Here is a 51,047-nt window from a genome sequence, read left to right as displayed (position 1 = left end):
TAACTAATTATTGTCCTAACAAGGTTGTTTATGAGTGATATAGCTTTTAAACTGAGGGAAGACATTAAAAATGAAAAGTTGCTGAGCTGTATGTTCGTAAAATCACAGAACGAATCCGTATAATGTAAAAATGTAATATAATGTAATGTAACAGCAGCATAAACTGAATGCATCGTGCTGTCATGGTAAACTCTCAGAGTTTGTTCCAGATAATATTCACACTTTAAATTTATATCGTATATAAAACACATACTAAAATAATGATGAAGCAACTACAGACACTTTGAATACTTTTTACTGTTATCTGTTTTGTCTTGGTGATATTGCAGCTCAGATCACTGATTAGAAAATTCATCATCATTTATCAGGGACAATCTTAAATCAATTACACTCATTTTACGTTGGTTTGGCCAAAAACTTCTGTGATGTCCACGTCTCTGTCATCATAGGACAGTGTCAGACAGACTTCGTCATGTTTAAATCTGCTGTATGGAGTTTTATTGTTTAATGTGCAGTTTTCATGTTAGAATAAATGGCAGCATTAAGACCGCATCTAGTTGATCAGTAATTTTCTGACAGCAAACTTCTTCTCCTGCTTTATTTGCAGCAACAATGTTGCTTTTTGCCATAATGTACTTTGTATATTTTCCATAGCTCATAATTATAACAACTTTTACTTTAGTATTTTTCTAACAGTACTTGTATTACTTGTAACTGAGTAATATTTTAGTAATGTAACAGTTGTGATTGAAATTCCCATTTCTCATGTAATCCTGTATCTGCATATTGTAAGTACCCAAAGACAGGACATACTTGTGTGAAAATAAAATAAAATAACATGAAATAGAACAAGCCAGAAATGTCCTGTACCTTTATGTGATAACAATATGCAACTCACCCTTTCCTGATCTTGCATTTATCTGTGTGTATCTCTGATCTGGGCTCATTCTGCCCAGCTCAGCCCATCTGTAGATACCTGAGTAAACCTTACAGACAGACAAGTTTCTGACTCAAAGTAGAACAAATAGATATTTGAGGCAGACTGGAAGGCATATACATGCTGGTTAGGGAGAGAAAACAGTAGGTAGGGTCAGATCCACTAATCTCTACGTCTCAGTCTCTCAAACTATATCCTGATCTGGAGTCGGCTCCACCCAGAAGACAGCCTCAGCCAGCACTCCAACTACCCAGCTGGGATGTGCAGCCACTTAACCCAGACCTTAGCAGCATAGAGGGGCGGCAGGAGACGCAAGCGACCCAGTGACCGAGCGTCCACCATATGTGCCCCCAAGCCAGACTTGTAAAGGCACCTCCGTCAGACCATCACAAGACACTGTGATGGCACCAATGATTGAGGTGGCCGCAGGAGATGGCCACGCCCAGCTGATCTACAGGCCATGAACATATGGCCACATGAAAGATGCTGCTACTCACCTCCCTCTGATCCAAAATGGGGGGACAGAGTATGCAGCACAGCTCAAGGTCTTCTGCCGACTCAAAAGACAACCAACTGGACCAAGGTGGCTGGAGACCTCCCAGCAAACAACCAGAGGTTGTTGAACTTGTTGAAGTGAAAGTGATCTTCGTGTTTATTGGCTGTTTCCTAAACTCATCTTAAACTTAAACTTAAGATTCATGAATCTCCAGGGCCGTGTTGCCAACTAGGCGATTTTCTCGCTAAATCTAGTGACTTTCCAAATCCTCTTGGCGACTTTTTTTGTCATCATTGAAATGGAGTCAAAAATTATCACAATTGCATTTGTATTTTTTTTGTTTTCAAATAAATAATTCCTAAATATTCAGAAGGGCCACAAACCTGATGAAGTCATGAAAAAGTTCAGCTTAGTTAATCATTATTACAACACACTTATTCCTATGACTGGTCAGTTTTTTGGCCCATCACTTTAGTCGCAGACCTGCCACTGAAGAAGACATTAACATCATTAATAACGAAGAATTCATGATAATTGAAAAGTTGTTGCATTAAATGACACTTGACATACAGTATATGAATAACATTTTGCTCTTTTATAGATTTATACACACCTGAACAAAATCTTAAGACCAGAGGAAAAATTACAAGTATTCTAAAGTATGCATGACTGGTCAATGCCAAAAAATTCAAAAGCATTTACAGACATTTTAAGCCGACATTTTCCTCACATGACATTGTTTTAGTGTGTGTTTGCAATGCATCATGGGGATGAGTCTGCTGTAAAAAGTACAATGTAAATTCACATAATTTCTTCCCTCATTTGTTGGAAAATGCTACGCCCCAAGTGCCAAGTGTTATTACTATTATTCATTTATATTTTATAATTCTGGATTTTCTATTTTAAAAAAAGAAAGAAAGAAAGAAAAGGGGCAACAGGCTGGAAACACAAATATTTTTTCCACCTTCTTTTCTTTTGTCCGTAGTTATTCAGAGCCTGAAGTTCCTCAAATCAAATCCCACAGTGTTCCAGACTGTGTAGGAACCCTGACAGACTCTTCTGCACCAACAAAATCTGAGAAAAAAGTTTCTTTCTGAGACTTCAGGTCCAAAAGTTTCAGGCTCCCTGCACAGACAACTATAACTGGATTATTTTGATATTGACAAAATCTTAGAAATCTGATTAATGGCAGACAACTCGTGAAGCATCTTTCATTGATGATTTCTAAGCAGATTTATGGAGGTTTGATTGTGATGGACATCAGAGACGTCACACTGAATGATATCAACATGTGTTTCAGCTTCACATTTAAATTTGTCCTGCTCAATGTCTGTACTTACTACAGACTAAATCCTGTCATTTCATCTCCCTCCACTCCAAATGGGGCTTTAGTCTCTCCATTGTTACTGTTCTGACCTGTGTCCAAACTTAAAAGGGTCCCTGACCACAGAATCTGAGAGTTTCAAGAGCGTCTTACATGATCCTATATAGAAAGAAAAGCTCTGAAAGAAAGTACAGTGTGAAGACGTGGATGAAGTGAAGAAACTCATCATCCTCAGTTCTGGTTCTCAAACTCTGCACTCATCTGGGAAGAGAAGAAGAAAAAGGACAACAGGTTATTAAATGAATTTGTGACTAGCTTTCTTTAAGAACTACAGAGAAACTAAGTCTAGAATATTGTGCTGTGAACTGTAGACAGACCTTTACGAGCAGCTCATGCAGCAAAGACACAAAGTCATGCATCATTTCATATTAATATCACCACTGCAGATAATTATTTCCCACAAACCAATGAGAATTAACTGAATTAACTGCAGTCTGTAGTGCTTTAATTTAAAGCACTCTCCCACGTGTCTCTTTCAACCATACACATACACTGATGGCAGCACACCACCATACTTTGTTTTGTTTTTTTTTAAACTAAGCTGTGGATGCAAGTTAACAATTAATGGCAACACGCACACAAGTGTTTTCATTTTTAATTTCACTTATTTAATAGTTCAGTAATTATTAATCTGACCGTCTTACTGTGATGGGTTTTTTTCTTTATAAGGTGTAGATGATCATACCAGACAAAGGTAAGTTAATAACATTAAAGGGACAGTACTTATTTTTTTTAAAAGTATGGATATATGATTGTATCATGAATAAATTCTGACAGTTGGACATCTTAAATCAAATAAAAAGTATGTAAATTATGATGAAGTGTGTTAACTCAAAGACATCACTGTTATAAATGTAACACTGAACTGTGGGATTTTGAAAATGTGTCAAATGTGCTACTAATACTCATATTATTACATGTCGATATAAAACATACTACAATGTTAATTATTAACTTTATCCATATCACCACACATATTTTTTTGAGCAGTTATAATTGTTAATAGGCACTATTTTATACACCTTTGTTGCCTGTATTCTGCCCAGTCATGACTGGTTTGGTGTTTTTAGGTTTACTGTCATTCGCAGTGTTGGAAAAATAACAATACTTAGAATAGGAGAAGTCAACAATGGCATATTGAACAACTAATGAAACTGATGGGGACTAATTTTGTCTTCATAATAAAGTAAAAGAGGCTTCCTTTAGAATTGTGCATCAAACACATCCTGCAAAAAATACTTAAAAGATTTTAAAGTGATATTGAGGTTTTTATAACTCTAATTAGTATCTTGTATTTTGGGTGAAGTTAAACATTATAGGCCTATAAGAAGGAAAACTAGTTGAACAATTTAATTTCAAGATAAAGACACTTTATGTTTTGAATGTGATGAGGAGGATAAAGATATTGGGGTGTTTTGTGCACTTACTTTTATTATTGGTTAAATTCCATATTCCATTTTCAGAAGAGATGGACAGACTCTGAACCAGACCAGGGCAAAATGCAGCCTGGGAACCAGATGCGGCCCAGTGAAATGTTTCATGTGGCCCGGAAGGTGATCATGGAAATTTTAATGAATTTCAAAATCTAGCCAAGACAGCCAATAGCATTATTGCTTACCATTAAACTGTTATCAGACCTTTATTTTGAAAGGGTTCAGTGCTGTGTTGGTAATGATCGTGATAATCATGATGATATTAAACTGTAACTTTATTCATTCAGTGCTGCACATCCATGTTGTTTATGTTGCTCTTCTTTTACTTTTGCTGCTACTATCATTGCAGCCTGCATGGTACACTGTTAAACATCAGGTTTTGGACATTGCCAACAAAATAGTAGTCCACAATTCATCAATGGCAATTCAGAAAGGGTGACCAACAGTAGAGGTGGTATATAGAACTCTTCTGACTATTTCATTATTGGAGACTTGGCCATTATTAGGACCTTATATCATTTGTGTCTGGCTCACAGCCGCCTGATCAATGTGGCCTCCCATGAACAATAAACAGTTTTTTGTGTGTACAGTACATATTGTTACTGTAATAAGCAGACAATTGGACTCGAGTCGACTCGAGTCGCAAATTTGACGACTTGCAACTTGACTCGGACTTGGAGGGTCAGAGGCTCGAGACTCGACTCGACTTGAGACAAGATGACTCCCCTCGACTTGAGACAAGATGACTGCCCTCGACTTGAGACAAGATGACTGCCGCCCCCATCACTCTTTCACCTGACTGCTGCTCTCTCCTCTCTCTCCTCCCCCCGCGCGTGTCCGCTTCGCCACGGGGGGGGGGGCTATTATGATAACTCAAATATTAGATCCACAAATAGGTCTTTTTTGAAATATTTTCAATAATTACTTCATAATTTAATGAGGTCCCACCCATCGATATAGAAATAGAAGTATATAGTTTCTTTATCTATGGTCCTGGCACCCCCTGCACCCTCCAACCTGGGTCCAGGAATGTAGCCTTTCCCCATCTATCTTGGTCTAAATGATCAAACATGTAATGTAAGAATAGATCAAATTAACAGCTTTATGCTTTAATCCATGCAGACTAGACTGCATGCTCTTTTTTGGATGAGGAACAACAGTGAGAGACTTGACTTGACACAATCTGCGACTTGACTTGACTCGACAACCTTGTGACTTCACTTGACTTGACTCGACAACCTTGTGACTTGACTCGACTTGACTCGACAACCTTGTGACTTGACTCGACTTGACTCGACAGCCTTGTGACTTGACTCGACTTGACTCGACATAACCTTGTGACTTGACTTGACTTGACTTGCCCATGACAAAAAAAACTTGGGACTTGCTTGAGACTTGGACCAAATTACTTGATACTTGCTTCGGACTCGGATTGGAGGGACTTGTGCAATTGTCTGGTGGTAGGACTAACACAGTTAATAATAATAATAATAATAATAATAATAATAATGTTAGTGGGAGACACAGCGGTCTGGATCAAGTCTTGCCGCAGTGCACATCAGAACAAAAATGCTATGGGATAAAATTTGTAGTCAAATGTTTTGTGCCCTTTCTGTTGAGATGTACACCATCCACTCTGTACTGGCTTGGGTTAGTCCAAAAGTAATCAAAGTTAGAGACTAAGTCATTTCCTGCAGCAGAGCAATAGTTTCTTAACCAGTGATGTAGACTGAAGACAAAGACAAACTAGACAAAAAGATCCCCCCCTAAATGTATCACATGCATCATGTATATTACAGAACCAGCCTACTTCCTGAGTTTTGGTGAGGATGCAGATAAATAAAAATCCAGCCAGCACCCCATGGCTTAAAAGTTTAAAATTCTTATACATCAAGATGCATCAAGAATTGTTTTATCATCTAATTGTTGCCCTCTGAATTGTAATTGAATCGTGAGGTAACCAGATTCCCATCCCTACAATTTACCTCAAGGACTACGAGAGATGCTTGTCTACCGTTGCCTCAAACTGTTAATCTGTTTGTTATTGTCTGTCTTCAGTGAATCCAAACTAACCTTTTAAAACACAGAAGTCACACAATAACAACAGGTCGAGGCAGTGGTAGGCCAGCAACTCCTGTGTTCTGTAAGCTAGAATGACGGATTCTGCCAAAGGAGTCTGGTTGGTTTGGAGGGTTTTAAGTTTGAAAAATCTGTTCAACAACTCAACTCAGCTTTATTCATATAGCACCTTTCATACAAACATACAGCCTAAAGTGCTTCACGTAGCAAAATTAAAACAACAGACAGGATACAAATAAAAACAAGCAAAGAATGAAAAAATCCAAATAAATCAAGACTAATAAAAAATGCAAGAAATAAATGACAACAATACAACAATAAAATTAAAGTTATTGGAATCAAGTAAAAGGAACACCGAGATAAAGAATAATATAAAAAATAAAATAAAATAGGTCTTTACTTTCCTCTTAAAAATTCCAAAAGAGTTTGCCAATCTAATCTCCAAAGGCAAAGAATTCCACAGTTTGGGGGCATAAAAACAGAAGGCACTCTCACCAGTATGTTTGTGGAACTCATGAGGAACATTTAAAAGAAAAGCAGTGGAGGACCTCGGTGATCTGGCTGGAACATAAAATGAAAGAAGATCCCGAATGTATGGAGGAGCAAGGTCATTCAAAACTTTATAAACAAGTAAAAGAACTTTATTTTACTTTTAATCAATTCTAAAAGCAATGGGTAGCCAGTGAAGTGTTTAAAGAAGTGGAATAATGTGATCATTTTTTTTTCGTTTTGGTTAAAACTCTGGCCGCAGCATTTTGCATTAGCTGTACTTTCTTTAATGATTTTCTGGGAAGACCGGTAAAAAGCGAATTGCACTAGTCTAAACGGCAAGATATAAAAGCAGGGATGAGAATTTCTGCATCCAGCAACAACATAAACTGGTGAAAATGTTCTAGACATGGCGAACACTTAAAGGATACAGATTTTTTTAGGCATCTAAATATATGTTGCTGCTGACCCTGTCCACAGCAGAATATTCAGTGTTGCCAACTCCTCAGTAAGTAAAGTAGCTGTTGGCTGTCCTAAAAGTCGCTAAATGATGCCTAATTCGCATAATTGGCAATTTGCATGTAATTGTCTAGACCTACATTACATAAATCAATTTTGTCCTGAATTGTTAAATGTTAGAATAGCAAATTTAATCAAACTGCTAGCTCAAAATCCAACCCTCCTCCTTAATCCGGGCTTGGGACCGGCACAGTGACCCAAAAGAGACACTTTGGCAGAGTTACTTAGGATTTTTTTTTTTTTTTTTTTTTTTTTTTTTTTTTTTCTTGGTTTTATTTTATTTTATTAATTCTTTATTTTTTGTTTAGTTTTCTTAAGTTTGGTTTCGTTTCTAACCTTATGCTCCACTCAGGAGCCTACAATAGTTACAGTAAAACATGAACATTTTTTGCCATAACTATAACATTTTGGACCAAAAAGAGACGATATAAAAAACTGTCAATGGCAATGTGAGAAAATGATGGTAATGATTTATGAGGGAATAATCTGTGCGTTTATTTGCTTTAATGAATTATAAAGTCATTATGATCTGTAACGAAGGGCACTTCGTTACTGTGGACAGATGACTTTGGTCTTGGGAATATTGCACAATATGGGTCAGAATTAATTGCACTTTCTAACAAACAATTAAATTATGCATAATTATAATGGCACTTGGCACTTTGTCAGCGATATTTGCACTATATTAGTGGAATTGGCACATAATAATTTAATTTGCACGTTGCATATTTTGCACGTTTGGAAGCATATTTATTGCTCTACCTGTATTCCTTGTGTCCGCTCCAGGGTGCACGGCCAAAAGAGTCCGCCCGGCTACAAGGGGCACATTAAACGTTCCGGGAGGGAACCAAGGAGGGAAATAAGGGGAGGGGGGTTTGGAAATGTATTGTATTTGTAAATATTTATTAATATTAATTATGCTTGGGTGTTTATTAATGGGGTAAACAGCATTCAATGGGATTTTGTATATATTTTGGGTTTTGACATTGTTTACATATGGTTTAGGTGCATTTGAACAGTAAAGGAATTTGGATAGCACCTGTTGATGGTATCTTCCAACCAGGTCTACCATGGATGCAGTATTTAAGGCGCCAGTTCCCATCTATCTGTGTTGCTGGTCAGACCTCACTTGGGTTGCTGTAATGCTGTTAGTGATGCTGTTAAATTTGTAAATAAACACCAGATGCTTGGTATCCTTGACCTCCTCTGTCATCTTTACTGCAAACGCCAGCCGCTAATGGACATCCTAACATGATCATTCTGTGTAGATATGTCTTTGGGTGGAACGTCGAGCAATCGGAATTAAAACCCCGCACACATGAGGACAACATGCAGACTCTACTCGCAGTACTCGTTGCCCATGATGGTTGGGGTGGTTAGGATTTGGCATGAGGAGTGAGACTTGGGTACACTGACCCAATCTCAACCCAATCATGTACCTAACAAACACAACCAATCATTATTAATGCAGAATGAGTCAAGTTATTTTGCTATTGATATATGGGTGGGAGGAAACCGTAGCGTCACGGAGAAAACCCACACGCACATGAGGAGAACATGAGCTCTCCACACAGAAAGGTCTGGTCTGAACCAGGAACCCGTCTGTGAGGCGTCAGTGCTCACCACTGAGCCTACATGGCGTCCTTAAAGCTTTTTTATTTTTCTTCGACAGGATGGTGAAGGCATAACCTGACCTGAGCCATTCATGATTTTGCCATGCTGGCAGGGAAAATATAGGTGTCCTGACAGTGCTATTTGAGGAGTGAGATTACCTCAAATAGCACAGTGCTGTCCTAACCAACCCAACCAACAGTGGCAAGGAGAACTAACCACTGAGATTCAGTGAAGTGCAGGTCATGCCTTCATCATGCTGAGGAAAAAATTATATCATGAAAATGTGAAGATGTGTTCAGACTGGGACTTTTATTAACTAAAGTTAATTGCACTTCCTACGTTTTCGCAAAACATCGACCTTCGCTGTGCTGTCACTGCAACACTGTTTGACGATACACCATGATCTTCACAATACATCATAACCAAGGCTTTATGGTCTTCCTGAAAAAATTTGAGTTGGATATGGTCAGTGTGCTGGGAGCAGTACCTCAAAGTGTAAAACATGTCATTTCCTGTCACCACCAGGGGGCGCTATGACAATCACGGAATATTGTCACAGAAATATGTTTAGGGCAGGACTATTATCAACCATATGAAGTTTGGTGCAGATCGGACCATTTCTGGTAAAGTTATAGCAATTTCGTTTTTCATGGTGAGACATCAAACTTTGCCACCACCTGACGGCCACGCCCTTCAACGATGGCGTAATCTTTTAATAATTTTTGATCACAATGTTGTCTAGATGGTACACAGTGATTTTGAACCCGTTCTGATTAATCCTGTAGGAGGAGTTCGTTACAATACGACACGTGGAAAAAATGGTCACAAAATTCAAAATGGCGAACTTCCTGTTGGGTTTGGCCAGTGGGTCCAAGAGGCTTTTTTGTGCGTCTCAGTGTGATACATATGTGTACTGATTTTCGTGCATGTCGGTGAAATGTCCCGCAAGGGGCTGATGTTTGGCCACGCCCATCAACAAAACTCATATCACATGTTCAGGCCTGGACTTTTAACGCACATGTGAAGTTTCAGGCAGCACCCTCGGGTGCTCGGGCCCTAATAATAATAATAAGAAGAAGAATTCCTTCAGTTTCAATAGGGTCCTCGCACCGTTTGGTGCTCGGGCCCCAATGAAATAAGCATGAAGAATTCTTTAAACTGGGGGGACATGTCGGACCTATCTGGGAGCTCTGGGATTACACCACTGCTTGCTTCGCCGCCATACCCGGAAGTCTGATCTGTGGGTTTATTTGCTTTAATGAATTATGAAGTCATTATGATCATTCTGTGTAGATATGTCTTTGGGTGAAACGTCGAGCAATCGGGATTAAAACCCCGCACACACGAGGACAACATGCAGACTCTACTCGCAGTACTCGTTGCCCATGATGGTTGGGGTGGTTAGGATTTGGCATGAGGAGTGAAATTGAGGTAGTATTAACCCAACCCAATCTCAATCCTCATGTACCTAACAAACACAACCGATCATTATTAATGCAGAATGAGTCAAGTTATTTTGCTGTTGATATATGGGTGGGAGGAAACCGTAGCGTCACGGAGAAAACCCACACGCACATGAGGAGAACATGAGCTCTCCACACAGAAAGGTCTGGTCTGAACCAGGAACCCGTCTGTGAGGCGTCAGTGCTAACCACTGAGCCTACATGGCGTCCTTAAAGCTTTTTTATTTTTCTTCGACAGGATGGTGAAGGCATAACCTGACCTGAGCCATTCAGGATTTTGCCATGCTGGCAGGTAAAAGATAGGTGTCCTGACAGTGCTATTTGAGGAGTGAGATTACCTCAAATAGCACAGTGCTGTCCTAACCAACCCAACCAACAGTGGCAAGGAGAACTAACCACTGAGATTCAGTGAAGTGCAGGTCATGCCTTCATCATGCTGAGGAAAAAATGATGTCATGAAAAATGCAGACAAAGGGATGGGGAATGTCAGAGAAAGTAGGTCAAGCTGGTCTAGGCTGGATGTTTTTGAGCCTCTGCTGGATTGCATATCAAATAGGTGGGAGGCGGACACGTGATAGCCTTGCAGTGCACTGCTGGGGTTTAGGGACGGTGGGTGGGGACGCGCGGGCATGCAGCTGTTTACCTGTCCCGCTCACACTAAACTCTTGTCTGGTTGCATTCTTTACAGTGGAGTTGACATTATCTCTTTTGGAGATAGGCGGGAGTCGAGTAAGTGATGGCTCTGCAGTGACCTGCTGGGGTTTGAAAATGGTGCTTACAGTGGGGAGGCAGGTCTGTCCCACCATCCTGGTCTGTCTATTGTTGAGCTTCAGTTTATTGCAACCCTGCAGCTGTTCACTATTTCCATTCACACTGAAAGTGGCATTCAATTCCCCTCTTGTTGCTTTATTTGCAGTGAAGCTCTCTTTAACTTTTTTGGAAGTTGGTGGGAATTTTTGGCATTCCTGCTGGAACGTTCTCTCTTTCCTCCACGCATACTTTTCAGCTGCCTGACATCTGCCCTCCTGTGCATGTTTTCTGTCTAACTCAAAGAGCATTTGTCTCTCTCTCTTCTCCTGCAGTTTCTGTATTGATTCCAGCAGTTTGTTTTCTTTAGCTTGCACACTATTCTCAATTTCTATTCGTCTACGCTCCATTTTTGTCTTGAATTCCCTAGCACGTGCTGTTGTTTCTGATGGAAGCACACCCATGACTGATTTTTGTAACTCCTCTAAAGTGACTTTCGACATAGGGTCTCCTTGGGATTCTTGTTGAACATACTGCTGAAACTTGTTCTCTGTCTCCCAAGTCTCTTTGGCAAACCTATGTGTTTCATCAACTTCCTCCATTTTTAGCTGCTCTTGGCGTGCACGCTTTTCAGCTTCCATGGAGAGATTGTATTCATATTGCTCCCAATCAGTTGCAGCCCTCTCCCGTCTTTCTTTCCTCCGCCGTTCAATCTCATCAACCTCTTTTTGAGAAGCATGTTTGATGAATCTCTGGCTATCTTTCACAAACTGATTGGTCTTCTCCTGGTTTATAGGTGTTATATGGCAATGAGGAATCTGTTTGGGGGTTTGGAGATTCATGAATCCTTCTGATTGATCAGTCTTTGTTTGAGAGGTCTTTTCATAATTTTCAAGCTGAGCTAATTGGAGTTCTGTTCTTGCCTGACATCTGCCCTCTTGTGCATGTTTTCTGTCTAACTCAAAGAGCATTTCTCTCTCTCTCTTCTCCTGCAGTCTCTCTACTGATTTCAGCCGTTTGTTTTCTTTAGCTTGCACCCTATTCTCAATTTCTATTCGTCTACGTTCCATTTTTGTCTTTAATTCCCTAACACGCGATGTTATTTCTGATGGAAGCACACCCATGACTGACTTTTTTAACTCCTCTGAAGTGGCTTTCGACATAGGGTCTCCTTGGGATTCTTGTTGAACATACTGCTGAAACTTGTTCTCTGTCTCCCAAGTCTCTTTGGCAAACCCATGTGTTTCATCAACTTCCTCCATTTTTAGCTGCTCTTGGCGTGCACGCTTTTCAGCTTCCATGGAGAGATTGTATTCATATTGCTCCCAATCAGTTGCAGCCCTCTCCCGTCTTTCTTTCCTCCGCCGTTCAATCTCATCAACCTCTTTTTGAGAAGCATGTTTGATGAATCTCTGGCTATCTTTCACAAACTGATTGGTCTTCTCCTGGTTTATAGGTGTTATATGGCAATGAGGAATCTGTTTGGGGGTTTGGAGATTCATGAATCCTTCTGATTGATCAGTCTTTGTTTGAGAGGTCTTTTCATAATTTTCAAGCTGAGCTAATTGGAGTTCTGTTCTTGCCTGATGTCTGCCCTCTTGTGCATGTTTTCTGTCTAACTCAAAGAGCATTTCTCTCTCTCTCTTCTCCTGCAGTCTCTCTACTGATTTCAGCCGTTTGTTTTCTTTAATTTGCACACTATTCTCAATTTCTATTCGTCTACGTTCCATTTTTGTCTTGAATTCCCTAACACGCGCTGGTATTTCTGATGGAAGCACACCCATGACTGACTTTTTTAACTCCTCTGAAGTGACTTTCGACATGGGGACTCCTTGGGATTCTTGTTGAACATACTGCTGAAACTTGTTCTCTGTCTCCCAAGTCTCTTTGGCAAACCTACGTGTTTCATCAACTTCCTCCATTTTTAGCTGCTCTTGGCGTGCACGCTTTTCAGCTTCCATGGAGAGATTGTATTCATATTGCTCCCAATCAGTTGCAGCCCTCTCCCGTCTTTCTTTCCTCCGCCGTTCAATTTCATCAACCTCTTTTTGAGAAGCTTGTTTGATGAATCTCTGGCTATCTTTCACAAACTGATTGGTCTTCTCCTGGTTTATAGGTGTTATATGGCAATGAGGAATCTGTTTGGGGGTTTGGAGATTCATGAATCCTTCTGATTGATCAGTCTTTGTTTGTGAGATCTTTTCATAATTTTTCTTTTCTTTAATTTGTAAATTATTCTCAATATGTAATCGTCTATGCTCCATTTTTGTGTTGAGTGCCCTAACACGCTCCGGTATATCTGATGGAAGCATGCCAATCTTGAAATTTTTTAACTTTCCTGAAATGTCTTTTGGCATAGGCTTCATCGCGGTTTTGTCCTGTTGGGTCAACATTTCTGATTGTTGCATTTCTGTATTATTAATTGTGTGTCTTTGTGTTTTCTTACCTGCTATGTTAACTTGTCAACTGTGTTTTGATTAAGCTGTCGTGACTTGTATGGTCTTAGTACTCAGTATGAAAGTGTTTGATGACATCATCAAAGTAGAACATTTTAAAGGCATTTTTTTTCGAACTTCTTTAAACTTTATCAACAAAACTTCATTAATATATACATTTACGGGTTGGATGTACATACAGCATTCAAGGGGCTTCTAACTGAAATCATTCAAAAAAAAATGGCACACTTTGTGGTGAGCATGTGCAGACAGAATGAAGTAGGATTTAATGACACAGTAAAATCAAATAAGCCAGCTCAGAATATTTTTTTATTGAAATTGTTTTGTTAATAAAGTTTAAAATGAGCTTAAAAGAAAGGCTGCGGAATGTGATGATGTCATCATGATGACATCATCACATTCCACAGCCCTTGAACTATTCAAAACCTATTTTTTAACTTATTTTAAACTTTATCAACAAAACTTTATCAACAAAAATTATTCAATATATATATTATACTATTATTCATTTTTGTTATTATCACCATATATATTTGTATAACATAAGTTTTACACTACTACTTATATTTTAAGTCATCAGTTTTTCATTTGGAATTCACAGCACAGCAAATACTCTCAGGTATGTGTAAATTCTTCACAAAAATGACATCTTCAATGCTGTACAATACACACACACACACACACACATTACATACACACATCATGATAAGCAGAAATTCTCCCACCCCCCCACCCATGATAACATTCAGAGGGTACATAACCCACCCACAAAAGGAAGATAGGTAAATAAATAGAACAAGTATACAAATCCTAAAAAAATCATAATTAGAATAACTAAATAAATAAATAAAAAGAAGAAAAGTTAATAATAAGGATAAAAAACAACGAATAAGTTGTATGGGGCCCCCTCCTGGTTTATAGATGTTAATGTTTATATTGCATTTTAAACTCCATTTAGTATCGATTACCCTCCGTTAAAAAAGGAGGAGCAAACTGTTTTGAGTTTGTTTGTTTGTTTATTTATTTATTTTTTTCTTAGAGCTGCAATGAATACTGGAAAGGCTGTTAACTGTTGAATTGATGGCTACTGCTTTTAGGAGCAATTAATCGGTTTGAGTACTGCTTTTTTTTTTTTTTTGAAAAGGTCAAGGTTCTGTCACTCAAGTTTCTGGAATCTGAGTGATTGATAATGGCTTGGTCCCTATGTGACGGTGGTCTGAATGTGTTTGGGGTGTGGGGGGATTGAGGGCATTTTTGACATTGATAATTTTCATAATTTTCAGATATTTAGTGGATGGATCAGCTGGTTAAGGATCTGGATTTTTTTTTTGTTGTTGTTGTTGTTGTTTTTGTTCTGTGTTAATGAAGCAAATAGAGAGCATATTCTGAATGTAAATAACCTAATTTCATGCTGTTAAAATGTCAAAAATATTGCAGAAAAAAAAAAGAAAAATCAGACCAAAAACAATAGGGGTCTGCAGCGAGCAATGCTGCTTGTACTCCTAAAAATAATTCTTTTTGTTTCAATATGCTCCTCACACCGAGGACGATGCTCTGAGGGGTGAACTACGAAGCCAGATTAATGGGTTAGCGAGCTATGTTGAGTCTAAACTCAGGATTTTCAGTGTCACAAAGGTGGCTCTGGTTAGATCACCATGGTAACTGATGCTAAACTCATAACCTGGTCAGGAGCAGGTTATGTTCAGAGTTTCAGATTAAATCGTCTGTAAAAAGCGCCGTTCTTTAACTAATTATTGTCCTAACAAGGTTGTTTATGAGTGATATAGCTTTTAAACTGAGGGAAGACATTAAAAATGAAAAGTTGCTGAGCTGTATGTTCGTAAAATCACAGAACGAATCCGTATAATGTAAAAATGTAATATAATGTAATGTAACAGCAGCATAAACTGAATGCATCGTGCTGTCATGGTAAACTCTCAGAGTTTGTTCCAGATAATATTCACACTTTAAATTTATATCGTATATAAAACACATACTAAAATAATGATGAAGCAACTACAGACACTTTGAATACTTTTTACTGTTATCCGTTTTGTCTTGGTGATATTGCAGCTCAGATCACTGATTAGAAAATTCATCATCATTTATCAGGGACAATCTTAAATCAATTACACTCATTTTACGTTGGTTTGGCCAAAAACTTCTGTGATGTCCACGTCTCTGTCATCATAGGACAGTGTCAGACAGACTTCGTCATGTTTAAATCTGCTGTATGGAGTTTTATTGTTTAATGTGCAGTTTTCATGTTAGAATAAACGGCAGCATTAAGACCGCATCTAGTTGATCAGTAATTTTCTGACAGCAAACTTCTTCTCCTGCTTTATTTGCAGCAACAATGTTGCTTTTTGCCATAATGTACTTTGTATATTTTCCATAGCTCATAATTATAACAACTTTTACTTTAGTATTTTTCTAACAGTACTTGTATTACTTGTAACTGAGTAATATTTTAGTAATGTAACAGTTGTGATTGAAATTCCCATTTCTCATGTAATCCTGTATCTGCATATTGTAAGTACCTAAAGACAGGACATACTTGTGTGACTCACAAAATAACATGAAATAGAACAAGCCAGAAATGTCCTGTACCTTTATGTGATAACAATATGCAACTCACCCTTTCCTGATCTTGCATTTATCTGTGTGTATCTCTGATCTGGGCTCATTCTGCCCAGCTCAGCCCATCTGTAGATACCTGAGTAAACCTTACAGACAGACAAGTTTCTGACTCAAAGTAGAACAAATAGATATTTGAGGCAGACTGGAAGGCATATACATGCTGGTTAGGGAGAGAAAACAGTAGGTAGGGTCAGATCCACTAATCTCTACGTCTCAGTCTCTCAAACTATATCCTGATCTGGAGTCGGCTCCACCCAGAAGACAGCCTCAGCCAGCACTCCAACTACCCAGCTGGGATGTGCAGCCACTTAACCCAGACCTTAGCAGCATAGAGGGGCGGCAGGAGACGCAAGCGACCCAGTGACCGAGCGTCCACCAGATGTGCCCCCAAGCCAGACTTGTAAAGGCACCTCCGTCAGACCATCACAAGACACTGTGATGGCACCAATGATTGAGGTGGCCGCAGGAGATGGCCACGCCCAGCTGATCTACAGGCCATGAACATATGGCCACATGAAAGATGCTGCTACTCACCTCCCTCTGATCCAAAATGGGGGGACAGAGTATGCAGCACAGCTCAAGGTCTTCTGCCGACTCAAATGACAACCAACTGGACCAAGGTGGCAAGGATCAGATTGGCTGAAGTGAAAGTGATCTTCGTGTTTATTGGCTGTTTCCTAAACTCATCTTAAACTTAAACTTAAGATTCATGAATCTCCAGGGCCGTGTTGCCAACTAGGCGACTTTCTCGCTAAATCTAGTGACTTTCCAAATCCTCTTGGCGACTTTTTTTTGTCATCATTGAAATGGAGTCAAAAATTATCACAATTGCATTTGTATTTTTTTTGTTTTCAAATAAATAATTCCTAAATATTCAGAAGGGCCACAAACCTGATGAAGTCATGAAAAAGTTAAGCTTAGTTAATCATGATTACAACACACTTATTCCTATGACTGGTCAGTTTTTTGGCCCATCACTTTAGTCGCAGACCTGCCACTGAAGAAGACATTAACATCATTAATAACGAAGAATTCATGATAATTGAAAAGTTGTTGCATTAAATGACACTTGACATACAGTATATGAATAACATTTTGCTCTTTTATATATTTATACACACCTGAACAAAATCTTAAGACCGGAGGAAAAATTACAAGTATTCTAAAGTATGCATGACTGGTCAATGCCAAAAAATTCAAAAGCATTTACAGACATTTTAAGCCGACATTTTCCTCACATGACATTGTTTTAGTGTGTGTTTGCAATGCACCATGGGGATGAGTCTGCTGTAAAAAGTACAATGTAAATTCACATAATTTCTTCCCTCATTTGTTGGAAAATGCTACGCCCCAAGTGCCAAGTGTTATTACTATTATTCATTTATATTTTATAATTCTGGATTTTCTATGTTTAAAAAAAGAAAGAAAGAAAGAAAAGGGGCAACAGTCTGGAAACACAAATATTTTTTCCACCTTCTTTTCTTTTGTCCGTAGTTATTCAGAGCCTGAAGTTCCTCAAATCAAATCCCACAGTGTTCCAGACTGTGTAGGAACCCTGACAGACTCTTCTGCACCAACAAAATCTGAGAAAAAAGTTTCTTTCTGAGACTTCAGGTCCAAAAGTTTCAGGCTCCCTGCACAGACAACTATAACTGGATTATTTTGATATTGACAAAATCTTAGAAATCTGATTAATGGCAGACAACTTGTGAAGCATCTTTCATTGGTGATTTCTAAGCAGATTTATGGAGGTTTGATTGTGATGGACATCAGAGACGTCACACTGAATGATATCAACATGTGTTTCAGCTTCACATTTAAATTTGTCCTGCTCAATGTCTGTACTTACTACAGACTAAATCCTGTCATTTCATCTCCCTCCACTCCAAATGGGGCTTTAGTCTCTCCATTGTTACTGTTCTGACCTGTGTCCAAACTTAAAAGGGTCCCTGACCACAGAATCTGAGAGTTTCAAGAGCGTCTTACATGATCCTATATAGAAAGAAAAGCTCTGAAAGAAAGTACAGTGTGAAGACGTGGATGAAGTGAAGAAACTCATCATCCTCAGTTCTGGTTCTCAAACTCTGCACTCATCTGGGAAGAGAAGAAGAAAAAGGACAACAGGTTATTAAATGAATTTGTGACTAGCTTTCTTTAAGAACTACAGAGAAACTAAGTCTAGAATATTGTGCTGTGAACTGTAGACAGACCTTTACGAGCAGCACATGCAGCAAAGACACAAAGTCATGCATCATTTCATATTAATATCACCACCGCAGATAATTATTTCCCACAAACCAATGAGAATTAACTGAATTAACTGCTGTCTGTAGTGCTTTAATTTAAAGCACTCTCCCACGTGTCTCTTTCAACCATACACATACACTGATGGCAGCACACCACCATACTTTGTTTTGTTTTTTTTAAACTAAGCTGTGGATGCAAGTTAACAATTAATGGCAACACGCACACAAGTGTTTTCATTTTTAATTTCACTTACTTAATAGTTCAGTAATTATTAATCTGACTGTCTTACTGTGATGGGTTTTTTTCTTTATAAGGTGTAGATGATCATACCAGACAAAGGTAAGTTAATAACATTAAAGGGACAGTACTTATTTTTTTTTAAAGTATGGATATATGATTGTATCATGAATAAATTCTGACAGTTGGACATCTTAAATCAAATAAAAAGTATGTAAATTATGATGAAGTGTGTTAACTCAAAGACATCACTGTTATAAATGTAACACTGAACTGTGGGATTTTGAAAATGTGTCAAATGTGCTACTAATACTCATATTATTACATGTCGATATAAAACATACTACAATGTTAATTATTAACTTTATCCATATCACCACACATATTTTTTTGAGCAGTTATAATTGTTAATAGGCACTATTTTATACACCTTTGTTGCCTGTATTCTGCCCAGTCATGACTGGTTTGGTGTTTTTAGGTTTACTGTCATTTGCAGTGTTGGAAAAATAACAACACTTAGAATAGCAGAAGTCAACAATGGCATATTGAACAACTAATGAAACTGATGGGGACTAATTTTGTCTTCATAATAAAGTAAAAGAGGCTTCCTTTAGAATTGTGCATCAAACACATCCTGCAAAAAATACTATTGAGGTTTTTATAACTCTGATTAGTATCTTGTATTTTGGGTGAAGTTAAACATTATAGGCCTATAAGAAGGAAAACTAGCTGAACAATTTAATTTCAAGATAAAGACACTTTATGTTTTGAATGTGATGAGGAGGATAAAGATATTGGGGTGTTTTGTGCACTTACTTTTATTATTGGTTAAATTCCATATTCCATTTTCAGAAGAGATGGACAGACTCTGAACCAGACCAGGGCAAAATGCAGCCTGGGAACCAGATGCGGCCCAGTGAAATGTTTCATGTGGCCCGGAAGGTGATCATGGAAATTTAAATGAATTTCAAAATCTAGCAAAGACAGCCAATAGCATTATTGCTTACCATTAAACTGTTATCAGACCTTTATTTTGAAAGGGTTCAGTGCTGTGTTGGTAATGATCGTGATAATCATGATGATATTAAACTGTAACTTTATTCATTCAGTGCTGTACATCCATGTTGTTTATGTTGCTCTTCTTTTACTTTTGCTGCTACTATCATTGCAGCCTGCATGGTACACTGTTAAACATCAGGTTTTGGACATTGCCAACAAAATAGTAGTCCACAATTCATCAATGGCAATTCAGAAAGGGTGACCAACAGTAGAGGTGGTATATAGAACTCTTCTGACTATTTAATTATTGGAGACTTTAGAAGACCATTAGGCCATTAGGATCTTATATCATTTGTGTCTGGCTCACAGCCGACTGATCAATGTGGCCTCCCATGAACAATAACAGTTTTTTTGTGTGTACAGTACATATTGTTACTGTAATAAGACTCCTAAAACGAAAATAAAGGTGAGGAACGACTGAACGCAGCTTTTATTTTGAAGGCAGACCGGAAATTCGGCGCGTCTTCCGCCGGTGTGTAAACATGTCGCTTGTTTACCAGTGTCTTGTCTGTGGACTGCTGCTGGACTAAACGTAACTGCGTGACATTGAAATAACATTTTTAAGGTAAGACATGAATAAACAGCGGTACATGTGAACGAGTTAAGAGCCAGCGAGTCACAGTCTTTCTGTAGCGAACAAAACTGCGCAGTTGTTGTTAATGCTAACATCAAAATAACTTAAGAGCTGATATCAGATAAGTATCGTTTTGCTAACTTTCTCATAGCAGCCATTTTGACATTAAATAGTAGTGTAAACACAGGTGTTACAAATGATAATTAAAGTTCCTTTCCTATCAGGTCAAAGGTTCTGCTATTGTGCAAGTTGGCTCACTGGACAGGTTAAATGGAACTGGACCATAATATCATTGATAACACCTGTGTTTACCCTGGCTGACTGAGTTAATATGCTGTTTAATTATATTCCATGTTAAAATATAAAATTATATAATATGCAGAGATTCTATGTATATCTAAAAGTTGTAGAACTGGAATAAGTAGAAATCATCAGGTTCTGCTGCATGTTGCTTAAGTGCTGTTTAATAAGATTTGAAGAATGGTTAGGCAAGGGACAAGTGTCACATTCATGTGGGTCCCTGCACATTCAGGTATCTTTGATCATGAGAAAGCAGACAAACTGGCAAAAGAAACAGTCAAAAAAAGGAATAGTTGAACTTGGTATTAAATGATCAAAATCAGATGGGACAGGTATAGTGTGAGGAAAGGTAACCATCAGTGGCAGCGGTATTGGGATCAGCTTTGAATAGTTAAAAAAAAGAACAATGTTTTATTTTGTCTGTGTATGTGTGCTGATTTTTAGGTGAAAAATGGTGATCGGTGTCAGAGCCGCCTGGCAGTCCCTCAGATATTTCAGGAGGATCTCTAACTCTGCAATGGACTCAGGTAAAACATAAAAACACATCCATGTATATGCTGTATGCATATTCACTTGGTTGCAATCTACAATCTCACCACTAGATGACACTAAATCCTACACAATGGTCCTTTAACACTTATTCAGTATAACAAACAGGTAGTAACTGGAACTCAGCTGCATAAAAGATTATTACAGAGATCAGGATTACTTTTAGATGATGGTATTTGTTTATTTGTACCAGTTCATAGCATTTCCTCACTTTCTCTTGTTTTTTATACTTTTCTCTGTTGCATAATGACCAGTTTCTCCTATATTGTTTCAAAGAACCTACAAAAGGTTATGGAAGAGAAGTATTGATCAAATATGGATCAAGATTATGTTACTGCATTTCTTGCCTAAAAATATTTCCAGGAATATATTTTAGTGTACTGTTTAGTTTGTAATGTTTGATGGGTCTGTGTGTGAAGTAGACTCAGACTCAGTTTCATCTGTTTCTCCCTCTCATTCTTTCTTATATAAGGCTTTTTTCCCTTCTTTATATTTTCTTCTTTCTCTCTTTTAATACTCTTTCATTTCCACAGATATTCCCCTCTGTTAACGGTTCTCTTCCTACCCCTCTCTGCCTCCCACGTTGAACCACACTAGTTTTCCAAAGATTAACCACATCCAAACCTTCTTTATTTGATCATTAACCAGAGTGAAACCGATAAGAGCAGGGCAGAGTCTTTGATGGGCAGTGTTTGGCCAAATGATATCAAGACCTCCTCCAACTCTGCAGTCACCTGCTGCTGTAGCTGGACTGCTTTACACTGGCTGAACTGCTTGTGTGAGTGTCTCTTCTATAATCAAGAGGCAGGAAGATAGAGGTGGAAGAACCAATTTGTCTAGGAGAAAATAGCCATAGTAGTTGTTGGAGTAGCTTTCACAAGCGTGTGTTCTGTCATGGAGCAGTCGAATCATTTAACTTCTCTGAGTCCTGCTGAGCTGAGGCTGTTGATCAGGCAGGAAGATCCCAGAATCAGAACCACGACTGGATTAGCTAATGGTAAGAACTGGTTTATCACCTGTAAGGCTGCATGTGACACTGGAACCAGGCACTTGGAGTTACTACTTGTTTGACCTTAAATCATGTAAAATTTAATTGCTCATTGATGAGGAACTCAAATGATTCTTTTCAGTCACTGAGTCAGAGGAAAGTCAACTAAGTTAACTTTGTTAGTTTTCATATCCTGAAAGAACGAGTTAAGTGGCTGCCTGTCTCACTGCCTGATAAACTCCATTAACATTTTGCTAAATTAAACATTTATAAACATCTACTCCTTCTACAAAATTATTAATGATTTCTTACAACGCATAAACAGACACTCACTCATTTGGCAAAATATTCAGCATTGATTTGAACTTGAATTAACATAAAACGGGCATAAAAAAGTTATTTCAGCCCTGAATAGAAATTTCAGAGGAAGACAGTGTCAGAGAACTAAGTATTTCAACTTAACACGTTTCCTTGATCTCTGATAACATATCCTGGTCATGGGATTTATTACAGTAAATATATTACAGATTTCTCCTTTAAAACAATATCAGTGTACCATTACCTTGGTTGGTAAGTTTGTTTGTATTATTGTATGCCTTCTGTGAATCCAAACTAACCCTTTAAAATACCAATGGCAGTTCAACATGGTGGTCTCCATGAAAGAGGACCTGCTCCCTTTGTAGATATAAAGGACTCATTCTAAGGTAACAAAAATGCAACAATTCTTATCTCTATGTGATTATACACTAATGAAAACATACTTATGAATATTATATTTCATTTCGATAGAATCTGCCAATAGATCCCATAAATTGTACACACTGGACCTTTTAAAATATTTGTTGTAGCAAGAAACAAGTCTGTCATCTGAATGGGCTCCTCCATGTTCTAATAATTGAGAATAAAGAAAGAGAAATTCTTCTGTGTCCTCTGGAGCAAAAGGTTTTGCTTCTGACATGCATAAAATGTGTGTGTCTGTGTTTCTGTTTTTCAGGATTTCAGCAGGCTAATGTCGTCATCCTGCCCAATCATCTGGCCAATGACTTCGAAACATTCTGTCACAAAAATCCTGCGCCCTTACCGCTCCTTTACCGCAGCCAATCAGGAGAGACTTCCTGTCCACCTATTGCTAAACACGCTGATATAAGGTACACGCACATACACCACACACTGAGCAGGCATCCTACAGATTTCCATTATTCTTTGTCTTTGTGTGTTTTTCTTCTTCTTGCTCTGCATTGAACAGTGTTCAAGAAAACATTGAGAAATGCAAAAGCTTTGTGTGTCCCACTGTGTCAGAGATCCAGTGAAGAAAAATAACTGAGCAGAATCTCAGATGTCAAAGTCTACTTTATTGACTTCAAGAAGCCTCAAGGGGAATCTAGTTCTGTTTATCCATTGTGATAAATGATTCACCTCTGCATAAGCAAATGTCACTTCATCTCACATGTTTATGAGTCTCTTTTACTGTAGCTCTGGTTTAAAGGTGTCTGTTAATGTTAGAGCTGAACGGTTACAATTTTACCATTGTTTCTTGAGTAGAACTCTTTCTCTAAACATGTATGGGATAGAGAGAAATCAATCAAATATAAGACATTGACATGTTAATTTCCACACACCATCAGATCTCCAAGCCACCTAATACTATGGGTGACTTAGAATCAATAATTCTCCAAAGGTTTTAGAATAAAAAAGATTGTTTTACAATAAAAAAAAAAACTTTTGTGCGACTTAAAAGCAATGAACTTTTAAATAGCATAATCATATAAAATGTGAGACAGTGTGCTTCTCATTGTTTTTATACAGGATGTTTGACATACTACTTCAAATAATATTCTCATCCCAGTTATTTAATGAAGATGGTTAAAAAGAGACATGTTCGTATTCTGTCCCTATCTAAAGTTCAGTTATAAGACTAGACAGAGAGTTAACAGAGTTCAGACCTGAGACTGGAATAGTTTTTCACACTTTACTGGATTCCTTAGAATCCTTCCTGGATTGAATAAACTGTAAAACTGAAACAGAGTAGTACAATAGAGAGAATGTTACATAAATAAATTCCAGTTGTACTTGCTATTTTTACAGTGCTCTATACTATAGTACTACTACTATACAGTAACCGAAGCAAATATGTAAAACATTGCAGCTGGCAATTTGCTCACCCTGTTAGATAAGCATGGAACAACTCTTCATAGAAACAACTAACAACGCCATACATTTGATAAAACTAACCTTGAAGGCTGAATTCCCCTGAATGACATCAACACGGTCCTTGTATTTCTGGGTACATCGCACTAAATATCAAAAAGTTATTTTCTTATATAACCTCACGCTGCACATCTCTGTGCTTCTCTTTGATCTTGCCGACTGTACACTACAAACCTCAACATGACAAACTGTGTGTGATGCTGTGTTTGTGTCTCTCTGTGTCTTCAGGACAGACATTTCTCAGTACTGTGTGTATGAAGATGGTCGGCTGGTGAAAACTGTTTCCAGTCTGCAAAGTTTCAGCACTCAGACAAGGTATTTTTAGTTTAACAAAGACAGAGCACCACGCTAGAGATGAGACAGTTAGGTTGAGTTCAAACACTGGTAAGTAAACGGAAAAATATTATATGTTCATAGGTTTCTGTCATATTTATACCTGGGTAAAGGTGTTAGTATTGAAATATAGAAAAGTTTGGGGCTAACATGTTGTCTGTTGTCTAATAATTAATGTGTATGATCAAGTTAGCACACAGCAAACCTGTGTTGAACAAGTGACTGAGTCAAATGGACAGTCTGCATTACAATTTAGTGAGCGAGCAGACTATTTTTTCTATACTTGTAATGTTAAGGAATCAAAAAAAAATCACGTTGACCCCTCTTCTCCTTTTTATTGTGTTCTCAGGACTGGTCCGTGGTCAGACATGGTGTGTTTCTATCTGGGCTGCAGTTTTGGCTTTGAGAGCAGACTGAAGAAGGCTGGAGTTCCTGTCAGGAACGTGGAGCAGGGCACAAATGTCAGCATGTACAGGGTACGATACAAAGCTCCTGCATGTGTAACAAATTAATTCTAATACCTGTGTGTGATTACCGCAGATTAGATGGTGGAGTGGTGGTGGTGGTGGTGTTAGTTTACTATCTAACTAAGCATTTAGGGTGAAGCATCATTAGCAATAATGCCACATGTATAAAACAGAGAAAACAACAAATACTAGCTTTTGAGAAGCTGAACTCAGTGGTTTTTGGAATATTTCACCTGAAAAATGACTTAGGTTCAGTGGTGGAAGAAGTATTCAGATCTTTTCTTCTGATAGTATTTAATAATTTGTTTTTCTAGATTGAAAGTAAGTTTTAATATAGAGCCAACAACGGTGTGAACCTTTAGACAGCATACTGTTTATGCCTCTGTTATTGTACCTCTGCAATACTTGTGTTTTGTGTGTGTGTGTGTGTGTGTGTGTGTGTGTGTTTTACTGTCCAGACTGCAGTTCCCTGTGTACCTGCAGGCGTGTTCCGCTGCCCTCTAGTGGTCACTATGCGTCCTGTCCCAGCTGCGATGTTGGATGCAGCAGTGGAGGTTACTCACCTTAACCCTCTTGCACATGGAGCTCCTGTGCACATAGGAGACCCAGGTACACACACACACACACACACCATACACACACGCTTCACACAGGATAGTAATTTACCAATACTAACTTGTCATTGTGTGTGTGTGTGTGTGTGTGTGTAGCTCTCTTGGGCATACAGGACCTGTCCAGACCAGACTACGGGGATCGCGTCACGCTGCAGCCTGGTGATGTCCCCATGTTCTGGGCCTGTGGAGTGACTGCTATAGAAGCTATACTCAGCAGCAGTGAGTAATATGATTGGCTGATTCTGTTCTCTCTACATAGTGCTGAAGAGGTGATCCTGCATTGAGTTTTTATGTTGTGTCTATTTGCAGAATCTTCTTTGGCATTCAGTCACTCACCAGGCTGCATGTTCCTGACTGACATCCCAGACTCCTCCACTTCTTCCCCCACACCTCCACCCTCTGCCAGTGTCAACCTTGCTGCCACGGATTCCAGTCCTGAACTGATCCCCCTCTGCTTTCTGGTGTCCCACAATCCCTTGTTGTACAGTTTGGCATCCCACAGGGCCGTGGCAAAGATCCGACAGCTGGAGACGATTATTGGAGAGGACCCAGGTAAACCCTCCCACAGAGTGATGTCATTTGGGTTCTTAAATGAAACAAATGCTGCTTTTGCTTTAATTTGATGTAAATGTTATTACAGCAGCAAAATGCTAGGCTGCAGTTTACATTTTTCTTTGTAGCCAGGCTGATGGTGTGGCTCTAGAGATGGCAGTGTTGGTCACTCTACCACTTTAGTGCAGTCTGTAATATCTTAACATCTTTTGGATGGATTATCATTACATTTGGTACAAATATTTATAGTCCACACGAGATGAAAGCTAGTGACTGTGGTGCAGTGGAGGAGTTAGTATCACCGCAGTATAAACATACACTGTTACCAGTCCTGCATTGAAAATATTACTTAATTATAAATATGTAAGTATAGTCAGGAAAATGCACTTAGAGTAAAAGTCCTGCATGCAGAAAAATGTCCCCTGTGACTGTTACGCTATTATATATAATCTCATCAGATGATTATGACTAAAGGATTAATGTCTAAACAGGATTTAACTGTAGTTGATTGAGGTGGAGCTCATTTTCAGTTATTTTGTATAAAATTTCAACTATTGATTGTTTTAATTATGGATTAATAAAATGACTATTTTCTCCATTAATTGATTGGATTGTTCAGGTTATAAAAATTCAGAAAATAGGGAGAAATGCTGTCATAGTGCTGTTTGTTTTCAGTCCACAATTACAAAAATGTTGAGAATTTATTAAAAGGAAAAGCGCCAAACATTCACATGAAATGTTTTTGCATAAAAATGATTTAAATGTTTATCAAATTAGTTGACAGTAGTCTTAATCAATTAGTTGATTGATAATGATAAAAAAGACTAACTGACTAATCAGTCCAGCTGTACTTGTATAAACTGTTGGGTAGTTTAATTTATAGCAAACTTATTTTGCATTATGTGCAAAAAAAACTTATTGTATAAAGTTACTAGCAACTAATAAAACTAGTCATAAATAAATGTAGTAAAGTAAAAAGTCTCAAATCTTGACTTAAAGTGGATTGGGGTAAAAAGTGGCATGAAAAACAAAAGACTTCAGTACAGATACCTCAAATCTAAACTTAAGTACAGTATTCAAGTAAATGTATTTAATAATACTATGTCACTTCAGGCCAAAGAAAATGATGACATACAGATGAAAAACAACACAAAAATGCTGCTCTGACCACTGAGCAGGACAGATCAGGAGTTGGGAGGAATTTAGACTCAAGATTTGGATTAACAGAAACATATTTGAATGAATGGCTGCTATTGATAATGCATAAACATCAGCGGTTAAAAGTAACTAATATTCTGAGTAGTTTATGAGAAGAATACTTTGCACTTTTACATACATATTTTTAGCAGCAGTAATTTTACTTGTGATTGAGTAATATTTTAGTAATGTAACCATAATTGTACTTGAGTACAGATTTTTAGTACTCTTTCCATCACTGAGATAAACTGGCAAGAACAGGAGGAAAATGCTAAACTGAAATTAATCAAAGAGGAAGAAAAGTCAACAAAGGCACATGAGGGAAGACTCTTTCAAAATAAATCATAAAATAACTGAACTGAAACCCAAAACCATAATAAGCCACTGTACGTACGGCCTCAAAAAGCCACTCTGTCTGTAGACTCTGAGTCTTGTTACAGTAATGTCACAACAAAGCTCAGGTATGAATGGCTTCCACTCTGATTGAAACCTTGCAACATGCCATCATCTGTCCCTCACCATCTGTACCTCTGCTAGTCCCTGTGCAAGGCTTTTAGTGTTCACATAATGAATGAATTTAAATGAGAGGACTCCCTCCAGCTCATTGTGTTTCTTGTGACACTACAGGGAACATTTTAGTCACATCTCATCATCATGCCCTCTGTATATTTGTTCCCAAAATATATGAACAGAACAAATCAACAAAGTATTCTTTTCACATGTGTAGTGAGGCCGTTACCTCAGTGTAACTTAAACTTAACTCTGTCTGTAAGAGTAACCAACTCCGTGGGTGTGTCCAGGCTTTCAGCAGCAGGCCGAGCAAAGCAACAGATGTCAATGGGTTGATCAGTAAGACTAAATGTAATTATACTGTGTGCAAGCTGTCTAATAGAGACAAAACACAGGGTGTGAAAGAAATCTCACTGAGTGCATTAGCAAAGGATAAGAAAAAGAGAAGAGTGTGAAAGAGAAGAACGATATGAAGTGGCTAATGGATTATCTGGCCACATTCCTAAAATACACCAGACAGTAGCTAAATAGCTAAGTAGCATAATGGTCAATGATAATTTCATTTGGCCCACTTGCAGAGCTGCTGTTTGCCCAACCGCCTCTTCTGTTGCCTCTGCTTTTAGCATTTACATAAAAAATGCATTTATCACAAACTTCAGTGTATACTAGGGTTGTAACAATAAATCGAATATCACAATATTTTTTCTTTTATTTTTATAATTTTTTCTTTTATTTTATAAAAGGGCACCTTCTGATTGCTGCATTATTTTTGTTTTGCAGTTATACAAAAATAAGACAAGTTATGCCCCATTTTTTTCATGGCTGGCTGCTATTTTATTTTATTTACTTGTCCTTTATGCTTGAATTTTAATGTAGCTGTATGAACCCTGGTTAAGAACCCAGAGTATCTAAGACTAATGTGTGAAAAATAGAGGTGTTTGAGTTTGATGGTGTCCAGCTATACAGGAGTTTCTTACCTTAAAGGAGCGCTGTTGGAGAGCCTCTGTGTGCTGTGCTTTGTGTTAATGTCAGCAGCAGGTTGGCTGGAGCTGAATGTGAGTTTGCCCCTTTCTGTCACCAGGTGAACGAGGCATCAGAGCTTTATTTGTTCAGGATGAACTTCTGCGCTCCTGTCTGGCGCTCTCCCACGCATCCTCTGTTGCCATAACAACCGGCTTCCCCACACACTACCAGCACAGGTACCTGCACACATACATAAACATCTGACACACAGGTGTATTGACACACCATCATGAAGTGGTTCTCATCTTCGAAGTATTCTCTCATTTGTCTGCAGCTCAGCTTACACTGCTGAAACTTTGTTACATGGTTAATTATTCAGTGTGGAGCTTGTTTGGTGCCAGGGTTCTGTTTTGTATTACGTCCATAGAGCGTAACTTCTCTTAGCTGAAGTCAAAAGTGAGAACAGGGTCAGATCAGGTGCAGCAGCTCAGGGGGAACCATGCAGAACTGGATCAAACAGGTGAAAGCTGGCTGTGTGCAAAAGGGAATTATTAACCGTAAGTCTAACATCTCTTAACAGTTCAAACAGCCTTGATTAATCTGCTGATTATTTTCCCAATCAATCATTTAGTCTGTAAAATGTCAAAAAATGTGAATGATGCTCATCGCAATTTCCCAGAACCGCAAAATGGCATTTTCAAATTGCTTATTTTGTTTAACCAACAATCCAAAACCCAAACACTTCATTTACTGTCATAAATGACAAAGAAAAATAGCAAATCCTCACATTCAAGGAGCTAAAACCAGTAAATGTTTGACATGTCTGCTTGAAAAATGGCTGAAATCATAAATCCATCTCATGCCAACTGATTTTCTTTCAAGCAACATATCAGTTGATCATTTAATCGACCTATCAACTAATCGCTGCGGCCCTTTTATTTTTGTTTTGCCTTTAGCCCTCCTGACGAGACAGATGGCCCACCTGGAGCTATTGCCATGGCAACCATGCTGCTGTCACTCGGGAAACAGGTGACGATGGTGACCGACAGGAGAGCTCTGGACATGAACCGGGCCATCATCGATGAAGCCGTGAGGACAGGTGGGGAGGAATTCAAATCTGTGAGATCCGTCAACACCGTCATTATCCTTCATTATCCTGCATCAAATGAAATCTGTGTTTAATTTTTAAAGACAAAGCTTCTGCTTCATTTAATAACTCTGTATTTCCACTCTCAGGTGTGCTGAAAACTGCTATCCCATTGGTCACCTTTGAAGACAGCGGCCTGGACTCTGCACTACACTTCTTGTGTCACAATGGAGACCCCAGCAAGCCCTGGTTAGCTGACCTGTTATATGTGTTTGCAGTGAGGATGAGGATCTTTTAGCCATATAATGAAAAACTATTTTACATCATGACTGCTTTTCTTGATTAGTCAGTTTTGGTTTTAATCTGTATCCATAGTATTGATATTGATTACACTTTAATATCTTGCCATCTAATGCAGTCTTGTAGGATTATTTCAAGTGCTAATATTTACAGTTTCAGATAGGTCTATGTCAACAACTAAAATCTAAAGAGAAATGAGTGATGACAACAATAAATGCACTTTGAAAAGGCTCAGTCCTCATAATACTTTTGATTTTCTGCCTTTGAAGTTAGTGTTTTGGCTATTTAAGGCATGTTCGGTGTCATACAGGTGCCAGTCAGTGAACATGTAATGTGCTACTTTTTCAGAGACTGTCGAGTCGTCTGCTGTGAGTTTCAAGGGTGTGATGAGTTTGAATGTGCTTGTAATACCAGGTATGACCACCTGGTGGCAATCGAGCGCACTGGACGTGCCGCAGATGGAAATTACTACAACATGAGAGGAGTGAACATCAAACATCTGGTGGATCCCATTGATGACTTGTTTATTGCTGCCAAGAATATACCAGGAATTACTACTACAGGTAGGTAATACTAAGTATATTCTGTTGTCTTCCTATTTCGAGTCCTTCTTTCTTTATATGGCCTTTTTATTACTGTATTTTAGAGATACTATTTTATAAATAATAATAGATCAACCATGTAAATGATTTATATAACCTGTCAAACAACAAACAGACTGCATGATTTTCCTCAGTGAAAGACAGATGTTCTTCTCTGTGTCTCTGTAGGAGTTGGTGATGGTGGGAATGAGTTGGGGATGGGCAAAGTGAAGGAAAAAGTAAAGGTCCTGATGCCCAAGGGGAGTCTCATAGCCTGTGATGTTCCTGCTGACTACGCCATCACCGCCGGTATGGAGAAAGTAAACACTCAAGATAATTCTGTTACTGTTGCTGTGAGTGTATACACACCGCACAGAAATGCTTTTAACACACACGTAATGAGTGTATAACACCACTGTTGATTACACTGCTACACTTGCCTTACCTTCAGATCTGCCCTCTCGGTTGAATAGATTGATTCTTGGTTACTATTGATTATGTAAATGGAGTGTCACAAGTTGATGAATCAGTCAGTCAGTGGTCCAGCTGGAGCCTAACACCCACACATCTTCACACACAGAATGAACATACACACACACACTAAACCTCAGCTTTTTCTTGACAGGAACCAGAAGTGATCAGAAACCTCCATAGTGGAGTAACTGTGTTATCTACACATGCTGGTCTTTTAAATGTTCACCATTTTATCTGTGCAGACGAGGAAGTGAAACCAAAAAGTGGAAATGATTAGGAAATTACATTCCTAGATACTCAGTGCACACACAAGGGGAACTAGTACACTCTTAGAAATAAATGTGCTTACTAGAAAATAAAAAGTTCTTGGCTTGTCCCAGTGGGAGAACCCTATAGGTAGAACCATTTCTAGAGGCTCCACTTGGAACAGGGAGGTTTATACATAGAACCTCCTGTCAAAGATTTCACCCAGAACCTCCTATAAGAGGTTCTACAGAGAACTTTTATATTGTGTAATCTTTCCACTCAGAACCCCCTCTTGACCCTTTTCCACCAAAATAGCTGTTGAACTGGTTCCATTCAAGATTAATGGAACTGTAATCAAGGACATCATCAACAGAGGGCGCTGTGCAATGCACATGACCTGTAGAATATGACATGCCACTTTGGTTCCCAAACAAAACCTGCTATTTTTTTTATTCTTGTGGGGAACCAGTGTTTCGGGTTCCAAACGAATTTATTTCAGTGGAAATACTCAAAGGTTCAAAATTAGGTGCTTGAACCAGAACTGGGTTGGTTCCATGTTGGAGGAAAAGACTAAACTGAGGGTTCTGTCTAGAACCCTTTCTACCTTCTAACAGCGCTAACAAGAAGCCAGCCAGGGAGATCTACTGTGAACCCTTTTATGTTATGGTACAAAGAAACCCTGACAAAAACCTTGACAAAAGGATTTCAACAATCCTTGAAGAACTCTTTCTTGCAAAACAGGGTTAATTGGATGAAAAGGTTTCGTAATAGAACCCTTAGACTTAAAAAAAAAAAAACCCTCGATGAATCCTTTAACTAAAAAAGGGTTCTTTAGAAGCAAATAGTTATAGGTAGAACCTCCGCTCTTCAAGAAGAACCCTTTTGAAACCCTTATTTCTAAGAATGTAATAATGTGAGTGCCACTAATCAAGTCCTTCACTGACCTGAGTTCATTTCCACTAAAACTAAGGCAGTGTCCTGGTATCTAATGTAGTTTTTCCTGCAAAATCTCAGTTATCTTTGTTAAAAACATGGAAGCAACACTGATGAGTTAACAGCTGTTATTTTTTGGCTGGCTTTCTGAATTTTTATTCATCTCTCACCAACTGTCAACAAGTTGTCATTACATTCCCTGCTTTTTATTACAGCTATTTTTAAAGAAGTACAGGCTTGAATATCTTATACATGCAAACCTAAGCTATAATTTAGTCTTCCATTGACTGATGACTACAAGAATTACTCATTAAGAGCCTTTGAGAAAGCAGTAAATACTTAGATTATTATTAATTATTTGCCTGTGTCTTTGGTTTATATCCCAGATAGTTTTTTTCTAGAGATAACTAAAGTAATCTTTAATCTAATCTGCCTTCTCCCTCTCTCACCCCTGTCCCTCCCTCCTGCAGGGGTGTCTAACTGGGGAGGATACGCTGTGGCCTGTGGGCTCTACCTGCTCCACACCTGCCCTTCGCATCAGAGATACCTGAAGAAAGGACTGGGACTGGAACGCACAACCCCCCGAGAGCAGCTCCAGGACTGGACTGCTAACCTTCCGTCTGTGGACAAGGTGACAGACAGTATTCTCTCTTTTTGAGACTTCCTCACACTTACTCACATCCATTTAATAATCAGTTTTGTGTGATTTCAAAGGTCCGGTGTGTAAGATTCACGGGGGTCTATTCTATACATGCTTGGAAGGGGAGAGTGAGACAAGGTGTTTGCAATCTGCAAGCTCACAACTAGATGCCACTTAATCCTACACACTTGTCCTTTAAAATGTAAATCATGTAGAAAGGAGAAGACTATTGAAGAAGTTCTTGATTTGCATGAAATAACTGTGCTGAATTGACAGTAAACATGACAGTGTCAGGTCTGTCTCAGTCTGTTCTCAGTTTGTGACTGGGTTTCTAAAAAAGTTTTACTAGTTTATGCGTTTACACAGATGTGCCTGGTCCACATAGGTTTGCAGGAATAGAAATCAGATTCAGAATACAGTGCATACATATTCAAATGATACAACATAAATATGCATGTATGTGCATCAAATGCTTTACATTTTTATCTATTAAATACATGCAAAAAAGTATTTTTTTGATCACACTGCACAATATCTTTGGATAAAATAGCCATGTTTAATGTGAAGTGTCTCCAAACCCACAGAAAATGATCACCTGATTGTGAGTTCACATTTTATTTCATTTTTTTATAAATGAATGCTATTGGTCACCCTTTATGTCTGTCTGTGGGTTTTGCAAATATTTAACCAATGAAAAGTACTAACTTTGACTGAGCAGCATTCAAGTCAGGTTTTTTTTTAATTTCTTTAAAATGAACAGTTTTGGACATACAAGGTTTCTGCCCAACAGCAACAAAATGTTCTGTTGGATTCAAAGATGAACTGATGAGATTTTGTTGTTGAAAGGTCAAGGTGACTGTGACCTCACAAAACATTTTTACGACCATAACTCAAGAATTCATACAGTAAATATAATAAAATGCCACGCTAATATCTAGTAGGACAAAATGAGGAGGTGATCACATTTTGTATCTAAAAGGTCAAAGGTCAACTTCACTGTGACATCAGAGTGTTCAGCTCTCTATCATGATTTTTCACCCTAACAACTGAGATCATGATTCTCTTACATGATATAGACAGGGTTTTAAACAGACAACATAATGTATGTATGTCAAAGTGCTGTACTTAAGTTTAAAAGTATAGAAACTTAATCAAAGTGATTAACTTAAATGGTGCTGAACATTAAAAAAAAATAGAATGACGATGCACTGTGTAACATTTGTGTTATTGAGTTGTGTGTCTGGCTGCTGTTGTTTTTCTTTTGCATAAGAGCGAGTGAATCATCATTTAGACGGTAGATCCCATAATTGTATGAATCGAGATCACAATGTTTTTATGATAGTAAGGTTTTTTGATGCTAAATATATTCAGCTGAAGCAATTAATTCCTCATTGTGTGCTATATTGACCAAAAAAACTGAGTTTTTCTGGTTATGGAAACATGCTGGCAGTGCCTACATGTACCAGGATGCATTGCATATCTCTAGCACTGTCTTTCATGCACATTGTTTCTCTCTCTGTCTCCTGCAGGAAGAGTCCATCCTTTCCACACTGATGAATTTTGGGATAAGAAGCGGGAAAACTGGTAACCTGGCCATGGAGGTGGACGGTTTGACCTTTCACCCCACACACTCTGACATCATCACCAGGCTGCTGGAGGTCACGCTGGGCTCCACCACTCCAAACCCTTAATGATGAGCTCATCATCCTCTGGAGCTGCATTTTTATAAGAGGCGCAGTTCAAAGTGTTAAGTGAATGATCAATCTGTGACACGATTAACATCAACTGAGGACAAATAGCTGTGAACGCTCACTATACTCAGAGAGCTGAGAATGTAGCTGCACACAGAGGAACACACTAAAGCACACACACACACACACACACACACACACACACACACACACACACACACACAGTATCAATGTGCCAATGAGTGAAATATTGTTTCCCGTCTATTCAGATCAAGGACAGGAGGTGAGAGAGAAAAGACAGAGAATAAAACGAGAGCTGTGTGTGTGTGTGTGTGTGTGTGTGTGTGTGTGTGTGTGTGTGTGTGTGTGTGTGTGTGTGTGTGTGAGAGAGAGAGAGAGAGAGAGAGAGAGAGAGAGAGAGAGAGAGAGAGAGAGAGAGAGAGAGAGATGCTGCCTTGGTTACCTTTCAGTTCTCTTCCTTGGCTAGCAGTGACAAATCAAAGTCAAACCAGGTCTCTTTCCTTTCACGCTCTCTCTGTCTCACTAATGATTAAATCAGAGCTCTTATAATATTTTGATGCCTTAAAGAAGATTCACTGTATTGTTGCTGACAATAACTGGGAGGTGATGTACTAACAAATCTGATGGTAATTGGTCTGTAGCACAGAGGCAAATCACTGGATGTTTTGTATGTTTAATGGGCTCAATGACGTCCTTACACTTCTGAACATTAACAGACGGTGGTAGAAGTTGGTTGTGTAATTCCCAAGTTTCTTAAACACACAGTACACAGGTGTAGATTGTATGAACCAGGGTGCTTCACCACTTTGACGTTGTCTTGGTTGGTGAAGCTTCATGGTTAACATGCCCAAGATCCTCGCTTCTAATCTTGAGTGAGTTAATGTAGCACAAAGGCAGTCACTTTGAACATATATGTATGTATCGCAGTTTAACTCTCGCTCCTTAGAGCTCACCTCCTCACTACATTTGCCTGAACAAAACACTAACTCTGACATCAACACTTACGATGCAGAGACACAGAATCCAGCAAGGATGCATCTAGACACACTAGACTCTATAAGCAATACACATGAATGAGCTCAAAGTTCACTTCACAGAGATTAAAATGAAATAGTTCACATCCATAGTTCAGTTTTTGTTTATTTATTTTTTTGTTTAATTTCAAATAGAACCTCCTCTTACCAAGGACACCGGAGTGCATATAATGGTGTCATATTAAATTGTGCACAATATTCGTGTTTTTTATATTAATTATTTGTTGTAAGTTTTTTGTAAATTTCCAAATGGGAATTCTGGAAACTTGACCTCCCAGTTTAAATTGAATGCACCATAATGCAGAGAACTATGTTGAGATGAAGAGGGAGACGAGGAGGGAATATAGAAGGAAACAGTAGTGCGTTGAACACCCTGTTGTGTACCCAAGCACACTCCGCTGCACATGTATACAAGTAGCTGCTGATTGGTTAAAACCACTGACACACCCACCAAATGAGAGAGGACGTACCTCAAAGCTTGTTGCACCTGGTTTTCAGGTTGGACGTGCACCCGTTCTCCATAGAAAATGAATAGGATCTGTCGACTTAACATTCGTCATAGATCCAGTACGTCTGCATAATAACCTTATAACCTACTGGCATTAATATGTGACCAATGGGGAAAGTCCAACACTCAACCAACCAATGGTGCAGCGTCATCACTCACTCACTAAATCAGAGTCATCGATAGGGCCAAAAAGAGCCAAACAGAAAGCTACATTTATACACTAGAAAACAATTCATCAGTACAGGAGGTGAAATGCAGCATGGACTCAAACATGCAGTACTAGAAACAGATGAAAGGTATTAACATACATGACAGCTGATTTCCTGCATATGGCTGCTTTTCAAAGATTTTCTCCTCAATAAACACATCTTAACAATAATGAGGCATTTTTTAGATAACCAATGATGTGTAAGTCCTGTGGGATTCACAGATAGATGAACACAACACATTCCACAGACTGAAGTTGGATCCTGACTTAAAATTCACATTATCTTGTGGCCTTGATCTTCAAATGTATAAATCTGACAATGGAGTATGTGCACAAAAGCTAAAGAGAGAAACACTGTGGATGACTCCGGAAACACACTTCTTTTTTTGATGAGTACTTGTAGTGCTTCATCACTTTATATTTTGTTTTCAAGCACTACTTTTTACTGCTTGTGATGCAGTAAATAGATGTCTTTTTATTTTGGTAATATGATTGTCGGAAAGCTACAGCTACTCATCCACCATGCCTTAAAGTGTTATGTATTAACTGCCAAGCAGTGTTCCTGTATGAGTTTAGGAATGATATCCAATTAATCTCGTGAAATGATCTGAAACCGGAAATAGTGAGCACTTGTTTGGCAGTATGTCAGCTCTTAAAAAAAACTTGTCACCTCCAAAAGAAGAAACAGAAACATCTGTCACACATTATGATCGATAATACCATTTAAAAAAAAACGTCTTTTTTTATGTATGCTTCTGATGCAGCTTAAATGATTTGCTTCTCAGCAACAGTCCACTTGGAAAAGTGACTGTGTGTATGTAGTCTGACATTCAGTTATTTTTCAATAATGTATGTCATTTTGTCAGATTTCTTTTTTTTTGCACAGATTATAATATATTTAGATAAAAATGTAATGCACTAATCTGAAGTATTTTGTGTTGAGCTATTGTGTTCTTTTATGCACTTTTATAGCAGTTGTGCTGGATTCTGATTGTGCCTTTATTAGTGTTTTTTGAAATCAGAAATAAAATGACCTGTTTGTCTGATCTATGCAGGCAAACCATCTTTCTCAATGATCTCAAGTGCCTTTGTCCACTATCATCATACCATATATAAAGTTCAAATTTAAACCATGTTTCAATAGTTGCGCAAAAAAATATGGGACCTAAAATTGAGCCTTGAGGCACTCCTCTTAGTTTGTTATTATTTATTTATACCACCACTAAATATCAAAATCAGATCTTACATAGTTGTTTTTTCTTTCATTTTCCTTATATCTTTTCAGTGAAGGTACATGAGTAGTTGCAAATAGTACTAATTCCATAATATCCAGAAATAAGTATTACACTGATTATAGCCTATAGAATATGCGTTGTGCTTCACAAATGAAGGGTAATCCTGTTTGACAAAAAATTGATCTGACCTGTCCCTCTCAATGAATTTCAAGTAGAAGTGCTGATTCAACTTTTTTACTCAAGTAAAAGTGACACTAGAGGTAGAGGCTATGAAATGTGCTCAAAATATTCTGTAAAAGCAAGAAGTCTCCCTCTGAAGGACATTTCTACTGGCTGCTTCTGTGCAAAGTTAACTGAACCTCTTTTTTTGTATTGTTCCATTGTTATCATGCCATTCAATTATTTTTTCATTTTGTTACGTCTTTTTCATGTTATGTCATTTTTCATCTTGTTACATCTATTTGTCTTGTTACATCTTTATCGTGCTGTTCCATCATTTTTCATTTTGTTTTGTTTTTTCATCTTTTTCATCATGTTGCGTCTTTTTTGCATGGATACGTTGTTGTAGTGTCATGAAGAGTTTTCATTTTGTTCCTTTTTTTCATCTTGCTACATCATTTTTTTGCCTTCTTACATGTTTTTTTGTCTTGTTACATTTTTTTGTCTTCTTACATCTTTTTCTTCTTGTTACAGTTGTTAGTCTTGATGTATGGAAGGTGGCACACATTGATGCACAGTTAAAATAATCAGTAATTCTTCTCAGATGAATTAAAACAAGCTACAACAAGTAACCAGTCTGTTAAGAAAATGTTAGGAGTTGAAAACACAAATATTTGTGTTAACATGTTGCTAAAAGTAAAATTATGTCAGAAAAATAAAGTACAGATACCTGAAAACTCTACTTAAATACAATAACGCCAAAGTATTTGTACATAGTTACTTCACACCTTTATCACCTTTATTTTTTTACACGAGTAGGAAAAGATGTTATGACTAAGACTTGTACCGGTGATAACACAGGCATATAATCATTTTGGTTTAACATAAGAATTACCTCCGTGCAGTGCATACAGGGTAATATTCTCATTTTATTTCCACCCTGCCTGAAGTGGGGAATGGATTTCATGATTGTCTCGGCTGCATTGCTTCATTTCATGTCTGAAAATGTTAATCCCAAGACAACCGTAGATGGTCAGATTGATTCAGGTGTAGGGCAAATGGTAATAGGGTACGAGAAAAGCACAGTGTTGGTGGAATTGTGCAAACAGAAAGGCAAGTGATGAACGATATGTCGCTACTGTAATGTGTTATTAAAGAAAACAGCATAACAGTGGAAAGGAACACACAAAAGCATGTATCTTACTGTAGGGATATCTGCCATGGTGTCTGCTTGTGCTGAATACATCGGTGTCACAGTTAACCAGCCTCACACAAATTTACCTTCCTGCTTTAATCACTATACATGTGTGATTTTAGTGAATCTTTCCCAGGCAGAAACATGCTGTTTTCACTTTGAGACTGTTTATACAGAGGAGGACAGAGGACTGATAGAGAAGTTGACCTTGGAGTTATAAAATGTCATCACCTCATCATTTTATTCTGTAAGGTATTTGTACGTAATTTTGTCATAATTAGTGTATGAATTCTTAAATTATAGCTGGAATGTGTTTAGTAAGTTGACCAAAAAATTCATCAGTTAATCTAGGAGTCAACATTTGCTAAAAGTTTGAAGAAATTCCTTCAAGGCGTTCTTGAGATATCATGAATTGGATGACCTGGAAACATAATGCCTCCAGCCATAAAAACATAAAGGCAAGACAGTCATTTAAAAAAGGGGGGTTTCAAGAATTCTGAATCATAGAGGTCATGACACAGTGATGACTGTGCGTAAAAAATATGAGGCTTATCAGTCCAATAGTATTCAAGATTAGCTCCAGACTATCAGACTGGAGCCAACAAACAAAGGACTCAAAAACACAATAGTACACAGATAATCAGTCAAAAAAAAAAAAAAAACCACAATAAAAGGTATCCAAAAGACAGTAGGCTTAAGCAGAGTCTGCTATACAAAAATCTGGTCAAATCTAGAACAGAACACCAGGGAATATGTCTAGAACAACACACTCACACAACTGAGAATGAACTGGCAACAGACAAAGGGCAGCACAAGGACTAAATACACAAGGGAGGGGGAACGAGGGACAGGTGAAACCTATTAGGGCGGGGCAGGTAATCACACAGGAGGGAAACCCACAGGGGCAGGAAGTAAAGTACCTGAAATGAGAGACAATGGTGAGTATCAAAATAAAACAGGAAATACTGATGCACACCTGAAGCGGGTACACAAGTTCTCGCCCAAGCGGCGCAACACAAGATATATGAGATCTCACGATACCTTCACATCTGTGTTTACGTGCTACCTGGAAGTGACTCAGACAACAGAGAGAGATCTGCTCAGAAATAGTGACTTGTTATGCGCACAGTTGACTTCTCAAACTTTCAACAAAGAAGAAAATGTCTGAGGACTTCGACATAGAAGAAGAACATCATTTCTTTGCTGCAGCCGCGCCGCTTGGGCGAAAGCCTGTGTACCCACTTCAGGCGTGTGCCCAAGGATCTGGTCTACAGTTGACATTTAGGCTAAAAACATGATGTAAATGGCGTCTTTTTGGGTCAAATTTTAATGTTGCAGCTTACAGACACTTGGATTACACCACACGAGCAGTATGGAGACATGTTGTGTTTTTTTTGTGTTCTTTTTTAACATTTTAAAATTGGTCACCATTCACTTCAATTGTACTGGATTTGGCTGCAACGCTGTTTTCCGCTGAAGCTCTGGGAGTGTTTTGTGAATTTTGGGTGAACTATGGCTTTAAATAGATTTAAATCGATTCCATTTCCCTCTGTGAAGTAATACTGCTCTTGCCTATTCAGATAACTGATCTGCTATGGCCTTTACCGAAACCCCTTTGCAAAATATGATTTTCTCCCAGTAGTTCCTCCTAACCCTTCTGTATTTCACAAATGTAGTGAAGGACAAAGGGAGAAGTAGCATCTTTACACAGTTAAATGTTTCATCTCATCAGGCTACAGTTCATCCTTTTTCTTTAATTACTTGCAAGGTTCTGTGGTGAGCCAATAGTTTCATTTATTACAATATAATCAAATATACTTTAGTACATTTAGTTATTTCATATCTTTTACTGGTACTTTATGTTTCTGTCTTGAATGGAGTAAGAATTTACAGAAAAAAGAAGTAAATCTAGTCAATATTTTATGATGTAACGTTCAAGAATGGAGGAAGTTTCAACTTCTTCTTCTCTCTGCTTCTGTTTTTGTCACACTGTTCTTCTCATCTCCTTTTCAACTGTGACCTCTGACCCCAGCACGACCCCGGTTTAATGTGACTTCCTGCGGGACGACAGCAGCAGCCAGCAGCAGCTCATACTGCCAAGATTAATACACACACACACATTCACATGCATGTTCTGCCTCCTCATTACACACACACACACACACACACACACATCTGAAGTCCCTTTCTGTTTGCACTATTTGCACACTTCGAGTATACACACACACACACACACACACACACACACACACACACACACACACACACACACACAAACGTCAGAACCAGAGGAAGGATTCTGTTACACAAACAAATACAACACTTCTGTTTTCACACACTCATTTTCAGCTCCTGGTTCACCTGACCGCTGTATTTATTAATCTCCTAAAAACAATAAACACTAATAACTCACATCCAGCCAAGCATAACATCACTTCATTCAACCAACACTGATGTGGCAAAATACTGCAGCTGTTGAAAGCAACTTAGAGTGACCAAACATCCTGAAAAATTCAGGACAGTCCAAAATTACAAGCAGCTGTCCCCAATCCTGTCCTTTTTTGTGCTGAAAATTAAGCATTACAGTAACAGATAATGACTAACACATGATTTGTCAAAATGTTCTGGTCAAATCAGTGTTGCAGGCTCTAATCCCTGCTTTTAGATAATAAAACGTCATTTTTAAACAGCGTTATCAATGTGTTTGTGTGTGTGTGTGTGTGTGTGTGTGTGTTATCTATTGTACTGATTAGCTTATCATAACATTGTTGATGTCATTTGGTCAGTTTAAACCAGATGATGGAGAGTGCAGCCGCCACTGTGGGAGGAATTTGGGATAAAGAAATAAAATCAAAAAAATGTTTGTGTGTTCACCCCAAAATCAAAAATATATATTTTGTCCACGGCCTGTAGCGTGACCTTCACATCTAGATTTTTTTGGTATGAGTTGCAGAGTTTTGGACAGATCAGCTGTAGAAATGTCTGCCTTCTCTCCAATATAATGAAACTGAATGACACTCGACCTTTGGTGCTCAAAGCACCAAAAAAAAAAAAAAAAAAAAAAATACATTTGAAATTTTGCGCCTAGAACAGACAACCCAAAAACCTGACCCTGATTAGTGGCTCTGAGTATGACTTTGTATTTCTTGCTGTGAGTTTTTGCGTTCTACACACTTGGAAGGGGAGAGTGAGAAGAAGATGCCACTAAATTCCTCACACTGGTCCTTTAAATATACATGATTTGTAGTCATGCACATGGCTACATGACGGTGGCATCAGATGAAAGTCTTGGGATATCACCCAAATAGATTTATTCTCAAGAGACCATCAGTATCCATCAAATACCCTGATAGTAAAAGAAGTATCTAACTGAAATCTTCAGAACCATATGCACAGTGAGATAAGGAGGCATGACCAAACTAGAAGTTGTCAACTCAAGGTCAAACCACAGGGACCGTCTAGATAATCAGTCCTGAATCGATGCACTCGTCACAAGTTCAAGAAAAGAGTTCCCTTTGATGAGACTGCCAGCGTCAGAAAGGGAAGGCTGAGGTCAGAGTGAAACCACACAGACGCACACAGACACGTATGCACACAAAATGAGAAGCTGTCCTTTTGAGTTTCAAAAGTTTTATAAAAATATTCTTTATCACATTCAACACTGTAAAGATAAGACCATTTCCACATTTACCATTATGACAAGATGCTTTAACCATAATATTATATCTCTGTAACAATTAAATATTCCACCTTAAAATCTCACTTAATATTTTTTGAAAATTTGACCAAAAGGTTTTGACAATACTTTGATAACATTTAAAGTAATGCTGTAACAACAAATTCACTTCTGACCTTCATTTTTGACAGTATGTCATAGATCCATAATAACACAAGTTATGAGCATAATGTTATTGTCCAATAATACAGTGAATTACTGACAGATTCTTAACAATATAAAACTATGAACATATCAATATAGTTCCACTCATGCATGCAAATATCAATTTATGTAAACATTAGACATCATTTCCCTCAATATTTATTCTCTTATAGCAAAGAAGCAGACCTGGACAGATTCATGCCAGTTACCTTAAGACATTTGTAAGTATTAGAAACCTCCTTGTCAAAGTTCATGTCAAGGTTAAAGTTGTGGGACGAGCAAAAAGGGAAGGACAGTCCAGTCAAATGATGAGGAAATTACTTTTAATGAAAGACTGTGTAACTTATGAAAAAATAAATAATTTTCCTCTTACAAATTAGAAGTGTTACGGTTTTGGGATTCAGTTATTTCCTGTTTTATTTTGTAAGGGTCTTTCCTCATGTGTCTTTATTTACTTTACTTCTGTCCTTGTCTTTCTCCCGCCTTCTTTGATAACTGATTAGTTTAACCTGACCCTGATTAGGTTCCCTGTGTATTTAGTCTGCATATGTCCCTCTTTTCTTTACCAGTTTGTCCTCTGTGTCAAGCACCTGAGCATTTGCCTGGTGTTGTTTCCCTCAGTGTTTCTGGATTATTGCCTGTTTTCTGGACGTTGATTTTCCTGCCTCCCCCTTTAGATTTGTTTGCCTTTGGACTGGCATTTCTGTTTTTCCTGGTTACCTCACAGTTATCAGTCCAAAGGCCATACTGGAGAGAATGGAGTGAAACATACAAACTAAATACAGAGGGAGACTCAGGGACAGGTGAAACTGGAAATCTGAAAGGCGGGAAAAAACAAAGACAGGAAGTAAAGTAAACAAAGACACAAGAGAGAAGACAATTACATAATAAACAGAAACTAACTGCAATCCAAAATGTCAAAAAAAAGTTAAATTCTTAACCACTCTTGCACAATTACATATACTAAGGAGTTTTGCTGCTACAGCTTCACTTGGTCTGTTTACAGCCACTAGCTTATGGTTGCTAATGCTAGCTACCCTCTAATGCTAGCAAACTTTACATAGCTATTGCTGTGTAACAGACCCAGTACTGGTGTGCTATGTACTGAGTCAGTTTCCTGACTTAGTGGCTCTTCTTCACTTGTGCTGCTGTCACACTGTGTTTTAGCATTTACACCCATCTCTTATTGGTCAATTATTGACAACATTCACTGTTAGCAAAAGTTACACAGTCTTGCTTTAAAGCTAATGATTTCTAAATTCTTGCTAATGTACTATTCTAAAGTCTCAGGTCCATGGTGAGGTCTACATGCTGAACAGAACACTGTAAAAAGTTGAAAGTTGATCCGTTGCTGTCATATTGTAAATTTAATGGCATGAACAACTCTAATATATTCAACACCTACCCAGAATCCCATAGGTAGGCTATTAGCATTCAGCCTTTTAATTTTACACATTGTGTTCATGCACTGATCAAAACAATTAGCTACCATGCACTTCAGGACGTGCTCCTTTTATAGTTGTGATGTGGTATCTGTACCGCTTCAAGTAAAGGTTTTGTTCGTTTTGTTCTGGTACTAAAGACTCTGTCCTGGGGCTTATGTCAAAATGTCGCCAGACTATATGTGTATGAATCTGCCAGAGCTAATGAAATGAAAACATGGTTTTGGTAGATTCATTTTGTTCGAGGGCTGAAGTTCAGTGACATCTTTTTAAAGGAACACTGGTACCACTTTCTAATAAGCCACCTTTTATAAAACTTCACAAAAGTTTAAAAAAACTCATTTGTTCGTGCTGGTGCCTGTAGTGTAACTGATTTAAATACTCATGGTTTAACGAGTAACATTGGGGTAACAGTTGCCTATTTTTTCAAAGTTACTGCGAGGGTCTTGGAGGTAGGCACACCATAGTTTCTCTATAGCCACCCCCAAAAAGACTTCTGGCTATACTACTACTGACAACCTGAACATTTCTGTCAATAATGGCTTATAACTAACCTATAAAGTATTAGTAATTCATTTGTTAATGATTAAAGCTGTATATATGTAACAATATATTTATATTTATATCCATTTTGTTGAGTTGTGAACTTATATTATCCCAAATATTTCAAACAATTGTCAAAAATCTGAGAAATCTGTAATTTATTCAATGTAACAGTGCGTTTGCTACTAGCCATTGTTAGCTAGTTGCTATACTTTACATAAAAATGGGATACGTTGGATAGTTCAGACAGTGAGGAAGGAAGTCGGCTCACATGACTAAATGCTCAGTGAACAGAAAAATTATGACATAATATAATATGTGTAATTCATGGCACAGTTCCGATTTTAAAAAAACACGTAATATTTTTTGCAGGCGTGACTTTGCCTCTCTATAAAGGGTACCTTATTAGAAAGTGATACCATAATACTGTTATTTCAAAAGAATATCAATCAATCTACACCTCCAATCAGCTCCCATGTCAGAAATGTAAACAGGTTAAAACAGATTAAGATACTCATACAAAGTGTCAGTTTAGCTGATGTATCAGAGAGAAGCAAACGTTTCAGTCCAATGCCACTGGATGATGATGATGACAATGATGATGATGATGATGATGTAAACACAGCTGGATTGGGCAGCCAGCTCTCATTAGGGCCACTGCTACATTAAGCCTTACAGGCAGGTTAGTTGTGGTCAGTCTCTTGTGCGTTCTCCACTCCCTCCTAGCTTAGTTAAAGGGACAGTTCACCTCAAAATCAAAAATACATATTTTTCCCCTGGCTTGTAGCACCATTTATCCATCCAGATAGTTTCGGTGTGAGTTGTAGAATTTTGGAGATATCAGCTATAGAGATATCAGCCTTCTCTCCAATATAATGGGACTAAATGGCACTCGCCTTGAGATGCTCAAAGCACCAAAAGCATACATTTGAAAAAATCAAAACCACTGTCTCTTCATGACCCAGTTACTCAAGGTAATTCACATACATTGTTGTGAGCAGTTAAGTATAGGAGCTACTTTCTTTCTAGCCAAAAAGAAAGTAGTTCCGGTCAATTCTAAAGCAGTTACAGTAGGTTCTACTGCAGAAAATAGTTCCTACATGAAACTGTTCACAAGAAAGTCTGTGGATTATTTTGAGTCGCCAGGACATGATTTTGGTTTTGAGTTTTTTGAACGTTTTTGTGTGTGTGTGTGTGTGTGCTTTGAGCACCTAAAGCTGAGTGCAATTTAGTCCCTTTATATTTGAGAGAATGCATAAATGACAGCTGACATCTCCAAAACTCTGCAATGCAAACCAAATTAAGTTAGATGATAAATAGCACTACAGGCCCTGGGAAAAACATGTATTGTTGATTTTGGGATGAAATGTTCCTTTAAGATTAGTCTTGTCCTCTTAATTCCACTACTCCACTACTTCCTGATTGCTCCTTGGATAATTTCAGCTGCTGTTCTTGTCAGTCTCTTCAGTCCTCTCTGTCTTTTGGCTCTGCTCCTCCACGGTTATCACACAGCTGGGTTTTCCATCACTGTCCACACATTTGTCTGTGTTTCTGTTATTTTGTTGGATTAAAGGTGTGATCGTTTTTTCATCAGTCTGTGTGATTAAAGTTGTGTTTTTTCTGGAAGTGTCTGTTTTTGAGCTGTTGAGTGTGCTGGTGTGTGTGAGCAGCATCACGGTCGGATGGCCGTTGTTCTCGTCTGTGGCGACCTCGTGGGAATCGGTGGCTGGGTTGCTCGGGCTGGCATTGCCGCGGCGAAGGCAACAGCAGAGAAACTTGGCAACAGGGCGGAAAATGGCCCTGTAGAGGCCACGGCGAGCGCTCTCACTTACGAAGCAGTAGAGGGCGGGGTCAGCCACGCAATTCAAGGAGGTCAGCAACAACGACAGGTGGTAGTAGTTAAATATTCCTGGAAAATAAGAACATAGGACACAGGGTTAAGACAAAAGATTTCATCCTCAGTTGCTGGATTACTTTCTAGTAAAGAAAGTGTACCTGCGATGAAGTTGCAGTCCCGCTCCAGCAGGGTGCGCACTAACAAGAAGACGTGGTAGGGGGAGAAGCAGACGAGGAAGATGAGGATGGTGCTGCTGACCAGCTGCCTGATCCTCGTCTTCTGATCCGGCTGTGTCCCGGCGCTCCGACCCACAGCACGAAGGACACACAGGTAACTGATCTGGACAGAAAAACGTCAGGATTATTGTCAACTAACTGGTCTTCCTCTCTGACAAACCTCTGAATCACATCTTCATTCTAAGGACTTTTTCAACATGGTGAACTGATAGGTTTGCGTGTCTGAAGACAGAAAGCAAATAAAAATAATATAAATAAGATCATTAAAAAATTTAAATTATGTGATCAATAACAGATTTTTTAAAAGGTTGTGAAAAAATTATCCCACCGATAAAATGGCCAGTGGGAACATGAAGCCAATAGTGAAGCGGTAGTAGTTGATTGGACGCTCCCAAGGCTTCATGGGATAGTGCTCGAAGCACACTGATTGGTTCTTCCGGTCTTGGCTGAGCTCCTTATGGCGGAAGAAAACCACGCCCACAGCAATCTCTTTCAGCCAGATGATGGCGCTGACAAACCACGCTGCTTTCATAGAGCGCAGCGAGCTGAACCTGGAGACAAAAAAGAGAGAGATGAGGTCGATTCTAATGAAGTTTTAAACTGATTCAACTGGATCAGCGCTGAGGGGCAGTGGTGACCAGTCAAAGGAGCTTCAGCTAACAGTCAAACTCACCTTAAAGGATGGACCACAGCCAGGTAGCGGTCCAGACTGATGCAGCACAGGAAACCAATGCTGATGTAGATGTTCTCATAGAGCAGGAAGCCACACAGCTGACACAACCATTCTTTGTGACGCCAGTCATCATCCTAACAGACAGATGTGAGAAACCACAGGTGACGTTTTATATAGATCAAAGCAGGTAAAACAGGACTACTACGTAGATAAATGAAAACTAACGGTAGATTAGACCAACAGCGTATTCTACAATGAAAAGAAATCACCCATTCTTACCTTACGGACCCCAGTCTCAGTTTAAAGAGGTTTAAAAAAAAATGGGAATACTGCTCAAGCACTGGTCAAGCAAGAGTCTCATTATATTGGAGAGAAAGGAGACATCTCTGCAGCTGTTATCTCTAAAACTCTTCAGCTCACACCAAAACTATCTAGATGCACTACATGCCAAGGGAAAATATGTATTTTTGATTTTTGGGTGAACAAAATTTTGCACTATCCAAATCCAAAAGTCCAGATTGAGCAATTGAATTTGAAGCACAGCAGTACACAGACAAAGAACCATAAATCAGGGAACCATCTTTTATGAAGACATTTTTAAAAGAAAGTAGGAAATTGCAAAATGAAAGAACTTTATTCTGACTTAGTAATTAGCTTTTTTTATTCTAAGGATAGACACTTATCTTAAGTGAAAGAATCCCTAAAGACGTATGAAGGAATTCAGCCAATTACATCGCAGAATTAATGAGCGGTTTTGGTTTACCTGGAAGATGTACTGGAGCCACAGTGGTAATGATGCCAGGTACAACAGATCAGACACAGTGAGGTTCATTAAATAAACTCCCAGCTCATTCTTCTGCTTCAGCTGCAGGGCAGCGTGGTACAGAGAGTACAAGTTGGAGGGAACGCCAATCTAGAATCAAGAAGATAGTTGACTGTGATTATTTTGATTCTCTGACACCAGACAGACACTGCAATCCTCTGTTACTTAATTACTAAAACACACATTTAGAAAACTTGCCTCCTTTCTGCTCAGACAACCCATTACCAGACAAGAACATCTATTATATACATTTTCAGAATTCATGCTTTTTACATCTGCCCACAGTGATGGTGAAGCACCTACTGCAATGCCGCCACAATTTCAAGAAGCAAGATTTTTGTACAATCTCAGTTTTCTTTAAGATGCATAGAATTATGTAATTGTATTATAATAGAGTTTCCTGAGTTCACCTGACTGTATAAACTTAATAAGGAAACAACAAACAAAAAGACAAGTCCAAACTTCTCAATTTAAACATTATTCATTATTTAGAACATTTTATAATTTATTTAGAAACATTTTATTATTTATTTAGAGTATTTTGTTAGCTGTCCATGGTTGGTTAACTCCGACTAGTTGAGCGGTGTCCAGTCTTTCTGGTCGCTGTCATTCCCACGCTCCCTGCAGTGATAATCAATTATTCGGGGGGGGGGGTGCAGTTAGGCTTAGACCTGGTGTGCAGTTACACCTTAAACTAGGCCTTGTAAATCTAATGTGAGTGAAGATTTAGCAACTGGAAAGTTTATTTATCGCTTTAAATTAGTTAAGAAGCAGATTTTGTTAGACTGCTACAGTGACATGAGTGACAGTTCACAAAGCGTTCTTCATACAACGGATTCCACCTATTAACGCTCAAACATGATTGGTTAACAGCAGTGTGGCCTCAAGAGGGAGGACGGCAGTTTCCAGAGGAAAGGAAAAGTTCAAAATAACATCTAGCTTTTGTTAAGCCTGTGTCTCGTAGACATAAATGAGCTCCAATTAAGACTTTGAGACTTTCGGCTGCTGAGAAATAACCTTTGTCTCGTCTCAGCCCGAGACTGATTTGAGCCTAACTGAGACGTTCTTTTTTGTCTCACTGCACTGATCTTAGATTTATCTTAAATAATCAGGTCTTGAGATAACAGTTAGACCTAAAAGAAACCTCAGCTGTCTCAAATAAGATCTTAAATTTGTCTCAGTGGCTAAGTGAGCTAGAAAGAGACACCTATGAGATCAGCAAAATCTCCTATGAGGCATTTAGGAGAAACAGATGAGACTTCAGTGAGCTCACAATAAGAATCTCAGTCATTTCTCATGAGACAATGGAACTGTGAGAAACAACATTTTCCTCTGGGTTGGACCCCTCTCGATGTAACAGCGTGCCACTGCCACTGTGCTGCCCCACGTCACACGTCATGAACTCAAAACTCCCAACATACACCTACAACATCAGCAATTCAAATACTAAACATCATCTCACTGACGCAACATACAACTGTGACTCATGCTGCAGTTTGCACACTTTCGCTGAGCTTGCTCTTTAAGCATCAGTGCTGCAATGTCGTGTTTTCAAGGAGGAAGTGGCCTGAGATGTGACAGTTTCCTGTGTCACACTGACCCAAACTTGGAAACCGATCTTTTGTGCGCTAATATAGAGTCTTCAGACACTCTGACAGTTTTGTTCATGTGTTAAACATGTTTACACACTCACCAACAGTACGAGGATGTAGACGCAGGAAAAGAGATACTGGTGGATTTCATGGCTGATGGTGCAGTTAATCACATCCTCCTCAGACATGGTGAACACCATCACACCCCACTCACGCTCAACGCTACTTCACCTTTAGCATGCACACACTCACATGGATGTCTTCAGACATGTTCACACACACATGTGCAACTCAGAACACACAAATCGCATATAAATCTTCATGTTGGTTGCAGCACTCAGTGTTGGCTCAAACTTGGCTCATGTGGTTGAAGATTTGTCTTCTCCGATTGTGTCGTCGAGTTTAATATGGCCACTGTGGAACACAGAAAAAAATAGCTTGTTAGTTATTATAAACATTTGACTGTGTAATAGATTAATTCCTGTCACTGTTGTGCTTCAACTTTTTTTGTTTTGTACAATTCCAGTTCAATTCATAATTTTTGACAAGTATTCAACTGACTGAATACAGCACAGAGACATGCTGTTTAATGTTAAAACTGGTCAACTTTAAATCTACACTGAATTGCTGAAGTTGGAAATGTGTGCTGTGGTC

At 38.5% G+C, this 51,047-nt stretch overlaps 2 protein-coding genes across 4 annotated transcripts; one reads left to right on the top strand and one right to left on the bottom strand.

Moving 5' to 3' along the window:
- The first annotated feature begins 21,125 nt into the window (after window positions 1–21,125).
- On the top strand, window positions 21,126–35,588 carry dglucy (D-glutamate cyclase). Of its 3 annotated transcripts, XM_084742932.1 has the most exons (15): window positions 22,094–22,220; window positions 22,850–22,915; window positions 23,206–23,359; window positions 24,648–24,734; window positions 25,102–25,228; window positions 25,678–25,828; window positions 25,930–26,052; window positions 26,143–26,385; window positions 29,174–29,291; window positions 30,012–30,154; window positions 30,292–30,391; window positions 30,857–31,005; window positions 31,213–31,332; window positions 33,147–33,307; window positions 34,846–35,588. In XM_084742932.1, the coding sequence occupies exons 5-15, from the start codon at window positions 25,121–25,123 to the stop codon at window positions 35,005–35,007; spliced, it is 1,578 nt and encodes a 525-aa protein (XP_084599058.1). In that variant the 5' UTR covers window positions 22,094–22,220; window positions 22,850–22,915; window positions 23,206–23,359; window positions 24,648–24,734; window positions 25,102–25,120; the 3' UTR covers window positions 35,008–35,588. The 3 variants fall into 3 exon arrangements, with proteins under 3 accessions (XP_084599059.1, XP_084599057.1, XP_084599058.1); XM_084742933.1 differs by lacking the exons at window positions 22,094–22,220; window positions 22,850–22,915 and adding an exon at window positions 21,126–21,201; XM_084742931.1 differs by lacking the exon at window positions 22,850–22,915 and having other exon boundaries at window positions 21,658–22,220.
- A 10,912-nt stretch (window positions 35,589–46,500) lies between these two features.
- gpr68 (G protein-coupled receptor 68) lies at window positions 46,501–50,786 on the bottom strand. The gene is made up of 6 exons (XM_084742551.1): window positions 50,495–50,786; window positions 48,742–48,891; window positions 47,979–48,112; window positions 47,634–47,856; window positions 47,228–47,408; window positions 46,501–47,141 (listed from the first exon to the last, which is right to left on the bottom strand). Exons 1-6 carry the CDS (start codon window positions 50,591–50,593, stop codon window positions 46,672–46,674), a joined length of 1,257 nt encoding a protein of 418 aa, XP_084598677.1. The 5' UTR covers window positions 50,594–50,786; the 3' UTR covers window positions 46,501–46,671.
- Window positions 50,787–51,047: the final 261 nt, after the last annotated feature.

The sequence above is a fragment of the Lutjanus erythropterus genome, chromosome 18 (assembly GCF_056507025.1).
Source record: "Lutjanus erythropterus isolate fLutEry1 chromosome 18, fLutEry1.hap2, whole genome shotgun sequence".
Lineage (NCBI taxonomy): Eukaryota > Metazoa > Chordata > Actinopteri > Lutjaniformes > Lutjanidae > Lutjanus > Lutjanus erythropterus.
Note: the sequence above shows the minus strand (reverse complement) of the source record. Positions and strands in the feature narration are given on the sequence as shown.

Excerpts from the sequence above, each read along its gene's own strand:
- gpr68 (XM_084742551.1), bottom strand. The coding sequence starts at position 50,593 with ATGGTGTTCACCATGTCTGAGGAGGATGTGATTAACTGCACCATCAGC. Across the intron at positions 48,892-50,494 it reads TCTACATCCTCGTACTGTTG|ATTGGCGTTCCCTCCAACTT; the intron begins GTGAGTGTGTAA and ends TCTTGATTCTAG. Across the intron at positions 47,409-47,633 it reads TCCCACTGGCCATTTTATCG|ATCAGTTACCTGTGTGTCCT; the intron begins GTGGGATAATTT and ends TTTTCTGTCCAG.
- dglucy (XM_084742931.1), top strand. The coding sequence starts at position 22,118 with ATGGAGCAGTCGAATCATTTAACTTCTCTGAGTCCTGCTGAGCTGAGG. Across the intron at positions 22,221-23,205 it reads CACGACTGGATTAGCTAATG|GATTTCAGCAGGCTAATGTC; the intron begins GTAAGAACTGGT and ends TCTGTTTTTCAG. Across the intron at positions 25,229-25,677 it reads CAAATGTCAGCATGTACAGG|ACTGCAGTTCCCTGTGTACC; the intron begins GTACGATACAAA and ends TTTACTGTCCAG.